Below are 72,089 nucleotides of genomic sequence, written 5' to 3'. Positions count from 1 at the left end.
CTGCGGAACTTAATGTTGGAGCAATCTGGGTACCCTAGGTTTTGATGTTTGGGCAAAGGTTTAAGTTAGGTTTATTGTTGTATTTGATATGCATTGTGAGTGTGCAGGATACAGGTACAACAAGGAAAGTCCAAGGGTGAGTCTTGGTGGTGTAAGTCCAAGCATGTAGTCTTGGCAACGTAAGTCCAAGTGTGATCTTGGCAAAGGAGGAAAGTCCAAGGATGAATCTTGGCGGTGTAAGTCCAAGCATGTAGTCTTGGCAACGTAAGTTCAAGTGTGACTTGGCAATGGATCAAGTCCCGGAGGCGCGACCTCTTGGCAAAGGAAGACCCGACAACAATGACAAGGACGATGGAAGCTCCAGAAGGCAAGACGTGAAGGATGGGGAGGCATCCGAGGAACGCAAGGCTGATGGAAGAGGCTAGAAGGCTAGGTCTAGGTTGGTCGGGCGAGAACGAGTGCTGAGTGAATGTACTCGGGGTAAAATCCCAAAATTAGGGTTTATTGTAGCAGTACTGTAGCGTCACTGTAGCAGTACTGTAGCAGTCGACTGTTGGTTTCATCAGTCGACTGGTGCAGTCAACTGGTAGCGAACAGAGGGTTGGTATCGAGCCGTTGGGCTGCAATGGTCAAATTTCCACGAAGGGCAGTTGACTGTATGTTTTGGCAGTCGACTGGTAGGCGGGGTTTTCTAACCCGTGGCCTATATAACCAAGCATTGGAAGCTTGGTTGAAGTTGACGAAATTAGTGGTGGTTAACCCTAATTAGAGTCTCCAAGTGCCCAAGTGATCTAGCGTGCTTGTACGAGGTTGTGGCGAGGTTTCTCCACCCACAAGGAGCTACGCGAGCTAACCGGAAGTTCTCCGGGGAATCATCCACCGACAGATTGGTATCGTCCACCTTACGGACAACCGTGGAGTAGGAGCTTTATCTCCGAACCACGTTAAATCAACGTGTTAGGTTTGCTTTCTATTGTTAGTGTTTATCTTGTATTTCCGCTGTGCACACTAACCATTGTAGGAAGCGACGATTTGGGTGAGACGCTATTCACCCCCTCTAGCGGACGTCAAGGTCCTAACAAGTGGTATCAGAGCTAGGTGAGCTCTTGTTGGACTAATCGTCAAGAGAGCGGCTAGAGGAAGAAGATGGAGTCGGAGGGACCTCTCGGATGGGACATCCGAATCCCACCTCCATACGAGCGCGAGGACTTCGACTATTGGAGGAAGCGCATGGAGATGTGGTTCCAAATGAATTGGAACCAATGGATTGCGTTGGAGGAACCGTTTAAAGCTCCAACGGACAAGAAGGGAAGGCGTCTCCGACGTCGATATTGGACCGATGAGCAAAGGGAGCAATCGGAGACGGACAAGGAGGTAACTAGAATTTTAATTAATTTATTACCTCCTAATGCGATATTGAATATAGGTGAATACGAGAATGCAAGTGACCTTTGGAAAAAGGTAATTGCGCTTCATGAGAGTCCTACACAAATCCAAGAAGAGGAGGAACCCAAGGAGAAGGACTCATTGGTCCAAGAAAAGAAGGATCAATCGAATGTTGACACGAGCTCAACATCCGAGGAGGAGAAGGAAGATGAGGAGGTATCATCCACATCTTCAAGGGAGGAAGAAGTGGAACCGTCCACATCTTCAAGTGAAGAGGAAGAAGAAAAATCCAAGGAAGAGGAGATCTTGGAAGCTCAACCCTCCACCTCAACTACCAAGAAGAGCACAAAGGATCACATCAAATGCTTTGAGTGTGATAAGATGGGGCACTACAAGAGTAGGTGTCCTTCGCTCAAGAAGGTAAAGGAGGTAAACCCTAAACTCACTAAAGTTAATTTAGAAACTAATGTGAGTTGTAGGAAGAAGAAAGAGAAGAAGCACATTAGGTGCTTTACATGTGGTGAGTGGGGTCACTACCACACAAAGTGCCCAAGGAGAGGAGAGCTCAAGAAATTGGCGCACTTGAAGAAATGGGAAAAGAAGAGGAGCACAAGTCAAGGGGAAGCTTCAAAGGTAAAAGGGAAGGTAATCCCTATTTTGAAGTTTAATCCAATCTCCAATTCTTATATGCTTGTTAGAAATAATGTAGATTATTTACCTAAGCATAATCATGGATTTAGGTATAATGATAGAAATAGGGTTAACATGGTAGATAACCTTAAGAAATCATACACTAAAGGTATATCTAATAAGACCCAAACCACTTTACCTAAGGGAAGGAAAGTGGGTGAAAACCTAAGCATTAATCTCAAGAAGGGGAGACACATGCCTAGGAAGGGTATGTCTAGGAATGTCCAGATGGACATGTTGATTCTAGGGTTAGAACCCTAGAATTGGAAAATCAAGCCTTGAAGACAAAGCTTGAGAAAATGGAGAAAGTCCTAGATATGTTCATTATTGGACCTAAAGGATTTGACATATATTTGGGTGGTCAAAGACCCAAAAATATCAAATTAGGTCCCTCAAAGACCAAAAGGGGGTCAAGTGCTAAGGTAGCACATGACATTGGTAAGGGAGGAGTGACCAAGGATAAGAGAGAGTTGTCTAAGGCCAATAAGAAGGAATATTCTAGGGTGGCATACAATTATGGCAAGGATGGGATGTCCAAGGTTAAGGACAAGAAGAAATTAATCAAAGACAATGTGTCTAAGGTTAAGAAGGCGAGTTTTGTAGGCCAAGTGTCACCCGAGGTGCACCAAAGTGGCCTAGCCATAGTGGATGAGTCACCAAGGGAGGTGACTAAGGTTAATATTCCTAAGGTTAGGAAGAGCCTTTCGGACCCATGGTAGATGGGTTATCAAATGTGCCAAGTGGTTAGGAGACAGACTTAAGCCTCTAACCTAGTGAGTTGGCACAATTGGGATATGTTTCGAGCATGAAAATATGAATTGAGTTCATATTGCATGAAAATTAGTTTTTGATGTATATATGTCATATAAACTAATGCTATGGATGCATTATGGTTTAGTATGGGCAGATACATCAAGAGGAAGCCAAAACTAGGACTTTAGGTCAAGGTTCAATTGAACCATTTAGCTAGTTTTGAATTTTGTGTCAATCTTGGGATCTATGATAAATATATTTTTATATATATTTTTCCCAAGTAGACATGGATAAAATAGACCTCTCCACAAAATTTGGGATTTTTTGGAGGTCTGTGGAATTTTTGGCGCATTTCTGAAAGTGGGTAAAAAAGGTTAATTTTTGCCCAAAAAGAGTACCAGTCGACTGGTAACAGTAATTTTCAGCACAGAGGACCTCTGTAAGCTCATTTTGACGAGGCCAGTCGACTGATGGTTTTACCAGTCGACTGGTAACACTGTTCATGAGAACAGAATGTCTCTGTAAGCTCATTTTGACGATGGCAGTCGACTGGTACTTATAGCAGTCGACTGATATGGTCTGAAAATGTTTTTCAAGCATTAGAAAATGACCAAAAGAGTAGTGAACATGTATGTAATCTTATAGGGGATTAATACATGATGTTTATGGTCATTAGAGGTCAAAGAGTCCAATAATTGGGATATTGTTGGAGCTCTTTTTGATGTATGGCAAAGGGGGAGAAGTTTAGGTTTAAGTGGGAAACTTACATACCTTTGCAAGATCCTAGCTCAAGGGGGAGCTTAGGTGAAGGGGGAGCAATTGCTCATTTATTAGCAAAAGGGGAGAAGTTTACCTTTGCAAGAAATCCTAGATCAAGGGGGAGCTTAGGTGAAGGGGGAGCCTAGGATTAGGTTCCATGATTTATGCATGTGTAGATTACATATATTTATTTGCATATGTATTGTTATATTGTTTCCCTAACTTAGACGGGTTGCCAAACATCAAAAAGGGGGAGATTGTTGGAGCAATCTGGGTACCCTAGGTTTTGATGTTTGGGAAAAGGTTTAAGTTAGGTTTATTGTGTTATTTGATATGCATTATGAGTGTGCAGGATACAGGTACAACAAGGAAAGTCCAAGGGTGAGTCTTGGCGGTGTAAGTCCAAGCATGTAGTCTTGGCAACGTAAGTCCAAGTGTGATCTTGGCAAAGGAGGAAAGTCCAAGGATGAGTCTTGGCGGTGTAAGTCCAAGCATGTAGTCTTGGAAACGTAAGTCCAAGTGTGACTTGGCAATGGATGAAGTCCCGGAGGCGCGACCTCTTGGCAAAGGAAGACCCGACAACAATGACAAGGCCAATGGAAGCTCCAGAAGGCAAGAAGTGAAGGATGGGAAGGCATCCGAGGGACGCAAGGCTGATGGAGGAGGTTAGAAGGCTAGGTCTAGGTTGGTCGGGCGAGAACGAGTGCTGAGTGAATGTACTCGGGGCAAAATCCCAAAATTAGGGTTTATTGTAGCAGCACTGTAGCGTTATTGTAGCAGTACTGTATCGTTACTGTAGCAGTACTATAGCAGTTGACTGGTGGTTTCATCAGTCGACTGGTGCAGTCGACTGGTAGCGAATAGAGGGTTGGTATCGAGCCGTTGGGCTGCAACGGTCAAATTTCCACGAAGGGCAGTCGATTGCATGTTTTGGTAGTCGACTGGTAGGCGGGGTTTTCTAACCCGTGGCCTATATAACCAAGCATTGGAAGCTTGGTTGAAGTTGACGAAATTAGTGGTGGTTAACCCTAATTAGAGTCTCCAAGTGCCCAAGTGATCTAGCGTGCTTGTACGAGATTGTGGCGAGGTTTCTCCACCCACAAGGAGCTACGCGAGCTAGCCGGAAGTTCTCCAGGGAATCATCCATCGACGGATCGGGATCGCCCACCTTACGGACAGCCGTGGAGTAGGAGCTTTATCTCTGAACCACGTTAAATCAACGTGTTAGGTTTGCTTTCTATTGTTAGTGTTTATCTTGTATTTCCGCTGTGCACACTAACCATTGTAGGAAGCGACGATTTGGGTGAGACGCTATTCACCCCCTCTAGCGGATGTCAAGGTCTTAACACTTAACACGTTTGATCCAAATCACCTAGGTTATAAATTCAATTAAATATTAGTTTCTAAAATTGGCTTCCAGTACTGCATGGCGAGGCACTTGGCCTTCTTGGATATGGAAGCAACCACTACCGACTAGACAAAGCCTTTTAAGGAAAGTTAATATTTAATTTCCTTATATAACTCTAGGTTAACCAAAAGGAACAATCAAATCACAAGGAAAAAAGAAAAAAGAACACAACATCGAAATTAAATTCGAAAAACAAGAATCGAATGTCTCTTGTATTTGGTATTTATACAAAGAAAAATTAACTAGTATGATGCGGAAATTAAATACTAGTTATACCTCTTCCTTTTATGCTAAAAACCTCGAGATCTTCTGCCATATCCCTCGCCTCCTCTTAGACGTCGTGTGGGCGACAAACACCACCCGGAAAGCTTCTCCTCCTTCTCTAGAATTCGGCCACCACCACCACAAAGGAGCAAAAGAGAGCAAAGGGAAGAGAGGGAGAGGGGTCGACCACTTGATGATCTCCAACAACACAATATCAATTGTTATTTTTTTCAAGGCCTCCCCTTCCCCCCTTTTTATATTAGTTTCCCAACGGAAAATTATGGAAAGAGTTTTATAAAAAATTAGACTCATTCCTATTTCCTTTTAATTTTTTCTTTTTCTTTCCTTTTTAATTAATCAATCCTAGAATGATTTATTAATTAAACAACTATTTGTTGATGTTTAATTATTTGACCGGCCCCTTGCTTGGGCACCAAGCAAGGTGGTCGACCACTTATAAAAAGGGAAAGAAAGAAAAAAATTTTATAAAATTTTAAAAGAAGAAAACTTCTAATAAAATTTTACAAACTCTCTTTCTAATGTGGATATTAAAAGGAAAGTTTTAAAATTTAAAATATCTCTAATAATATTTCTTTTTAAAAGAAAGTTTTATAAATTTTACAACTCTCTTTTAAAACCTTGTGGCCTAATTTAAATTAGAAAAATTTTATAAATTTTTAAAATCTCTCTTTTTACAAATTGTAAATATCTGGGGAAATTTAAAATTCAAAAACAACCTTCCTAATTTAAATATTGTGGCCGGCCCCCTTGCCCAAGGCAAGGGTCGGCCACTTCTAGAGAATATGTGGTCGGCCATTGCTTGGTCACCAAGCAATGAACCGGCCCCTTCTTGGACACCAAGATAGACTTTTCTTTGGATGGACTTGAGGCTTTATTGAGGCTACAACAGGGACCTAGAGGAGAAATTAGTTTTGGCCTTCCAATGAGCTTGAGTATCCCGTGCTCGCCTCGAACACACAACTCAAGTTCATCGATAATAACTCATTCCACTAGAGAGTTATTACCGCACTACCGCACCAATCCCAAATTACATTATGAGCTCCTTCTTATCATGAGTGTGTTAGTCTCCCTGTGTTTAAGATTACGAATGTCCACTAATTAAGTGAGTTACTGACAAATCATTTAATTAATATCTAGCTCCAAGAGTAGTACCACCCAACTTTATTGTCATGTTGGACTAGGTCCACCTGCAGGGTTTAACATGACAATCCTTATGAGCTCCTCTTGGGGACATTCTCAACCTAGATAACTAGGACACAGATTCCTTCTATAATCAACAACACATACTATAAGTAATATCATTTCCCAACTTATCGGGCATATTGATTTATCGAGCTAAACCTCACCCTTTGATAAGTCAAAGAAATAAATATTAAATATACATGCTTGTTATTATATTAGGATTAAAAGCACACACTTCTATAATAGCTAAGGTCTAGTTCTTTTACTAAGTCAGTACAAAAAGAACTTACCTAAATGATCATACTCAATACACTTAAAGTGTATCAGTGTAATTTATTAGTCAAGATAAACTAATACTTAATTACACTACGTCTATTCTGATGGTTTGTTCCTTTCCATCTTAGTCGTGAGCAATTGTTTATAATTTATAGAGAACCGACAACATGATCTTCTAACTGTGACTCCACACTCCATGTTATCTACTATATAAATTAATTGAACAATTACATTTAACAAATAAATGTAAACATTTGACCAATGTGATTCTTTATTTCAAAATAAATGTGTACAAAAGCTAAACTTTTAAGTATACACTCCAACAGTCCTAGCAGGTCAAGGGTTGACCAAATGCTAGGCAATATGTACCAACAGGTCATGGTTGACTGGATGTTGGTTTAGGGGACTTTGGACTTGGTTTTAGGCAGAAACAAGGAGCTAGATCGATCAGCCGATCGATTGGCTCATGCCAAATTGATAGGCTGATCGATTGGGCGAGTCCCTGCGACAAGCCTTCTCCCAATCGATTGGTGGATTGATTGGGAGAATCGCCGATCGCACAGATAGCCTCCCAATCGATCGGTCGATCGATTGGAGGCACCCCAATCGATTGGTGGATCGATTGGGAGAATCGCCGATCGCACAGAAAGCCTCCCAATCGATCGGTCGATCGATTGGGAGCCTCCAATCGATCGGCCAATTGATTGGGAGCTGCGATTTCGCACGATAAGCCCTGGATCGATCGGTCGATCGATCCAGGCAATTCCCGAGAGCATAGAGGTGCTCTGGATCGATCGATCGATCGATTCAAAGTCTCCCCAATCGATTGGGAGCAATCCAATCGATTGGGATTTGACCGTTGGCGCAAGATATAGCTGTTGGTGAGTGTTTCCCACGATAGCACTTCCTCGATTCTTCTCCACGCGACACTGCGATCCTCTCCTACTCTCTTCGCCGGATCTTGAAGGTTCTTGGAGGCTAGTGCTGGTGCACGTCCAAGTCAAGAGGTGAGTTTCGACAAGAAGAAGAAGCTAGGGTTAGAGTTTTCTTGTGCATATCTTGTAAGCTTTTGCTTGTATTATATTTTCCTTCCCTTTCTTCTTGTACTGTGAGCTTGTAGGGCTTCTCCACCTTTGGTAGTTATCGAAAAGGAGGGTTTACATAGTGGAGGGTGTGTGAGTGTGTGGATCCTTGGATTAGTCACATCTTCTTGAGGTGGATACCATGTAAATCCCTAGTATTAGCGTTGAGTGTTGTTTCTTTGTATTTTCCGCTGCACATCATCTAAAGAAACAAGCAACGACGAGCACGAGATCGCGCCGAGCTATTTACCCCCCCCCCCCCTCTAGCTACATTTTGGTCCCAACAAGTGGTATCAGAGCAAGGTTGCTCTTCACCGGAATCATCGCCGGAAGGGGCAACAAAGCTAGAGGGTTAACAAGTTGAAGCAAATTCATCAAGCCAAAGAATTCAAAAAAGGCTCAACTTTAAGATGGAATTCCAAGACGGACTTGGATTCGATATAAGGGTGCCTCCACCATTCACAATGATGAGCTTCGATCTTTGGAGATCAAGGATCGAGAATTTCTTGATGGTGGAGATAACGCAATGGTTTGCTCTAATGGAAGGTTTCGAAGCTCCAAAGAATTCAAAAAGTAAGATCTTAAAGAAGAGCAAATGGAGCCAAGAGAAAATTTAAAGGAGCGAGGCAAATGACAAAGTGACCAAGTTATTGGTCAATTTATTGCCAAACAATATTTTGGCTCAAGTCGGAGAATTCAAAGATGTCAAGGAGCTTTGGAGCAAATTGGCAACGATTCATGAGATCCCCTCTACTGTACCAATTTAAGAAGAATCCAAAGAGGGCGACTCCATGAGTCAAGATCAAGAGGAAGAGGACTCCGAAGTTGAGAGATGCTCAACTTCTGAAGAAGAAGTCCAAGAAGCCTCATCTTCAAAGGAATGCAATGAAAAGAGCAAAGAGGGAGCATACTCTTTGTTCCATGTACAAGATGAAGATGATGAAGGCTCCACCTCTAGGATTGAGGGGGAGCGATTTTCGTTGACACCGGATCAAGAAGAAAAAGAAGTCTCCACATCCAGGTCAAGAAAAAAAGAGGATGAAGAAGCTTCCACCTCCACAAGTCGAGTCAAATCTATTGGAGGAGCATCACTGTCGGAACAAGAGGAAGTTTCTACCTCCAGAACCAAAGGAGAAGATGTCATCCCTACACATGAAGGTATAAATATTTCAATTAAAAATAAAAATCATATTATATGTTTTAAGTGTAGGGAACATGGGCATTATAAGAATAAATGCCCCAAATTGGCCAAGAAGAAGGACCAAGTGGCACAAAATGGCAAGGAGAAGCCCATGGAGACCACCCCCACAACAAAGAAGAACAAGGAGCACATTGTGTGCTTCTTGTGCAACCAAAAGGGACATTATAAAAGTCAATGTCCTAAGGGTAAAAAGGCGGTCAAACCTAAGGGAGGAAGCATGAGTCAAGGGGGCTCTAAAGTAAAATGAAAGATATCATTTATTGAGTCTACCCCTTTAAATAATGGTAAAAAGCATGTTAATTCCAATTTTTATCATTTTAATGCTATTTACCATAAAAATAGGGAGCATGATAACATTAAAGAAAAACATATGGCTCTCCATGTTAAGACTACCACACCTAGGTTTAGGAAGGTAGGTAAAATGTTAGGCAATAACACTAAGGACAATAGTTATAAGCCTAGAAATAAAAATGCTCAAAGATTTAAAGAAAAATCAAAATCTAGGGATTTATGAGAAGAAAATCAAGTCTTGAGGTCAAAGCTTGATAAAATGGAAAAGACCCTAAAAATGATGGAAAGTATCCTAAAAGGGCGAAAAGAGCAAAACCTAGGTTTAACACAACAAGAGTCATTCAAGGGTCATAGGGGTTTGGGATACAAATCTAAAACTAAAAAGGATGTGCCCTCTTACCATATGGTTCCATATAATTATGGAACCAACCCTAGGTCAAATGGTCAAGCCAAAAATACTAGGGAGGTTTGTTAGAGTATATACTGAAAGCCTAAGCTTTTGTAAACATTTATTTTGAATAAAGAATCACATTTGGTCAAATTGTCTACATTTAGTTGTAGTTGTTCAATTAATTTATATTGTAGATAACATAGTATGTGGCGCCACATACAGAAGATGATGTTATCAGTACCTTATAAATTATAAACAGTACCTCACGACCAAAATTGAAAGGAACAAACCATTGGAAGGTCGTAGTGTAATTAAGAATTAGTTTATCTTAACTATATAATTACACTAGTACACTTAGAGTGTATTGAGTAGGACCATTAGAGGTCATTTCTTTTATACTGACTTTATAAAGGAACAAAGATCTCAGTTATTATGGAAGTGCGTGCACTTAATCCTAATATAATAACAAGCACATATATTTGATATTTATTTCTTTAATTTATCAATGGGTGAGATTTAGTTCGATAAATCAATAAGCCTGATAAGTTGGAAAATGATATCACTTATAGTGTGTGTTGTTGATTATAGAAGGAAACTGTGTCCTAGAGATCTAGGTTGATAGTGTCCCCAAGATGAGCTCATAAGGATTGTCATGTTAAACCCTGCAGGTGGACTTAGTCCAACATGACAATAAGGTTGAGTGGTACTATTCTTGGATTAAGATATTAATTAAATGAGTTGTCAGTAACTCACTTAATTAGTGGGCATTCGACATCTTAAACACAGGGAGACTAACACACTCATAATAAGAAGGAGCCCAAAAATGTAATTTGGGATTGGCGCGGTAGTTCAATAATAGTTCTCTAGTGGAATGAATTATTATTGATTAAATTAGGTTGTGTGTTCGGGGTGAACACGGGATGCTTAATTTTATCGGGAGACCAAAACCAATTCCTCCTCTCGGTCCCTATCGTAGCATCTTATTTATAGAGTACTATACCCACCTATACCCACCTTCATACCCATGATGTAGGGGTCGGCCAAGCTAGTGATGGATCGAAAGCGCTAGAGGGGGGGTGAATAGCGCTCGTGGCTATTTCGTTTTTTGAAATCCGTAAATCGTACGTGAAACTAATAGAGTAATGAGCAGCGGAATAAAGACAGTCAAACACAGAGACACAGGGAATTACTTCGTTCGGAGCCTAAGGCGACTCCTACTCAAAGACCCGCGATCCTTGATCGCTTCCGGTGGGCAACAACTATAATATCGTGAATAAGTACAAGGAAATAAGTACAACTGGAATTGAAATAATACCGACAACAAAATAATAACTGAAGCTTTAGGTCATCGGCGACTGTAACAGCACTTTAGAGTCATTTCTTGAGCAGCACACAGCAGAAGGAAAGCTTGTTGAATCGTTGTCCTTGAAGCTGCACCTCAACCCTCTTTTTATATGACATTCAGGGCGCTTGGATCCTTTTCGGGCGCCTGGAGTGTGACGTGGCCAACCAACCAGGATGCTCCACGTGGCGAAGTCGCGGCAGGGATAAAGTTTGGTCCCGGGCGCCCGGACCACCTTTTTCCAGCAGGTTCCTCACCTGCAAAACAAGGTTAGTCCAAGAAAAATCTCCTGCAAGACAGTGTTAGAATATGATAAAACATAGTAAGGAATAACTGACAATCTTCGGACTGTCCGAGTCTGACTTCGGATTTCCAACCGGAAACCCTAGGTCGACTCGACGCCTACTGTTCCCTCTACCGGGAACGCGTCCTCACCTACTCCCCTCAGGAGAGATTACCTGATGCCAGTCCGATCCTCCAGACCGACTGGACTTTCCGCCTAGGGTTACCACCCCTTAGGACCTAGGGTTACCTCCCCCTAGGGTTTTTCTTCACATAGGGTTACCACCCCCTAGGACCTAAGGTTGTCGCCCCTTAGGGTTTTCCTCCACCTAGGGTTACCGCCCCCTAGGACCTAAGGTTGCCGCCCCTTAGGGTTTTCCCTCACCTAGGGTTACCGCCCCCTAGGACCTAAGGTTACCACCCCTTAGGATTTTCCCTTTGTCTAACCGCAGCTAGGACTTTCCTGAAACACTTATTCAAACATGTTAGATCACACACTAACTTAACTTTGAATCCTTTGCCATTATCAAAACTAAGGTTCGATCGTCGGATGCTTCCCGCACCAACAATCTCCCCCTTTTTGATAATGGCAACCGAAATTCAAAGTTAAGTACAAGAAATATGCTGTTAAGTATAAGCACAAGACACAGGATAAGCGTGACAGCAAGATAAACATAGCTCCCCCTTAATACAAGCTCCCTTTAAACTGTTTTTCTTTGAATTTCTCTACTCTTTCTTTGAATTTGAATACCTATTTGAATTTCTATATTTTTATTTCTTTCTTTGAATTTCTCTACTCTCTCCCTTTGCCATATATCAAAAAATGAGCTAGTTTAAAAAGCTTAATTTTTCAAGACAAAATTTAGCAGAAACCATTTTAACTTAGGCAAGGAGCAAGTGAAAGGCAACACCTTAAAATAGCAATATTTTTCAAAATTTTATCAATTGAAACCATTTTAACTTAGTGTTTTTTGAGGAGCTTCCAAATAATTTCACAGAAAAATTTTCAAAACACAATTTTCAACTTCAGAAATTTTTCGAAAAAGAAAATTTTTCAAGGAAAATTCAGGTTTTTTAAAGAAAATTTCCAAGGAAAATTTTCAACATAAAGAAGTGAATTGCAGTTACAAAAATTTTCAAACTTTAAAGAATTTTCTAACTTACGAAAAAAAATTTTAACTTAACAAATTTTCGAAAAAGTTTCAGCTTAAATAATTTTCTAACAAAATTCCAAAAAAAATTTCAAAATAGAGGACACTTGAAAGTTTTAAATTTGAAGAAATTTTTGAAAAGTTTTTTAAGGCATGTTTTTGAAATGAATTTTCAAGAATACTTAAGGCAAAGGAGAGGTGATAACCTTATTTGTTAATAGCTTGTCATTTTGTTTTAGTAAGGTATCAGAGCCCTAAAGTCCAAGCATGAGTAAGAATTTGTTTTGATCAGGTAGCATATCCTTTAAGTATAGACATGCTTAAACTTATTATTTCCTTCACCAACTGTCTAACCATTTAGTTACTTGCTGATTGCCTAGAGGGCAATAGTGTTCACTTGTTTAGTCAAGTCAAGTCAATTGATCCAGTTAGATTTGACTAAGGCTGGAAGACTTGAGTTGATTACTATTAATCATGTATTTAACGCCCAGACTCATATTGATGCACAGAAATAAACATTCTCGAGTCCAGGCTGTACCCTATGCATCTCACACCGTTCTATGTTTTACAAACACAATCAAGGTAAACCTAGGTGTTTGTGAGATGCTCTGGCTGAGTTCTGGGTGAGCATGATTTCTAGGGGGAAATCCTAGGCTAAATCCAACTTTTGAAAGTCTAGTAAAGTGGGGATTTTGAAAAATTAGTTTTGCCTAGAAGTTATAAAAAAAATGACTAATCTATTAGATTAAGGTATAGTCAATCAAGCCTGAAGTAAAACAGTCTATTGGTTTTAAAAGTCGACATAGATAAAAGAGTCATAATAGAATTGCTACAAGCTGTACTAGAGTCATAATAGAGCTACAGTCGGAGCTACTGAGATGATGAGGGAGGTGGTCCGGAACCCAGCGACCGGAGTAGTGTCAGGAGCTCAGAGTGACGAGCCCGATCGTCCTCTCGTAGATCTCGGCGTAGGTCGGAGAGCTCCTGCCGTACGTCTCTTCGTAAGTCGGAGACCTCCTGTCGGACCTCTCGTCGAAGATCGAAGACCTGTCGCCGTATGGCCTGATGAAACTCAGAGCTCTCGTTCTGGAGACTCGACATCGCCCTCTCTAGTCCAGAAACTCGATCAGCTAGAGTGCGGGGAGATGGGTGTGGTGCTCGAGGTGGTGGTGGGGCAGGAGCAGCCTCCTCAGGAAATAGTGCCAACATGAACTCATCTTGCTCTGCCTCCCCCGCCTGCTGGTGCTGTGCCCCCCTACGCCAGGACATGGTACCCTCATCGTCTCCTATGATGTCAAACTCGGTCATGTGGCGGATGTCACCTCCGGTGACATCAATGTGCAATGAGGACATGTAAGCTGTCAAAATGTGACAGTAAGGCATATGTACTCGTCTGCTGGTCACGTATCCAGCTGCGTAAATAATAGTGGAGAAGATGTGTAGGCTGATGTCTATGTCTAACCTATGACACAGGGCATAGAGAAGAAAGGAGTGAAATGGACGCATCACCGCAATGTCGTGAGTGGTCAGCGGTAGAATACACAGTACTAGAACCCTATAAAGGGCGTAGTCCTGAATTCTAAAGTTAAGTGACCTAAACTGGGTCTCAGTGGGATCACGCTGGTCCTCAAAGAAATACGAATAGATCGTATCGAGGGTAATATGTGAGTAGGGATCTCCAAAAGGTAGCTCTCTAGGAGGATAGCATAAAAAGGTGCAGGATGACTCTCGTAACCCTAGAAACTCACGAATGGTGGTGGGAGATAATGTGATATCCGTGCCAGCTGCCCTAGTGGTATAGGAGTAGTCGTCTACTTTTACTAGGTTGTTGTAAAATTCAGCACATAAACTTATGTTTACTGGGCTGGTGCACTCAACAAGGTTTCGCAACTTATAGTGGCTTATAGCCTCGGAGACTGGAATACAAGAGCGTAGAAAGAACGATCTATCTATACATTTGGTTCTAATGGCCATGTAATTTGTTGACATAAACTTAATCCTAAGTTCTTCGATGGGAAACTTAGGGTCAATGCTAGGTGTAGAGGGCCCAGCACCAGATTTAGAACGCTTCCTAAATTTCAAATTAATATTACACTAGGAAATAACAAGCATTATAAGAAATAAAGTTTAGGAGGGGATGGAAATTTTACCGAGGAGCCATTGTAATAAATTTTAGAACTAACGACCTCGGTTGAGTCACGACTCCGTATCAACCGTGGAAAATTTAAATTTTGAAGATCTTCGCACAAAAGCTAAGAAGCTTTAAGGAGGAAGACTTAGGTGCAAGGGTAGGGGGCGCCTCCTTATATATAAGTGAGTCCGGGCGCCCGGACCTGTTCCGGGCGCCCGGGGTCGTGTGAGGCGGGGGCCCGGGTTCTCTGCGGGCGCCCTGAGTCCAAATACCGGGGGCGCCCGCCCGCGGTTTTTGACCCTTGTTTGTTAGCGGTTTTTATTTTTTATTTTTATTATTTTATATATATATATATATATTTTGAAGATTTGATTATCAATTTAATTTGAATTGATAATTTTTAACTATTAATTTAATTTAATTTTTAATCTTTAGTCGTCTCACCCGATCTATGTTTTCAATCAGGGGATCCTATCATTTTGTGAGATGAATTAGTTCAATCTATAGGGTTTTGTTTAACTTTATGTTAGATTCGGGTTTAGCTTTGGGTTCAACAAGTAAGCGTTCTTTGGATAAACTTCTGGGCTATGGTGAGTCACAAGGAGCTCATTAAAGTAACCATGCCTTCGAGGTTTCTCAAATAGTCCTACCCATTGAGCTTAATACTAAACCTTGGTCTAACGAGTTAGGATCCATTTAAGGGTAGCTTCGGTTAGTTCCACTCTGCCAAATGCACCAGGTCGAAGCCATATCTTCCTAGACATGCGATGCCCAAGTTTTCCCAACGTACTATCATCCAAAAACTTCATCAGTACTGTTCTTCAAGTTAACATTTTAACCCTTTTTAATCTATCCTTATTTACCCATCCGGGTAATCTACTCTTGTTTACCCATTTCGGGTAGATTAAGTTTGGTTACCCGGTCGGGTAAATAGATTTCGGAGTTGCCAGCTATTCTGGACCCTCCTTCTATTTGAGTTTTAAATTTATTTTGAATTTTTAAGTTTTAGGTTTATTTTGAATTTTGAATTTTGAGTTTTAGATTAATTTCAAATTTTTAGATTTGAGTTTTAGATTAATTGCGATTTTTAAATTTGAGTTTTAGATTAATTTTGAATTTTTAAATTTGAGTTTTAGATTAATTTCGATTTTTTTAAAAAAATTTTGAATTTTAGATTAATTTCGAGTTTGAATTAATTTCGAATTTTGAATTAATTTTGAATTTTTTAAATTTGAGTTTTAGATTAATTTTGAACTTTTAAATTTGAGTTTTAGATTAATTTTGAATTTTTAAATTTGAGTTTTAGATTAATTTCAAATTTTTAAATTTGAGTTTTAGAATTTGAGTTTTTAGATTAATTTTGAATTTTTAAATTTGAGTTTTAGATTAATTTCGAATTTTTTAAATTTGAGTTTTAGATTAATTTCAAATTTTTTAATTTTGAGCTTTTAGATTAATTTCAAATTTTTTAATTTTGAGTTTTTAGATTAATTTCGAATTTTTTTAAAGATTAATTTTGAATTTTTTATTTTGAGTTTTAGATTAATTTCGAATTTTTTAAATTTGAGTTTTTAGATTAATTTCGAATTTTTATTGTTTTAGCTCCCCCTGGATCATAGCCTCGATAAGGTTTATTGAGGTAATGTATTTGATCCTTAGGAACCCAATAATGTCCAAGTCCAACTTGATTGATCAGGTTGGACTTGGCAACCCATGCTTGGACCATTTTTCTATTTGGTTTATTTATTAAGGATAGGTAAGATTTATATTTCTTTTTATATCCTAGTCCAGTTCGATTGTAGATTGCCCTTTGAGTTCCAAGAATTAAGTCAAGATTCTTGGATCCCAAGGAAAATCGCTCTAGAGTTGTTTTCAAATCCTTGACTTGACTTTTCAGATTGGAATTCTCTTCCTCAAGTTTTTGAACTTGAGTTGAGGTTCCAGTCTGAACTTGATCAGTTAAGGATTCGTTGTTAGGCGTTTCTGTAAGGAGTGTTACCTCCTTTAGAAGCGCTTTAATTCGAATCTTAGACTTAGCTACTTTATGCATTAAATAATTAATTAAACTATATAACCGACTTTTACTTACGGATCGGCCCTTCGAAAACGGATGCGGATCCGTGGCTTCTCTCGGACTCGGCTTCCGATTCGTCCTCACTTCCGGATCCGTTGGTGTAGTCCCTGGCTGTCAAGGCGAGAAAGTTCGTCTGTTCCAGTTCTTCGTCGTCGGATTCCTCGGAAGAAGACTCGTCCCATGTTGCCTTCAAAGCCTTCTTTCTTTTGGGTTTCTTTGAATCCTTCTGGTTCGGGCAATTTGCCTTGATGTGACCCTTCTGATTGCACCCATAGCAGGTCACTTCGAATTTAACCTTCGAGCTTGGTTGGGCTTCTTTAGACTGAATGACCTTTTTGAGATCCTTTTTCTTGAAGCCCTTCTTTTTGCAGAGCTTCTTTACTAAGTTGACTATTTCGGTTGTAAGTTCATCGTCATCTTCTGAATCTGATTCTTCTTCTGACTCAGGTTCGGTTCTCCGCTTGTTTTTTGACTCACGCGATCTCCCTGTTCCTGCAACCAAAGCCAACCCTTTCTCGGTCGGGCGTGCATTAGTCTGTTCATGAAGTTCGAGTTCTGCAAAGAGTTCATCTAATTTAATGGTAGATAAGTCCTTGGAGACCTTGTAGGCATCTACCATGGATGCCCACAAGGTGTTCCTTGGAAATGCGTTTAGAGAATACCTTATGATGTCCCGGTTGTCGACCTTCTGTCCAATTGCATGAAGCCCATTTAGCATATCTTGAATCCGGGCATGGAGTTGGGCAGCTGTTTCACCTTCCTGCAATTTGATGTTAAATAATTTATTAAAAATTAGGTCTCTTTTACTTACTTTGGTGTCGGATGTCCCTTCGTGAAGTTCAATTAGTTTCTCCCACAACTCTTTGGCACTGTTGAAGGGGCCGATGCGGTTGAGTTCTTCTTTTGAAAGGCCACACTGGAGGGTGCAGGTTGCCTTGGCATTAGCTTCCACTTTCTTGATCGAAGATGCATCCCAGTCCTCGTACGGTAGTGGTTTGCCGGCGCTGTCAGATGGTCGTTCGAATCCGGTTTTGACAATCATCCAGACTTCAAAGTGAGTATGGAGATATGCCTCCATCCGACTTTTCCAGTACCCGAAGTCGTCTCCGGTGAATAGCGGAGGGCGGGCAGTACTATAGCCTTCTTGAAGGGCCATTTCAGTTTTACCTAAAGCGAAAAAACAACCACAAAAAAATGTCCCAGGACTTGGTCCTGGCTTAGTAGTGTGGTAAGAACACTACACGAAAAAAGCCTAACAACAACGATTTTTCACCGTTGTCGTAGCCCCTTTCGAACTGTTGTTAAAGGCCGTGTTGTTAAAAGGGGTGCCCAAAGACAACAGTTTTTAACCGTTGTCTTTGAAGGCAAAGACAACAGTTTTACAACGGTGAAAAACCGTTGTCTTTTCCTTCAAAGACAACAATTTTTCACCGTTGTCTTTGAGCGTCTACCTTTAATAACAGGGTCTTCAACAACAGTTTTAAACTATCTACGACAATGGTGAAAAACCGTTGTCTTTTTTAGATAAAAAATAAAAAAAATTAATACACAATTTTCCAATATTATAAATCATTCAAAATACTAAATTTCAAAATAAAATTTAATATACAATTTTCTAACTTTCAAAAATAATATCTATAACATTCTGAAGAAATTTCATAAGCAACCAACAAAATTTCATAAGCTACCAACAAAATAATAACATTATTTAAACAAAGGTAGAACAATATAACACGAGATTTTCTAATATATTTTGACTGTTGAACTTTTGCTCCTAATCTGTTTCAAGGACCGCAGTGCTGCTACGGTGCTCTTCATGTATAAGCTCTGCATATATTTAATCTCCTCCAACTCCGGAACCCTCCCACCTGATTGTGCCAGCTTTGGCACTCCATTTTGTCCGTCGCATTCTGCTGAAATTAACAAGTTGTTGCTGGGGAAGACGTGGTCGAGCATAGCCACACACTCCTTCACGAGTTTGTATAGGAGATCAGTTGTAAAGAATGGCTGCTGCAGCACCTTTTCGATGAAGGGCTGCCTGATAAGTGCTCCTGTTCTCTTGTCATACTTCTTCAGTATTTTCACTTGACCTGAATTCATCCCAACAAGAATAATAAACCATCTAAATGAGTGCACAAATTAAAAAAAAAAAGAACCAGAAGAAAGGACAGAACAGTGAATCAATAACACTCAGATAATTGTAAACTATAATTAGGCTCTGATCATGACTATGCTAACATGAGTTTCCTTGTTAACAAATTGAGAAATAATGGTTTGGAGAAATTAACAAACAAGACATGTAATATCTAAAACAAATGGGAGAGTTTGATACCTAAATAAAATCAACCTTGTTCAGTCAATGTAAAATCAGTTAAACTGCATTGGTAGTAGGCAAATAACATAAAATTTTCTGTTGTGGAAGTTATAATGAGAGTGGATTGATTGTTTCACCAATGACAAGAGAAATATTACTGTGTGATTTGAAGAAGAAATCCAAACATCTATTCTACTGAATGCTAATTTATCATAACCTAGCAAAACAAATTTACCAAGCTTCTCCAACGCCCTTCTTAATCAATCTGATCAATTAGTAAACTTGATTGTAGAATAAAACCCATAAATTGCCTCTGAAGCGAAAGTGCTAAGTTTATACTGGACTGAATGTAATTCATACACCATATGGATTGTTTGCAATGAAAATTACAAGCTCCAAAAAAAAAACAAAGGTTTGGAATATAAAGGGATATCAATCCATCACAACTTAGATTGTTTGGAGGATCCACAGAAGTGTATTAATTTACATGTTAGAATACTGAAAATAAGCTACAGTGAAATCTTTAATGTGTACCATGGACTACATAAGAATAGATCAAGAAAAAGTTGAATTCTTACGGAAACCTACCCGTGTAGTTAATTACGTGATCTTCTCCTTAGCCTTTACTTTCCTTTGAACATTCTTCCTTGATAGTGATCTTCAAAATTATATTAATTGTCAAGATGCATGCTATAAAACTGTTCAAACAATCACTTAGATAAAGCACAAACAATCACTTTGTTTGTGCTTCAAGATCCTACAAAGATTGAATTGCACATGGCAAAGATGTCGTCAGCCTGCAAACTTCTCTCTTAAATCAATTTCCAAACATGAAATACTAGTAGCGATATTGAACTATTTTTCTAGTTGTCAGTCTTTCTTGCAAAGGATGTAGTTTAATTTTCATTGACAGATAACATGTTGCATAAATACTTGACTAGCTGTAATATGAGTATGAAGTACTCGGGGATTAACTGTTGGAGTTATCTTTCAAATGTCGAATTAATGGAGAAGGACCTAACCTATCATAGTTTTCAAATAAAACATCTCAATAACCTGGGAAATGATGGGATAAAATGATTATCACGACAATTTATATTAAACAAAAAGAGATTCATACTTACATTGCAGGATAAGCCTATGAGTTTTTGATTGCCTTTTGTTTCCTTGACATTCTCTTTCATATCAGGACAATCTTCATTTTTTGGGTTCAAGGTACTTGAATCCATCTTCTGGACCTCCTCTTTTGTGTATATAAAAATCTGACGGACCATAGCACAAAATTCCCTGCAGAAAATTATACAACACCAGTTGTCAACATATCCACTTTATACATAGAAAATGGAAGATATATATACATAAGAGAAGAACATTAGGAATGTAGAAGCATGCTTACTGCCAAGGGTCATCTCCAACAAGCATCATATCATCCTCATTATCAGTAAATACAATCATCCAATTTTTATCAGTAAAACCGGTGGACAGTAGCTCACTCTGCTGGTTGCTGCACTCTTCGACACAAATGGGGACGATGAACGAATCCTCCAGCGAGAACCCCTCTACTGGAACCTGATCGGAAATGGAGATGAATCCGTTTGCTGCCTTCTTCTTGCTGCCGCCTGAACCCCAGAAGGCAGGAGTGAAGAAAGAACGTCCGGAGGTGAAGGTTCTTGCCGGAGAACCCCTCCGGCCGGATTTGTTGCTGCCGCTCGCCGCTGGAATCTGAGAAGAAGAAAAGAGTGGACTGTATTGGCTGGCCGGCCGGCGGCAGTGAAAGCAAAGGAGAAGCCGCCGGCTGGAGAGAAGAAAGAAGAAGGAGGCGCGGTGTGGGGAGTTGTCGCCGCTGCCTTAGCTTGGCGCGAGGAAGAGAATCGCGCGAGAAGAGGGATTCCAGGGTTCTGTTCCGTGTGTGAGGAAGAAAAGGGAAGGTGGGTTTTCTTAATGGGTTCGGGTTTTGGGTTAAGGGGAGGAATCCGAATCCAATAACCTAGGATTAAAAGTGGGCTTTTGGATTTTGGATATTGGGTTGAGAAGTTGAGATTTCGGGTTAATGGGATCCGGATCCATTAAGAGGATGAAATTGGACTTTTGAAATTGGGTTTGAAGAATGGACTTTTGGATTGAATTTGAATTGGAACTCCACTTCTTGAATGAACCCTTGGATGCCTTAAGCTCTAGATCAACGGTCCAGATCGCTTTAAATCATGATGAAAGGCTGGATCACTTAGATCTGAATGAAGGGGCAGGATTTCACTGAATCTTGATCAACGGTCCACATTAATTTAACTTGATCTTTCTCATTTGACCTCCAAATCAAGCCAAATTTGATCCGGTTCAACCCTAATCCATGGCTCTTCGAATTACCTACAAAACCACATCAAAATATGCAATTAAATTCCACAATTTATAGAAAATTTATAATTAAGTCCAAAATGAATTCCTACTCACAAAATATAATATAAACACCAAATTAAGCTTATGAGAAGGTAAAAATACTAAGTCTAAGAGCCAAAATAACTAATAAAAATGCTCATTATCAGTGACCTAGCCTCACGCGAACAAAAAAACTCTTTGTTCGTGAGTTTTTTTTCGTGAAGTTAAAAAAAAAACTTTTATTTTTTTGGGATTCAACGACATTCAATAGACAACAGTTTAATAAAACTGTTGTATATTATCATGTAAGCAACGCTAAAAGACAACAGTTTTTTAAAACCGTTGTCTTTGATATACATTAGACAATAATTTTTTTTAAAATCGTTGTCTTTGACATACATTAGACAACAGTTTTTTAAAAACCGTTGTCATTAAAAAAATTATGGTGAACAACAACGGTTTTCAATAAAATCGTTGTTAAATGGCAAAAAGACAACAGTTTCTCGAAAAACTGTTGTCTATTAGGTGTGGTTAAATCTAAAATTTCTTGTAGTGGAAAAAAATGGACCACGAACTCGGGTGGTGTTGCACCAATTCCGAGAAAAACCGATTTGAGCGAAAAAGAATTAGAATATAGCTATGAGGCTAAATTTTAATCGACTCCGAAAAAAAATTAAATACCACGAAAAAATATTCTGAATGGTAGTTGCACCGATTCAAAATGACCCCGCTCTGATACCAATTGATGGATCGAAAGCGTTAGAGGGGGGGTGAATAGCGCTCGTGGCTATTTCGTTTTTCGAAATTCGTAAATCGTACGTGAAACTAATAGATTAATGAGCAGTGGAATAAAAACAGTCAAACACAGAGACACAGGGAATTACTTCGTTCGGAGCCTAAGGTGACTCCTACTCGAAGGCCCGGGATCCTTGATCACTTCCGGTGGGCAACAACTATAATATCGTGAATAAGTACAAGGAAATAAGTACAACTAGAATTGAAATAATACCGACAACAAAATAATAACTGAAGCTTTAGGTCGTCAGCGACTGTAACAGCACTTTAGAGTCGTTTCTTGAGCAGCACACAGCAGAAGGAAAGCTTGTTGAATCGTTGTCCTTGAAGCTGCACCTCAACCCTCTTTTTATATGACATTCAGGGCGCCTGGATCCTTTTCGGGCGCCTGGAGTGTGACGTGGCCAACCAACCAGGATGCTCCACGTGGCGAAGTCGCGGCAGGGATAAAGTTTGGTCCCGGGCGCCCGGACCACCTTTTTCCAGCAGGTTCCTCACCTGCAAAACAAGGTTAGTCCGAGCAAAATCCCCTGCAAGACAGTGTTAGAATCTGATAAAACATAGTAAGGAATAACTGACAGTCTTCGGACTGTCCGAGTCTGACTTCGGATTTCCAACCGGAAACCCTAGGTCGACCCGACGCCTACTGTTCCCTCTACGGGGAACGCGTCCTCACCTACTCCCCTCAGGAGAGATTACCTGATGCCAGTCCGATCCTCCAGACCGACTGGACTTTCCGCCTAGGGTTACCACCCCCTAGGACCTAGGGTTACCTCCCCCTAGGGTTTTTCTTCACCTAGGGTTACCACCCCCTAGGACCTAAGGTTGCCGCCCCTTAGGGTTTTCCTCCACCTAGGGTTACCGCCCCCTAGGACCTAAGGTTGCCGCCCCTTAGGGTTTTCCCTCACCTAGGGTTACCGCCCCCTAGGACCTAAGGTTACCACCCCTTAGGATTTTCCCTTTGCCTAACCGCAGCTAGGACTTTCCTGAAACACTTATTCAAACATGTTAGATCACACACTAACTTAACTTTGAATCCTTTGGCATTATCAAAACTAAGGTTCGATCGTCGGATGCTTCCCGCACCAACAGCTAGCTTGTGGATCAAGCTAAGGCCAGCCAAGCCTTGGTTCATGGGTGGTCGGCCCTAGCTTGAACCCAAGCTTAGGTGGTCGGTCCCCATTAAATTAAAAAGAATTTTAATTTTAAAATTTTCTTATGTGAAAGATATAATTTATTGGAGAGATTAAAAATTAAAATATCTCTTTTAAAAGGATCTACAAAAGATTAAAGAAAGAGATTAGATCTCTTTCCTTATTTGTAGATTGGAAAGATATTTTTTTCTCTTTATAAATTATTCACATGTTGAAAAATTAAAATTATCAAAATTTCTTTTTATCCACCATGAAGGGATAAATTTTATTTTAAAATTTTTCCAGAAGCAAATAAGGAAAGTTTAATTTTTTAGAAAATTTTTTCTTATTTGTTTGATCCTTGTTGTGGCCGGCCATAAGATGGTTAAGAGGGAAGTTTAATTAAATTTTCCTAAATAACCATTGACAAAAAGAATTAGGGAAAATTTTATTGTAAATAAGTTTCCTTAATTACCAAGGCCAAGGATTATAAAAGAGGGGGTTAAGGTGCCTTCAAGGTACACAACCTCTATTCCTTTTCTCCCTCTATTCTTTGGTTTTGGTGGCTGGCTCTCTTTCTCTTCTCTCCTCTTGTTGGCCGAAATCTATCATCTTGGTGGAGCTCTTGTTTGTGGCTGGATCAAGGAAGGAGAGAAAGCAAGCTTCATCTCTAGCATACCTTGGAGCATTGGTGGTGGCCGAAATTCTTCATCCTTGGAGGAGTTTATTGTGGCCGAAATCTAGAAGAAAGAAGGAAGGTGGAAAGGTGGTTCTCATCTCGGAAGATCGTTGCCCACACAACGTCCGAGGTTAGAAGAGGAATATGGTAGAAGATCAAGAGGTCTTTGTCTTCAAAAGAAAGGTATAACTAGTAATGTTTTTCCGCATCATGCTAGTTTTATTTCTTTGTAAAAATATCAAATACAAGAGGCTTGTGATTCTAGTATTTCGAAATAGTTTTCGAATTTGTGTTTTTTTGTTTTTCTTTTCCTTGTGATTTGATTGTTCTTTTCGGTTGACCTAAAGTTATTTAAGGAAATTAAATATTAACTTTCCTTAAAAGGCTTTGTCTAGGCGGTGGTGGTTGTTCCCATATCCAAGAAGGTCATGTGCCTCGCCATGCAGTCCTGGAAGCTAATTTTGGAAACCAATATTTAATAAAATTAATAACCTAGGTGATTTGGATCGAACGTGTTAAGTTCCGCAGGAGATCCAAGTCTAAACCTAAAAGAATAAATAGATTAAACTTTGGATCAAACGTGTTAAATTCCGCAGGCGATCCAAGTTTAATTTAAAAGAACACATGGTAGCTAGGAAAAGGTTCAGACCTTTGTACAAAATTTTTGTACAGTGGAACCATTAGGTTTTCCGAGTAGCATCCAACAATTGGTATCAGAGCTAGGGTTTTGCCTCTGTGTATTTGGTATTAATTTAATTATGCACATGTCATACATAATTTAGGCAGGTTAATAGTAGGATGAGCTAACTTTGTGGATGCAGGATCCAACTATTATGACTTTTAGTTATTATGTGTGTGATTGGACCCTTGGACATGTCAAGGGCATTTATATGTGTGTGCATGATTGTACTATAAAATACAGCAGGAGCTGTATTTAGTTTTATTAGGATTTTATTTTTGATCTAGTTACATGTACATTCCTTCGAGGAATATAGGATCGAAAAAATGTAAAATTCTATTTATGTCGCGGATCGAATCTTGCAAGGCGTGGAACTTTTTGAGGACCAGAGGCGCAGCGGAACAAGGAGTAAGATGGATACGACAGCTAGACCCAGTGGCGGTGGCCAAATATAACAGCAGCTTGGGATGACAACACACGGAGGACAACCATAGATAAAAGCCATAATAGTTAAAAATTAGATTTTCTATTTATTGCTTTTATATTGTGCTGTGTGTGCATGTTAGTAGGCTAGCATAGTTAAAAATTCCTCGTTTATAAATAACTAAGTGAGAGAGGGATTTTAAATAAATTCCACGGTCTCCATCACTGGTTTGTAAGTGATGCAAACAAGCTTGCGCGTTGGCTCTGAGTGCCTTCCTCCATATCGGATGAGCTTGTTTGTGGATCACTAGAACAAACTTCCATTTTAGATGACTATAGGAAGTTAATTAAGAGCGTGTGATCTTCCCCATCGGAAGGGGCACAATCTTATTAATGGACTTAGTGTCAAGTAATGGGATATACTTAGGCACATCTAATAGTATCCTCCCCATCGGAGTCACTGCTATTATTCGTGTGACCAAAGGATACCAACTATTAATTTTATTTGTCAAAAAGTAAGGTTGACAAGATAATAAAATTAATGGGTGAAACCCTCCTTTTTACAAATGTTGAATTTGTATACGTCCACACTATCGTGACATACAAAATTCACGGTGTTTTGAGGTGTTGGTTAATTTAAAATAGTATTGTTTGAGGAATCAATATTATTCTAAATTTAGAGTTCTGACCAAAAGTTATTTGTGATTCTTAGGATGACTTTCAACTCACTAGCCATCATACTACAACAGAATAGACTTACTGGTCCTAATTACATAGATTGGAAAAAGAACCTGGACATTGTTCTTACTGCTGAAAGCTATAAGTTTGTACTGACTGAGCCTTGCCCTGATGCACCCACTGGTGAATCTACCCAAGAGGAGATTGAATATCATAAGAAATGGGTAAAGGCAGATGAGATGGCGCGGTGTTACATTTTGGCTTCAATGTCAAATGTATTGCAACATCAACATCAAGATTTACCAACAACTTATGATATTATGAACAATCTCAAGGAACTCTTTGGTCATCAGGATCGGGCTTTTAGACAAGAAGCCATGAGAAAGATAATGACAGCCACCATGCAAGAGGGTACTCCTGTGAGGGATCATATCCTAAAAATGATGGCTTATCTGAACGAAATACAGATCCTTGGAGGAGAAATTGATGGAGAAACCCAGATCCATATGATCCTCCAAACACTACCTAGAAGTTTTGAGCAATTCCGCCTGAATTACAATATGAACAGAAGGGTATATTCATTGGCGGAACTACTGACAGAACTTCAGGCAGCAGAAGGTTTGTTTCGTCACAATTCTCATATTCACTATGCTGAAAATGGTTCTACTTCTAAATCGAAAGGAAAGAAGAAGAAGAAACAAGTTGGTTCAGCAAAGAAAGTGAATAAATCTCAGAGTACAGGACCTAAAGCTGGAATGAAGAAGCCGAAGGGCAAGTGCTACATCTGCAAGCAATCAGGGCATTGGAAGGCGGACTGTCCTCGTAGGAATCAGAACAACAAAGGTATATCTCATGCTCTAGTTGTTGAAACATGTTTAGCGATGTTATCTACCAGCACCTGGTGTGTAGATACGGGAGCCACTGATCATGTCTGTAATTCTTTGCAGGGGTTCCAGGAAACCCGACGACTATGTGAAGGAGAAATAACAGTCTACATGGGCAATGCTACTAAGGTGGCGGCTGTTGCAGTGGGAGACGTCTACTTATCTTTTAATAGGAATAGAAATTTGGTTTTAAGAAATTGTCTTTATGTACCCAGTTTTAGAAAGAATTTAATTTCAGTTTCTAAACTATTTTTGGATGGATATTCAGTTTCTTTTAGTAATGATGTAGTTATTAAGAGAAATAAAGTGATTATATGTTCTGGTGCATTAGTTGGCAATTTGTATACTTTAAATCCAATTTCTTCCACAAAGCAAAACATGAAAATTTATAACTCATCTTCTAACTCAAATAAGAGAAAAGAACCTTCGAAAATGAACCAAGCATATCTTTGGCATCTAAGGCTTGGTCATATTAACTTAAGTAGGATTCAAAGGCTTATAGCCGATGGACTTTTGGGTTCATTAGAGTTGGAAAATTTTCCAACTTGTGAATCTTGCTTGGAAGGTAAAATGACCAAAAGGCCTTTTAAGGCCAAGGGGTATAGAGCCAAAGAAGTGTTAGAATTGGTTCATTCTGATTTGTGTGGTCCTATGTCTGTCCAGGCAAGAGGTGATTTTGAATATTTTGTCTCTTTTATATATGATTATTCAAGATACGGATACATTTACCTAATGCACCGCAAGTCCGAGTGTTTTGATAAGTTCAAATAGTACAAGACTGATGTGGAGAAACGACTAGGTAAAAGTATCAAGACACTACGGTCTGATCGTGGTGGCGAATACCTCTTAGGAGAGTTTAGGAATTACTTATCAGAAGCCAGGATTTAATCCCAACTGTCCGCACCTGGTACACCCCAACAGAATGGTGTGGCAGAACGAAGGAATAGGACTCTTATGGAAATGGTTAGATCGATGATGAGTTATTCAGAATTACCAAATTCGTTCTGAGGATACGCTCTGGAAACGGTAGTGTACATTCTGAACTTAGTACCTTCTAAATCAGTTTCTTCTACTCCCACAGAATTATGAAATGGGCGAAAGCCCAGTCTATGACATATTCGGATTTGGGGTAGTCCAGCACATATGCTGAAACCAGATGCTGATAAGTTAGAATCTCGTACAGAAGTTCGCGTGTTTGTGGGGTATCCCAGAGGAATGAAAGGTGGTTTATTTTATAGTCCTAAAGACCAGAAGGTCATTGTTAGCACCAATGTCCAGTTTTTAGAAGAAGACTATATAATGGATCACAAGCCCAATAGCAAAGTTGTTTTAGAAGAACTTAGAGAGGGCACGTCTACCTTAGTACCAACAGTACAAGATGAAGTACCACAAGAGACTGCAACACATGTCACACATGATACACAACCACAGACAGTGCCTCGTCGTAGTGGGAGGGTTGTAAGGCAGCCTGATAGATTCATGTTTTTGGGAGAGTCTTCGGACTTGATCTCGGGTAAACATGAACCTGATCCCCGAACATATGACGAAGCACTCCAAGATATAGATGCAGCATCTTGGCAAAAGGCAATGAATTCTGAAATAGAGTCTATGTACTCTAATAAGGTCTGGGAGCTCGTAGAACCACCTGATGGTGTAAAAGCCGTTGGATACAAGTGGATCTACAAAAGGAAAAGAGGGACAGACGGGAAGGTAGAAACCTTCAAAGCTAGGCTTGTTGTGAAAGGGTACACTCAGAAAGAGGGAATCGATTATGAGGAGACCTTTTCACCGGTAGCCATGCTTAAGTCTATCTGAATACTCTTATCCATTGCTGCTCATATGGATTATGAAATTTGGCAAATGGATGTCAAGATAGCTTTCCTTAATGGAAGTCTTGAAGAGAACATCCATATGAAGCAACCAGAAGAGTTCATTGAAAAAGGCAAACAACATCTAGTGTGCAAGCTCAATCGGTCCATTTATGTACTGAAGCAAGCTTCAAGGTCTTGGAACATCCGGTTTAATGAAGTAATCCAATCATATGGATTTATTTAGTGTCCGGATGAGTCTTGTGTATACAAGAAGTGTAACAGAAACGTGGTGGTATTTCTTGTACTATACGTAGATGATATTTTGTTAATTGGCAACAATGTCAAGGTATTATCGGATGTAAGGGTATGGTTGTCCAAACAATTTGATATGAAGGACTTAGGAGATTGTGCACACATTCTTGGGATCAAAGTTATAAGGGATCGCAAGAAAAGAATGTTGTGTCTGTCCCAAGCTTCATATATAGATACAATCCTTGCTCGTTTTAGCATGCAGGATTCCAAGAAAGGTTTCTTACCTTTTAGGCATGGAGTAGCTCTATCTAAAGAGATGTCTCCGAAGACATCAAAGGAGATAGAGGACATGAAAGAAGTTCCTTATGCTTCGGTTGTAGGAAGCCTAATGTATGCAATGCTATGTACGAGACCTGATATCTGTTTTGTCGTGGGCATGGTTAGCAGATATCAAAGTAACCCTGGACAAGGACATTGGACTGCGGTAAAGCATATATTAAAGTACCTGAGAAGGACTAGAGATTATATGCTAGTTTACCAAGCAGATGATTTGCTCCCTGTGGGTTACACGGATTCAGATTTCCAATCAGATAGGGACAACAGTAAGTCTACATCAGGCTATATGTTTACTTTAGGAGGTGGAGCCATTGCATGGAGGAGTGTTAAGCAGAAATACGTTTCGGACTCAACCATGGAAGCTGAGTATGTAGCAGCCTCTGAGGCAGCTAAAGAAGCAGTATGGCTCAGGAACTTTCTAATGGACTTAGATGTGATTCCTGGTTTGCCCAAAATCATCACAATTTATTGTGATAATAGCGGTGCAGTTGCACACTCGAAGGAACCACGAGCCCATAAGGCAAGTAAACATATAGAGCGCAAGTACCACCTGATACGGCCTGAGTCCGATCAGATCCTGACTCCCGCGTGGCTTCGGTAAGAAACTTCTTGGGCCTTTTATTTGAGTCTAATGATATCCGATGTATGTATGTAGTCAAATCATAAGTGGGAGATTGTTAGAGTGTATACTGAAAGCCTAAGGTTTTGTAAACATTTATTTTGAATAAAGAATCACATTTGGTCAAATTGTCTACATTTAGTTGTAGTTGTTCAATTAATTTATATTGTAGATAACATAGTATGTGGTGCCACATACAGAAGATGATGTTATCAGTACCTTATAAATTATAAACAGTAGCTCACGACCAAAATGGAAAGGAACAAACCATTGGAAGGTCGTAGTGTAATTAAGAATTAGTTTATCTTAACTATATAATTACACTAGTACACTTAGAGTGTATTGAGTAGGACCATTAGAGGTCGTTTCTTTTATACTGACTTTATAAAGGAACAAAGACCTCAGTTATTATGGAAGTGTGTGCTCTTAATCCTAATATAATAACAAGCACATATATTTGATATTTATTTCTTTAATTTATCAATGGGTGAGATTTAGTTCGATAAATCAATAAGCCTGATAAGTTGGGAAATGATATCACTTATAGTGTGTGTTGTTGATTATAGAAGGAAACTGTGTCCTAGAGATCTAGGTTGATAGTGTCCCCAAGATGAGCTCATAAGGATTGTCATGTTAAACCCTGCAGGTGGACTTAGTCCAACATGACGATAAGGTTGAGTGGTACTATTCTTGGATTAAGATATTAATTAAATGAGTTGTCAGTAACTCACTTAATTAGTGGGCATTCGACATCTTAAACACAGGGAGACTAACACACTCATAATAAGAAGGAACCCAAAAATGTAATTTGGGATTGGTGCGGTAGTTCAATAATAGTTCTCTAGTGGAATGAATTATTATTGATTAAATTAAGTTGTGTGTTCGGGGTGAACACGGGATGCTTAATTTTATCGGGAGACCAAAACCAATTCCTCCTCTCGGTCCCTATCGTAGCCTCTTATTTATAGAGTACTATACCCACCTATACCCACCTTCATACCCATGATGTAGGGGTCGGCCAAGCTAGCTTGTGGATCAAGCTAGGGCCGGCCAAGCCTTGGTTCATGGGTGGTCGACCCTATCTTGAACCCAAGCTTAGGTGGCCGGACCCCATTAAATTAAAAATAATTTTAATTTTAAAATTTTCTTATGTGAAAGATATAATTTATTGGAGAGATTAAAAATTAAAATATCTCTTTTAAAAGGATCTACAAAAGATTAAAGAAAGAGATTAGATCTCTTTCCTTATTTGTAGATTGGAAAGATATTTTATTTTTTCTCTTTATAAATTATTCACATGTTGAAAAATTAAAATTATTGAATTTTCTTTTTATCCACCATGAAGGGATAAATTTTATTTTAAAATTTTTCCGGAATCAAATAAGGAAAGTTTAATTTTTTAGAAAAATTTTTCTTATTTGTTTGATCCTTGTTGTGGCCGGCCATAAGATGGTTAAGAGGGAAGTTTAATTAAATTTTCCTAAATAACCATTGACAAAAAGAATTAGGGAAAATTTTATTGTAAATAAGTTTCCTTAATTACCAAGGCCAAGAATTATAAAAGAGGGGGTTAAGGTGCCTTCAAGGTACACAACCTCTATTCTTTTTCTCCCTCTATTCTTTGGTTTTGGTGGCCGACCCTATTTCTCTTCTCTCCTCTTGTTGGCCGAAATCTATCATCTTGGTGGAGCTCTTGTTTGTGGCCGGATCAAGGAAGGAGAAGAAGGAGAGAAAGCAAGCTTCATCTCTAGCATCCCTTGGAGCATTGGTGGTGGCCGAAATTCTTCATCCTTGGAGGAGTTTATTGTGGCCGAAATCTAGAAGAAAGAATGAAGGTTGAAAGGTGGTTCTCATCTCGGAAGATTGTTGCCCACACAACGTCCGAGGTTAGAAGAGGAATACGGTAGAAGATCAAGAGGTCTTTGTCTTTAAAAGAAAGGTATAACTAGTAATGTTTTTCCGCATCATGCTAGTTTTATTTCTTTGTAAAAATATCAAATACAAGAGGCTTGCGATTCTAGTATTTCGAAATAGTTTTCGAATTTGTGTTCTTTTGTTTTTCTTTTCCTTGTGATTTGATTGTTCTTTTCGGTTGACCTAAAGTTATTTAAGGAAATTAAATATTAACTTTCCTTAAAAGGCTTTGTCTAGGCGGTGGTTGTTGTTCCCATATCCAAGAAGGCCATGTGCCTCGCCATGCAGTCCTGGAAGCTAATTTTGGAAACTAATATTTAATGAAATTAATAACCTAGGTGATTTGGATCGAACGTGTTAAGTTCCGCAGGAGATCCAAGTCTAAACCTAAAAGAACAAATAGATTAAACTTTGGATCAAACGTGTTAAGTTCCGCAGGCGATCCAAGTTTAATTTAAAAGAACACATGGTAGCTAGGAAAAGGTTCAGACCTTTGTACAAAATTTTTGTACAGTGGAACCATTAGGTTTTCCGAGTAGCATCCAACAAGGTTATCCCTAGAAGTATTTTTGCAACACCAAACGTGACCAAGACTTCTAAGAAGTCTAAGAAAGTCACTAAGAAGGTCACAAGGGAAGCAATCCCTAGGGTTGACCTAGAAAATGTGACCAAGGCCCCTAAGAAGCCTAACAAGGTCATTAGGAAGGTATCTAGGGAGGCTATTCCTAGTGAGTACCTAGAGCATCCAAGGAGCACCAATAGGTGTTGGGTTCCTAAGAGCATTTTCTCTATCCCTTAGATGGGTTAGAGAGTGTCAACTCTAATTGAAAGGCTAGTTAACCCAATCATGATAAAGTTGGCACTCTAAGAGCATTTTCAAGGTTATTGTTAACCTTTGAAAATGATAAGGATTAATGGCTTACTCTTGGAAAGAGTAAGATGTGCCATAATTTGAGTATTTGGATATAATTTTAATTAGCACAAGAAATCAAGTCTAAAGAAATGTCAAGTTGGGATGTTGTCATTTTCTTGGGAAGTTAAAGGCAAATCTAAGCCTTATTTTAATTTGTTACTCTTTAAAAGAGTAATATGTGTCAAAAATTGAGGAATATGCTAAATTTAAATTGCCACAAATTAGGAAAAGTAAAAGAAATATTAAAATTGGGTTTTGGCATTTTCTTGAAACATTTTGGACAATGTAAGGTTTAAACTTTAAGTTATCAAAGGTTTAAGGATACTTAGATAGTTATTCTATGTATTTTATTTATGCTAATTTGCCATGCTTTGTTTGCCCATCATATGTCATGACATCATATTTATTCTTGCACTCATGATTTATCATGAAAAACACAAAAATACCATGTCATGTCATACATACATCATGTAATCATAGGAAATTTTCTTTTGAAAATTATTTATCCTTGATGTATGTCATAACACATCATGTATTTTTTTTTATTTCTTGCAAACTAAGGACAAATGACATTCATTAACAAGTAACATCCTTGGTGGAAGTTCCTAACCTCAAAATACCTAGATAGATATGCATGATCCCTAAATTAGAGCAAAAACAAAGTTTACATCTCACTAAGAACTATAAGGTGACTTGTATGTGATTTCATACACATTGAATACAAGTGAGATGTTAGGATGATGAACAAAACTCAAGATGTTGATTTAGTGCATTCTTTTGAGTTTTAAGTTCATCAAAACACATACTTATGTGTTTTCCAATCATTGGGAAAGCTAATGTACAAGTCATGTGGATTGATCACAAAGAATATGGTTGGATATTGGTTTTGAAAATGATTTTAAATATACTTTGGAAAACCTTGATGAAGACTATCTTTTGATAGTAATCATCATTGAATAGTTGAGCACGAACTTGGAAGAAAACACTAAACTTTTTACAAGTTTCCAAGTTTATGTCAATCTTTGAAAATAGAAAGTATTTTCATATAAAACTATTTTTCATTGATAGTATATGCCCTAAGGAATGTCTACATGAATTTTCATGATTTTTCAATTTTTGTAGAATTTTAGGAAAGTTTCTGAAATTCACTGAAATAAATTTTCAGTTTTTCAGAGCTCTAATCGATCACCCGATTGATTGGAGTACCTCAATCGATTGGGCGATCGATTGAGAGGAGTTTTCCCGTGAGCAGAAGCTCGCTAGATCGATCAACCGATCGATCCACGTAGTCTGAATTGATCAGTGGATCGATTCAGATGGGTTCAATCGATTGGAACCCAACTCCAATCGATTAGAATGCTGATTTTGGCTGGAAAAGCCTAATTTCAGCATTTTGAACCACCTTTAGTATATAAAATCATTCTTAACCCCTCAAAACACATTTGTATACATTCAGGGGGAGTTTTCATGATAAAAACAAGAATGGATTGGTCAAGGAAGACTAAGTAGAGGTTTAGGTCGAGGTTTGATTTCAATATTGAATTTTTGAACCTCAAAACTTCTAAATTTGGATTTCCTAAAGGTTTAGGAATTCCAAGTCATTGTTGGTGCAATGACAGAAATCACGTGCATGTCTTTAGGGGGAGTTACTCTTTAAGGACATGAAAATCTATTTTTCATACACCTTGGAAAGTGGTTAACCTTCATTAGCGAAAATGCTCAAGGTTGGGCAAATTGAATATAATGGAGAGTGGATATCTTCATTATTCAAGTGGTGTATGCTCACAGATGAGTATTTGATGACAATGAAGGGTATGGGACCTTCATTTGAATCGTGTGTGGATATACTAAGTGGTATATGCTCAAGGATGAGCGTTAAGAATAATGAAGGGTATGAGACCTTCGTTATTGTATTGTGAACAACGAGTGAAGTTGTAAACAACGTTAGGTAACTCTTCAGGGGGAGAGTTTTTTATGTGTGTCAATAGGGGGAGAATGTGTGGTTAAGTTAGACCTTCATTACCTGAAGAGGGAGTTTGCCCTTTGGGAAAGGGGAAGAATGAAGGAAACCATCATTCATATATTGGCATGAAGGAAGTTGAGGCTATGAGATTAGCCTAACTTAAAGGAGATATTGTCAAAATCAAAAAGGGGGAGGTTGTTGGTGCAATATTTCCTACGTCAAGGTTGACTTGGTTGATTGAGCTTGAATTGGTTCAAGCTCGAGTCTTGATATTTGAGTTTCAATGTTTGATAATACAGATGATACATGGAGATTGCAGGTGCAATTGCTCATGTGGGGAGATTGTGAAGGCGAGTCGAGTAGGTCAGGGTTGACTGGATACTTGATTGGAAAATCCTGGTGAGTGAAGCCAGGTGAAAGTCCTAGTGAGTGAAGCTAGGCAAAAGGAAAGTCCTAGTGAGTGAAGCTAGGCAGGTGAAAGTTCTAGTGAGTGAAGCTAGACAGTTATGGAAAATACTGGTGAGTGAAGCCAGGTGAAAGTCCTGGTGAGTGAAGCCAGGCAGACGGAAAGACCTAGTGAGTGAAGCTAGGTAGTATGGGAAATCCTGGTGAGTGAAGCCAGGTGAAAGACCCAGTGAGTGAAGCTAGGCAGTATGGGAAATCCTGATGAGTGAAGCCAGGTGAAAGACCTAGTGAGTGAAGCTAGGCAGAAGAGAAGTCCTGGTGAGTGAAGCCAGACAAGGAAAATCTAGATGGATCAAGGTTGGTCGGACATCTGGTGTTGGGAAGTCCAAGTAGATCAAAGGGATTGACCGGATACTTGGCACGAGAAAATCCAGATGGGTCAAGGTTGACCAGATATCTGGTGAAAGTCTAAGTGGGTCAAAGGGATTGATCGGACACTTGGTAAGGGAGTCCTAGAAGGTCAAGGGTTGATCAGATGCTAGGCATGATGTACCAACAGGTCATGGTTGACCGGATGTTGGTTTTGGGGACTTTGGACTTGGTTTTGGGCAGAAACAAGGAGCTGGATCGATCAACCGATAGATTGACTCATGCCCAATCGATCGGCTGATCGATTGAGCCGAGTCCATGCGACAAGCCTTCTCCCAATCGATTGGTGGATCGATTGGGAGAATCGCCAATCGCACAGAAAGCCTCCCAATCGATTGGTCGATCGATTGGGAGCCTCCAATTGATTAGGTCGATCGATTGGGAGCTGCGATTTCTCACAATAAGCCCTGGATCAATCGGTCGATCGATCCAGGCAATTCCCGAGAGCATAGAGGCACTCTGGATCGATCGACCGATCGATCCAAAGCCTCCCCAATCGATTGGGAGCAATCCAATCGATTGGGATTTGACCGTTGGTGTAGGATATAACTGTTGACGAGCGTTTCCCACTATAGCACTTCCTCGATTCTTCTCCACGCAACATTGCGATCATCTCCTGCTCTCTTCGCCAGATCTTGAAGGTTCTTGGAGGCTAGTGCTAGTGCACGTCCAAGTCAAGAGGCGAGTTTCCACAAGAAGAAGAAGCTAGAGTTAGGGTTTTCTTGTGCATATCTTGTAAGCTTTTGCTTGTATTATATTTCCTTTCTCTTTCTTCTTGTACTGTGAGCTTGTAAGGCTTCTCCGCCTTTGGTAGTTACCGAAAATGAGTGTTTACATAGTGGAGGGTGCGTGAGTGTGTGGATCCTTGGATTAGTCACCTTTTCTTGAGGTGGATACCATGTAAATCCCTAGTGTTAGCGTTAAGTGTTGTTTCTTTGTATTTTCCGCTGCACATCATCTAAAGAAACAAGCAACGATGAGCACGAGATCGCGCCGAGCTATTCACCCCCCCTAGCTACATTTTGGTCCCAACAGTCAGCACCTCGGTCAAAAGTGCTCCACTTGACCTGCCTGCTCCCGAGAAGCTCGCGCCTGAATCAGCTCCGCCTTGGTGGACTGAATAATGCGATGTTGCTGAGCAATGGTTTCGTCTTTGAGCCGGTTTCTTCTTGAAGAAGGACTATGGAAGAGGTGTGTTTCTCTTTCAAATAAATCAGGATTTGGGCTTCACTCTCTAGGTCTGCATAAGCTTTCTGTTTCAACGCTATCTCAGCCTCGGTCCGAGATTTAGTGGCTAACCAAAGTTCCTCAATGTCTCGGAGAAGAAGAGATTGATGATCTCTATCTTGCTTCATCTCGGCTAAGGTTGTACCTCTTTTGGTAAGCAGTTGAATTGTCTGTTCCAATTGTTGACGGAGACGCTGCAATTCATTCGGCTCGGAATTCACATCCATGGGTAAAGGGCATCAGGAGAAAGAAAGTATGATTCTATGGATGATGATCAACCTCCTTTTAAACAAGAGAGGAATGGGAAAGCAACTTATGAAGTTAAAATAACCCTTCTCCCTAGGTTGATTAAGTAGTTAAATAGGTTACACGATCGAGGATTGGGGAAAAGGAGCATTATTTAAGGGCATAAGGGTGAAATAAATGAAACCAGGGTCTGAGTCTAGTCAGTCGGGCCTGAGCCTTCTTCGACTAGACTTGAGGGGGAGACTTGTGATATGGTGCATAATGGTAGGGTCCGGTCGTCGGGAGTCAAGGAGATGTGATAGTCAGAAGTCAAGGAGACATGATAGTTAGAAGTCAAGGAGGCGTGGCAGTCAGAAGTCAAGGGGATATGGCAGTCAATAGTCAGGAGGGCATGACAGCCAATAGCTAGAGAAAGAAGAGGAAGGACTGCCTGGTGTCGTCAGACGCATAATGACCAGTCATGTGCTTACCAATTAGGATACCAGATCTGAATCAGGATGTGTAATTGGGGTGAGGCCTGACCTACTCTAATTGGTTAGGTTGTCACAGCTCGGTTATATACAGATCATCCCGAGCTGCCCTAGTCATACCCGGTCGAGACAGAAGGTGCTACATGACAACAATGTCAGGGAATGGTAACCGCCTGCCAGAGAATAACTGTTGTATGTCAGGGAATATTCTAACAGTCTGCGGTCATCTGTAAATGGAACCTTCTTCCAGTCCACAAAAGGGTGATACACGTCCTCCATCACCATACATGTCCTGACACCTGACATTCTCTGACATCAGTCAGGCTCTAGAGGTACACACTATCCTTTGAGTAGATACACTCTCTTGCACATTCGTACTTGTCTTATACTTTTCCTTCTCCTTCGTACACTGTTCTTCTGGGGAAAAAGTACCTGACTTGAGTGTCGGAGGGCCTGCTCTGGGGACTTTTTCCCTGGTTTCTGGCCTCTAACGTTCCGTGTACTTATCTGAGTGTGCGTAGAGCTCACGTACCGCTGGCTCAGTCATCGTTGTCCGTTAGCGCCACGTGGGATCCATTCTTGTGGGCGCATACGAGAAAGGTGTCCCAGTCGCCTCTCCATCAACACCAGTAATAACTCATTCGGCTTTCATCTGACTTAGATTCTGGACAGGATCATACTAAATTGGATGCTCGAAAATAAATTTCTATTGTTTGTGAATGAGAACTTGAAAAAACTTGCAGTTTGTACTTCATCCGCTGCAATCCTAAAGAGAATCAAATGCTAGCTTTACTATGAATTGTTATCTGAACAATACAGTAGAGTAATCCTTTGTCCTTTAGTTTTCTCTTCATCACCTAGTTCGCCCAATTCCTTCTCAGCTTTGGTGAAACAACTTTGGCAACAACAAATACCAATAATATCTAGAGATGTTCTTCATCTGTCGTAGTAGGAAAACCTGTTTTGTATCTTGTTATTGTCATTTGATCTATATGCTTTGTTATGGAAGTAAATCAGTACTACTACAAAGAATTATGTCTGAACAAGTGTTTTTTTTTTTTTTTTTGGAGTATCATGCAGATTGAAATAAATCCAAATACTTTTGTCAATTGTATTTCTTGATATTTCAGACCTTCCTTTGTAAAGAGCATTATATTCGTTATAACAAAGAGCTATTTTGTTGATTTAACAAACTAGAAAGTCTAAATATAAATAGATAGATTCTTCATTCGCTGTACCAAGTGGTTAATATTATATTTGGATTGCCACAAGTCCGAAAGAAGCTTAAGAAAAGGTCTTATAGCTCTTCTTCCAAGTAAACAACACAACGAAAACAAAGACGGTAGACTTTTTAATTTGGTACTAAACTCACTCGCAAATTATTTTTATATATGTATAAATTAGTTGATTCTAGTTAAATTTACCGTGTTGCATTGTCATATGAGAGGTATATACATATATATACCCAAGGAAACTTATCTCCATACATTTTTCAGTTTACATTTCCTTTATTTATAAGTGTGATGGCAAAATAGAGAACAAAACTTGGATGAGGTTTCTTTGCCTAGCTACCATTCTCAATTTCTTGAAGGGTTTCTTCTAACTTTTTTTGTGTGTGAACAATTCTCCTAGGCAATTCAAGTTAGTCAATTAAAAAGAGTAAGAGTTTAACTCTACCAACTCGTGGTAAGGAAACCTCAAGGATTTGGTCATCCAACTCCAATTAATTAAGTTCTTTTCGTCTTGCAAGTTTCTTCATCTATTGGACTTCTTCTGCTTTATCCAAATGGCGATGAATAGCGAATCTAGAAGAAACGACAAGGGATTCCTCCTCCTACAACAAACTTCTTGATTGTGTGTTGCATGATAGATTGCATCAAAGCTTAAGAGGAATTCCAAGATAGAAAACATCATTATGAATATGATATTCATAAATACAATACAAAATTATAATAAGTTATAACACGATGAATTATAATTATAGCAGTAATTAATCGTAAAACCAATTAATGAATTACGCGTTGCAAATGCTCTTAATCGTAACGCGCGGTGCACTCTGGCGATGTCTTTAACTTTTAACAACTTACAATTGTGTAGTATGCAATGTGCACTACGGATAATATAATTGCGCGCTGCAAAAAATCATATTTGTTATAGTACTATATGAATCCTCTTATATTATTAGACTCTATCCCTTATCCTTATATGTATTTAAATGAATTTTATTAAGATTCTTTGATGTCTGAAAAATTGAGAAGCCATCTACATACACCATTGTCTTTATTTTGTCTTCTTCTTCATTAATAAAATATTTATTAGTCATTTAAATACATATTTATATTATATTAAACACAACTCTTTGGTTGGGTGTAATATAATCATTTAAATACATACTTATATCATATTTATTAGAGTATTTTTTTTCATTGGATGTCATCTGATTTGCTCTATAATATTTTTATTTTTTATCCTTTTCATTTTTTATATATCCACATATTAACATTCACATCCCTATTATCTTTGCTACGCAATTCTCATATTCTACTTGTAAGCTTAATTTATAACTAAACATTCAACCCAATTATAACTATAGCATTAAATACTATTTGTATGGTAACTTTTATTAACTAAAATCAATTATGATGAATAATATGGCCGGCCAGCAACACTGCAGTAAGAATCTGTCAATGTCAACTCTCACAAATTATTCTCAAGTGGCATTAAAGTGCATCACGGCACTTCTTTATTTTATCATTCTCTCCTCCAATCGTATATCAATTAAAAAATATGTTTACTAAACCTAATCGTACGTTAATTGTGTCAATCAAATTGCTTCAGATACTTTCATTATTGAGTTGGATAATTGACATGAGAATGGGTCAGGTCAATATAATTTATTTAATCAATTGTAATACTTCCCATCATATTCACATAAATATTGTGTTATTATTATAAAATTTAATAATTATTTTACCCATTTTAAGATAGGTAAATTATATAGACTAAGTTTTACTTGGCACAATTTCCGTTGAGCTCAACCCATTAATTAAGTTTATTTATTTATTCTTATTGACGCTCCACTAATAATATCATAGTCTTTATAATTTTAGATAAAATGTTGATATAATTCTTGCAACCTATATTATTTTTTTATATTTAATATCATTATAAAATAATTTAAAATTATAAAATTCAATATATATATATATATATATATATATATATATATATATATATATATTGAATTTTATAATTTTGAATAAATAATAGAATAATACATTTATACTTAAGATGTAAACAAAATTAATAAATAAGTTAATTCATTGATTGTTCACCTTAGTAAACCGAGTTTATAAATTTTCAAGTTTACTTATTTTATTTTTTTTTTACTTTTAAACAAATATAAATATAAATAAACTCTTATGGAACTAAACACTGAACTTATTCCCGAACTTATTGTTCGTTTAGGTTTTTATTCAAAAACATGCATAACATTGAAGAAGCCATGTGGACGAGATTTCAACTCTCTGGAGGTACATATCTACTTTTCTCCTCTATTGACCTTGGCCTTGATATTCCATTGACACATTTTGAATAGAATAAATTACTTGTCTATGAACACTGGACATCCTCCTTTCTATAAAAATTGCCGTGGTTCTTTCTTGAACACATACCATACTAGAGCACTAGCAAGCAATCTTGCAGCTATTTATCCATCCATCAATTCAATGCCTACAATCTTTGCTCTCTTCTTCTTGGGAATTCTTAATGTTCCCTTGGCAACTGCTCTCTCCTTCGACTTCCCTTCCTTCAACCAAAGCAGTCTTTCCAACATCACATTTGTAGACGACGCATCATGGTCTAGTGGTCACATTCAGCTTACCAAAAATCAGATAACTGACGATATGCAATCTAGCCTGGGAAGAGCAGTCTACGTGGACCCTCTTCTGCTCTGGAATAATGAAGATAACCTGACCGATTTCTCTACCCATTTCGCCTTTATAATCAACCCGAATGGCCAAGAGCATCCAGGAGATGGCATGGCTTTCTTCCTCTCTCCATTTCCTTCCAATATCCCTAACAATACCGGTGGCTGCGGCCTAGGCGTGTTCAATGTCAGTGTATGTATGTTTGGAACAGACAGCAACTTCTCCGAACCGATTGTAGCAGTGGAATTTGACACATTCCCAAATATTTACGATCCCAGGAATCCTCATGTGGGGATCGATGTCGGCTCCACCAGGTCCGTTGTGTATCAAATTTGGGAGGACGATGGCAACGGTAATGGGAGCAAATGGCAGGGAGAAGCATGGGTGAGCTACGATTCAGGCACTCATAATTTAAGTGTTTTCCTAACTCTAGAACATGGAAACCGTACTACAAATTACAGCCTTAGCTACATCGTGGACCTTCGGAAGGTGCTCATCTCATCCGAGGTTAGTAATAAGTTTTTTCTCGTCGTTTTGCTTGTTTTTCCAAACTATTGTCAGCTGACTTTGATAAATTTTGGTTTTGGGTTCGTAGAAATTAAAACTATATATATTAGCTTTCAAACTGATCTTCTAACTAAATTTTTAGTAATCATATTCTACGATCTTTTCAGATCTTTTAATTTTAATAAAATTCGTCTACCTAGGCAAGTTTTTATATGATCATGTTGAACATAGATGCTCGTGGGACCGACCATGTAAGATCATTATGATGACGGATTCTACCTTTTGCTACCCTGTTGAATCTCGGATTATGAACTACATTATATACTGCTTTGTAATCGCACAATATAATTGAATTGGTTTCTCTAGAAAACAGCCTAAATGTGATTTTCCAAGCTTCGTACATCCTTGATTAAGTTACAACCTATAAAGGCAAGTGATCCCATCCGGAAGTTGAGATATACAGAAGGTCGATGATGTGACTGAAATGTTGATCGAGTTACCATAAGCCAGAGGGAGAGCAGAGTAATGAGCTATCTTCTATGTTGACTGAGTCGTTGGGCCCATAAAAAAGAGGACCGAAGGTGTCCGAAAGTCTTCAGTCCATGGTGCCTACAAGGTTGCTAGAAAATAGACTGGGTGGGATTGTCCCGGTCTAACTCTCCGACGCTCAAGTCAACCTCTAGTGATAAAAAAAAAGTACTGTAATGAAGAACATAAAGACTAAATGTAAACCATGCCAAGCCCGCAAGAGTGGACCAAAAGCGGTACAGAGCTGGAGGTAATTGCGCGGAGCCGGAGGACGGCGCGAAGCCAAAGGGCAGCACGGAGCTAGGGGAATTGAGTAGACAAACGAGTCGTTAGTGGGCAGGGATGTTGGCAGTGATAGGACTTCTAGCTAGAAATCAGGAGGAGGCAGGTGAGCAGTCTCCATCACCGGAAGAGCCTACAGAGAGCGAAAGAGCAAAGGAGGGATTAGAATGGAGAACAGGCTGCCCTAGTCGTCTACTCCGATACTCTAGTCAGTTTCGGATGATGCCAAGCATAAAGAAGATGAACCATGCAGAGCACAATGAAGATAAGTGTATGTAGTCAGGAGTCTCCCCTTGTCCTACGGGGTAGGGCTTTTTATAGAAGAGTCATGTCAAGACAAAAAATGTCAGAGGGTCATAATATCGTTGTCTATGTGTCAGAGGGTGTTGTCCCAACAAAGATGTAAGATGATCTTGTGACCCTTGTGTAGGTGTCAGTAAATAAGACCAAAGGATTGATGGGCCTAGTGATCTGCTCTGCCATACTCTACTAGGCAGACTGGTCGACTTGGCCAAGCAGATTGGTCGGCTTGACTCGACCAAGAAAACTGGTTGGCTTGACCAGGTCACAAAGACTAGCATGTTGGATGCTCTACTTTGCCAGGAAGACTGGTTGGCTCGACCTGGCCTGGAAGACTAGCAGGTTAGGTGCTCTGCTTTGCCAGGAAGATTGGTTAGCTCGACCCGGCCTGGAAGACTGGCGGGCCGGGTGATCGACTCTGCTAGGAAGACTGGCTGGCTAGACCTAGTTGGAATATTGGCAGGTCGGATGCTCCGCTCTATCAGGAAGACTGGCTGACTAGACCTGGCCTGGAACACTGATAGGTCGGTTGCTCTACTTTGTCAAGAAGACTGGCTGTCTAAACCCGGCCTAGAAAATTGGTGGGTTGGGTGCTATGCTTTCCTCTGCTAGGAAGACTGGCTGGCTACACCCTGCCAGGAAGACTGGCAGGTCGGGTGCTCTACTCTGCTAGGAAGACTGGCTGGCTAGACCCGACCTGGAAGACTTGCGGGTCGGGTGCTCTGCTCTGCCAAGGAAACTAGCTGGCTAGACCGGCCTGGAAGACTAGCGGGTCGGATGCTCTATTCTGCCAAGACGACTAGCTAGCTAGACACGACCTAGAAGACTGGTGGATCGGATGCTCGACTATGCCCAGAAGACTGGCTAGTTAGACCCGACTTGGAAGACTAGTCAGTCGGCTCAATCAAGAAGAGATGGTCATTGACCTCTCTTGACTTTGACCCAACTTAGTCTGCCAATTTGAATTTTTTTTCTTACCCTTGTGGCAGCTCTATTACTCGCCATATCATAAGTCTTTCCTTCGAGTCTAGTCAAAGGAGGCATAAGTCCAACTGACTAAACCAAGTCTATCGCGAGGTTGAATTGCACCTGATTTCAACTGACTGAACATGAGGCCGATCAAATTTTTGCTATGTTTAACTTCTACCAAACTGATTTTTTGATGGGGATTAAAATGTGCTTGCTGCTTGGAATTTTTCTAAGAGATGCTATTACTGCTTAAATTTGTTGTTCAGTATTTGCCTGAGTGGATGGAACATGAGTTTGAAAATAGCGATCGCCGAGTGAAACCGAGCAAGTGGTCGAGCGATGTAGGTTGAGTTGTGCCGACTAATCCGTTGAATGGTGATGAACAAGCGATGAGCTCAAGCAATCGAGAATTTGAGATAAGTGTCGAGGAAGCGGCGATTTGCTGGCAGCGCCAAGCGGGCGGCGATATGTGAGTAGTGCTGAGCAAGTGATGATTTAGGCATGTGCTAAGCAGAGTGGTGAATGAGACGATTGCCAAGTCGGGCGACATGTGAGATGACTACCAAGTAGAGCGGCGAGTGAGACAAATCTTGAGTAGAGCGACGAGTTAGACGAGTGTCGAGCAGAGGGGCGATTGTGATGAGTGTCGAGCAGAGCTGTGATTGTGAGGAGTGCCAAGCAGAGCAGCGAGTGAGACTAGTGTCGGGCTAGGTGACTCTTAAGGTAAGAGTCGGGCAAAGTAAGATAGGAGTCCGACAGAGCGATTGTTGAGATAAGAGCCATGTAGGCAACTGTTTAGATAAGATAAGAGTCAGACAGAGCGACTATTGAGATAAGAGCCAGGCAGAGCGGCTATGAGATAAGATAAGAGCCGGACAGGGCGGATGTTGAGATAAGATAAGAGCCGGGTAGGGTGGCTGTTTAGATAAGAAAAGAACCGGGTAGGGTGGCTATTGAGATAAAAGCCGAGCAGAGAGGCTATGAGATAAGATTAGAGCCAGGCAGGGTGGCTATTGAGATAAGATAAAAGCCGAGTAGGGCGGTTGTTGAGATAAGAGCCAACAGAGCGATTATAGAAATAGGTGTCGGGCAGAGCGGCTGCTGAGATAGGTACCTGTCTAGGGATTTAACCTAACCAGGTAGTCATTGGGATGTGTAAGCTGTGCACGCTTATAACTCTCACTGGCGGAAAGAGTCTGGGAGGCGCGTGAACCAGACACGCTTATAACTCATTGCTAGGATGAGAGTCTGGGACCTGACCGGATGGTCGTTGGACATGAGAGCCCTGCTTACTTATAACTCGCATTGGAGCAAGAGTCTAGGAAGCGCATGAGCTATACATGCTTATATCTCATCGTTGGGATCAAAGTTTGGGAGCTGACCATATGGTCATTAGACGCAAGATCCCTGCTCGCTTATAACTGGCACTAGGCCGAGAGTCTAGGACCCAATTGGATGGTCGTTGGACGCAAGGGCCCTACCCACTTATAACTCACACTGGGACGAGAGTCTGGGACCCGACCAGATGGTCGTTGGACACAAGAGCCCTGCTAACTCATAACTCGCACTAGGGTGAGACTTTGGGAGGTGTGTGAGCTATACACACTTATAACTCATCGATGGGATGAGAGTCTGGGACCCGAAAAGATGGTCGTTGGACGTGAGAACCCTGCTTGCTTATAACTCACACAGGGGCAAGAGTCTGGGAGGCGCGTGTGCAATGCACGCTCATACCTCATCGCTAGAATGAGAGTTTGGGACCCGACCGGATGGTCGTTGGACGAGAGAGCCCTGCTCGCTTATAACTCGCACTGGACGAAAGTCTGGGACCAGACCGAATAGTCGTTGGACGCGAGAACCTTGCTTGCTTATAACTCAACCCGGGGCGAGAGTATGGGAGGCGCGTTAGTTATGTACACTTATAACTCATCGCCGTTGAAAATGCCAGCTGGGTGATCATTTAGAAATATTGGTCGAACACCCATTAGGAAATGTTGGCTGAGTGGCCATTCAGAAATATTAGCTGAGCAGCCATTTAGAAATATCAGCCGAGTGGCCATTTGGAAATACTAGCTGAGTAGTCATAAAGAAATATCGGCTCAGTGGCTATTTGGAAATGCTGGATGAGCAGTTATATAAAAATATCTGTCGAGTGGCCATTTAGAAATACTAGCTGAGTAGTTATGTAGAAATATTGGTCGAGTGGCCATTTGGAAATACTGGTTAAGTAGTCATATAGAAATATCGGTCGAGTGGCCATTTAGAATTATTGGCTGATGATGTGTTTGTTGAAATCCTCTGGGATCATAGTAATGGATGAGAGTATTTCGGCGTCACTCATCTTCACATTCCAGATCAAGTGGAGAGGTTCCCACAGACAACGCCAAATTTGATCCCGTCTAAAAGTTGAGATAGATGGAAGGCTAGTGATATGCCTGAATGTTGACCGAGTTACCATGAACCAGAGGGAGAGATGTTTTCTATGTTGATTGAGTCACTGGACCCCTAAATATGAGGATCGAAGGTGTCTGAAAGTCTTCAGTCCATGGTGCATGCAAGGTTGTTAGAAAACAAACCAGGAGTTGCCCCGGCTAGTCCTTTGACACCCAAGTCAGCCTCTGATGGTAGAAAATAAACATTACTATAATGAAGAACATAAAGATTGAATGTAAAGCATACTAGGCCCGCAAGAGCTGATCGGAAATGGTACGGAGCTGGAGGTGATGGCGCGGAGCTAGAGGTGAGGGTGTGGAGCTGGAGGACGGCACAGAGCCATAGGGTAGCGCGGAGCTAGGGGAACCGAGTAAACAAACGAGTCAATGAGAGGGCAGGGATGTTGACAGCGGTAGGACTTCTAGCTAAAAATCAAGAGGAAGAAGGTGAGCAGTCCCTGTTGCCGGAAGAGCCTGTGGAGAGTGAAAGAGCGAAGGAGGGGTTAGAATGGAGACTGGGCTACCCCAGTCGTCCACTCCGATCTCCAGTCAATTTCTGATGATGCTAAGAATAAAGAAGATGAATCATGCAGAGCATAATGAAGATAAGTGTATATGTAGTCAGGAGTCCTCCCTTGGCCTGCGGGGCAGGGCTTTTTATAGGAGGGTTATGTCAAGATAAAATATGTCAAATGGTCATGATATCCTTGTCTAGGTGTCAAGGGTGTTGTCCCGACAAAGATGTCAGAGGGTAATGTAACTCCTGTCTAGGTGTCAGTAAATGAGACAAAAGAGTTAATGGGCCCAGTGGTCTGCTCTGCCAGGTAGACTGGTCGACTTGGCCAGGAAGACTGGTTGGCTCGACCATGCCACTAAGACTAGCATGTTAGATGCTTTGATCTGCTAGGAAGACTGGTTGGTTCGACCTGGCCTAGAAGACTAGCAGGTTGGGTGCTCTGCTCTGCCAGGAAGACTGGCTGACTTGACCCGACCTAGAAGACTGGTGGGTCGGGTGCTCTACTCTGTCAGGAAGATTGGCTAGCTAGACCCAGCCTGGAAGACTGGCGGATCGGATGCTCGACTCTGTCGAAAGACTGTCCCAGCTTGGAAAACTAGCGGGTTGGATGCTCTACTCTACCAGAAAGATTGGCTAGCTAGACCCGGCCTAGAAGACTAGCGAGTTGGATGCTCTGCTCTACCAAGAAGACTGGTCAGCTATACCCGACTTAGAAGACTGGTGGGTTGGATGCTCTACTTTTCTAAGAAGGCTGGCTAGGTAGACCCGGTCTGGAAAACTGGAAGATTGGATGCTCTGCTCTGTTAGGAAGACTGGCTAGCTAGACCCCAGAAGAATGGCTGGCTAGACCCGGCCTAAAAGATATGAGGGTTGGGTGATATACTCTGGTAGAAAAATTAGCTGGCTAGACTCGCCCTGAAAGACTAGCCAATCGGGTACTTTGCTCTACCAAAAAAACTAATCAGTCATCTCAATCAGGAAGAGATGATTAATGTCTCTTGATCCTACTTAGCCTGCCGTTTTGATTTTTTGTCTTGCCCTCGTCTACTACTTGCCGTATCAACAAGTATCTTGAAATTTCAACTGCTAAGGGCCAAGCCCAACATGTTTGAATATAGCGTTTTTAGTGAACAAAATTTTCTTTCCTATTATTAATTTTAAATATATCAAAATATATATAAATCATTTCATTCATATATTCCTCACTGAGTTTGTGCATAAACTAACTAATTATAAGTCGTGTGTCAACTGACCACATTAATCTGAGAGTAATCCTCTAGTATCTTCCTTTATTCAGTGGTATCTGATTTGTCTCAATACATATAATTTTAAATCTTCCTCTAATCGAGTGTTAGTTTCATACAATGGATCAGTTGCATACTTTCTAAACTTTTAGATAAAAAAAAATTCTTTATTTGATTGGGAAACTTTAATTCTTTCTAAACGTTTTATTTCAATTTTTCTACTTCTGTTCTCCTAAAATTTTCATTAATTTCTTCTATATCATTGCCAAGCTATATAATAATGATGTCATCAACATGTAATATAAATCAATATTTTTTTCTCATGTTTTATGTAATCTAAATTACTTTTTTTTTTGTAACCAAACATTGTCGACATCTAAAGCCCCTGTTTTACCTTAAAATTTTTAAGGTGCCATTTTTTTATACCTCATTGTCCGACAAGGCAGGTTGCGGTAGGGTTCTCGGCGTCGACGGGAACATATGATGAGACACACACACTTTTATCATGGAATTTTTCTTCGACCCTAGTGCAGCGACCCATGCAACAACCCCCTGTGCAAGCCCCCATGCAATCTCCTCCCGTGCGTTCCACCGTGCAACGCAAAAGCAAAATCGGTGTCATTGTTGGCATGGTCACGGGGGTAGGGATCCTCCTCCCCCTCTTGCTGTTGGTTTTTGTGTTCTTGTGGTGCAGGAAGAAGAAGAGGGCGAAAATTGGAGAAAACAAGGACCAGTTGCTTGATGATGACTTGGAGATAGAAGCAAGGCCGAATAGGTTCTCGTATGAAGAGCTAGCCACTGCGACGAGGAACTTCTCTGACGACGTCAAGCTCGGGGAAGGTGGATTCGGGTCCGTCTACAAAGGCCATCTCGAGGGCCTGAACCTTGACGTCGCCATTAAGAGGTTTGCCAAGGAGTCGTCCAAACAAGGAAAGAAAGAGTACTTCTCCGAAGTCAACGTCATAAGCCGCCTTGGACATCGTAATCTGGTTAAGCTGGTCGGCTGGTGCCAAGAACAACAAGAACTGCTCCTCGTCTACGAGTTCTTGCCCAACGGTAGCCTCGACTCGTGTCTGTACTCCGCGCAAAATCATTTGAGATGGCCGGCGAGGTACAAGATCGCACTCGACTTGGCCTCTGCGATGCTCTATCTCCAGCACGACTGGGAGCAGTGCGTGCTGCATCGCGACGTCAAGCCGAGCAATATCATGTTGGACTCTGCATTTAACGCCAAGCTAGGAGACTTCGGCCTCGCTAGGCTCATCGACCACGACCTCAGCTGGAAGACCACGGTGTCGGCCGGTACGCTGGGGTACATGGCCCCCGAATATCTTGACACTGGCAAAGCCAGCAAAGAGTCAGATGTCTATAGCTTTGGAGTCGTGGCCATGGAGATTGCTTGTGGGAGAAGACCGAGGACGGGCCAACTAGTGGAACGGGCGTGGAAACTTTATGCGAAGAGCGCGGTGGTTGAAGCAGCCGATGAGAAGCTAAACGGTGAATTTGATGGAGAACAAATGGAGCGAGTGTTGGTTGTAGGATTGTGGTGTGCTCATCCAGATTTCAATCTGCGACCCTCGATGAAGGAGGCAATACAGGTGCTCAATGGGCAGATGGCTTTGCCAAATCTTCCTCCGCGCTAAAAGATAGACATGATTTGAACGAAGAATTAATGTTGTTATTGTTTATCGAGAGACACTAAACTGAATCTTGTGTCTTTGTTAAGTTTATCAAATTTGTGTCATTAATACATGAATAGTTTTTTGGATAAAAAGAGATGAAGATCTTTGTAGAATATATATAGGAGAAGTCAATGACAAGACTACACTTCAACTTTTTATAATTTTAGAGGCTACGAACATATTCTAAATACCATGAATAGATTTTAAATATTTGAAATATTCTCCATTCATTCATATTTGATGTAGAGCTATAGGGAGACTTCTAGCAAGAAACACGATCAGCCCATGTTACCTGGCACGACTGTACCCCATTTTGTTCTGTGACAAAAGCAGCCAAGCCTTCTGGCAAAAAAACACGGCCAACCCTTATTATCTGACGCGGCCATGTCTCATTCTGTGCCATGACGAGAAGCAGCCGAGCCTTTAGCAAGAAACACGGCCAACTTGTATTTCCTAGCACGACCGTGTCCATGTCGCCCCTTGATACGGAGAAGTCCAACAAGGAACAAGGTCATCCCGTGTTACTCTTGACACGTACGGCATTGTTCCATTCTGTACGTGGATGCGGAACAAGCAAGCCTAGAGCTTCGAAATGCAACTCATCAAATAAAAACTCGTTCAGATATCTATAATAGATTACTAGGTATAACCCTTAACGACCCAATCTTGGGCCCAAAAACATCGTTTAATATTTTCGAAGTCATTAGGGTTTTCGGATTATTTAAACCTTTGTGATCCTGTCCAAAAACTAGGGAGATGGCAAGCTAGCAACGTGACTCACTAGTTTACTCGGTGAAGGTTCTTCGCTGGTCTTGTTAACTCGGTGAAGGTTCTTCGCTGGTCTTGTTGACTCGGTGAAGACTCCTCACTAGTCTTGCGAACACAGAGAACATCAGTGTTGGGCCGGGAAAGGGTTCCCTGCATTGACCCTCCGACGTTCAAGTCAATATCTCTGATGAAGTGACAAAGAACAGTAGAAAACTGTAGCCAGAATGTGTCTGAGACGAAGTTGCGCATGCGTACCTCCGTCTGTAGATGGGAACCCCCTTTTTATAGTGTCACTGTAATATCTGTACACGTATCTCAAAGTATGGGCACACTTTCCCAAGTGTCCTATGAAAAGACAACTCCAAAAGCATCCCTAACATTATTCCTTAACAAGCCATACCATTCTATGATGTGACATCCTGGAAGTTTCCACAGTACCATTAGCCGGCTAGACCTGCTTTGTTGTTAGCGACACAAATTCTCAACAAGATAGGATAAGATACTTGGCAGGACCAAAATCCACTCGGCCCTGCTTGGTTTCGCTCGGCTATAGAGGCTCTGCTCAGTTCCTCAATGGCCCGCTCGGTCATGTCCTGACTAGCTCGGGCACATATTCCTTGCTCGACCACAATTAGTCCGCCCAGCCTAGCCTACGGGTCCACTCGGCCATACTTTGACTTTGCCTTCCACATTAGCACGTCCTCCCGACTTTGACTTATCCTTAGTATAATGCCACCTCATCACCGAATCATAGGCATCTCCCTCAAGTCTAGTGGAAGGAAGCTGCAAGTCCGACTGACTGGATAATTAGCATGCTTTGCTCTCATTCCCTTTTCCTGCGTGGTGGGTTGCCAATCAGATGTTTGACTATCAACGCCGATTGGCTCCTTTTACCCCGCTCAGGCGGTGCAACTCTGACACTTGGTAAATTTGCTTTTGGTTTTGAGTTTTTCTTCCTGATTGGACGCAAGCCCTTAGTGCGTTTTAATTAATGTTGAGGTTGTCATATTTCTTGAAAATCACTCAAATCCTTGTCATTAATGCACAACACGCTTGGCTACGCCCAATGATCATGTTCTCTGTCTTTCCATTAATGCCTGCTGTACCTAATTGCCACGCGTCGTCCTTCGAGGTCGTCGCATGCCCGTCATGACAGGCGTCAGTTAACATTCGATGGGACATGCACCTTTAAGAATTCTACGATCCAGATCCAAGCTCGTTTTCCAAAACCCTTGATCATGAGGCTTTGAGCGCCCCTACAGGTTATTAAACCTCTGAATTCATTGCCATCACCTCCCTAGCGCTTTTCTTCCTTACTTGCCTCGCTGCTGATCATCTTCTCCGGTGATCCTCTATATAGTAAGCTCTCCTTTTTTTTCTTTCGACCCATCTGAAACCCTTTTATCCCTTCCATGGCCGATTCTCTTCAACCTCCTCTGGCAGCGTCCCTGGCCTTTGGTATACCTCCACCCCTTCTGACTTCAATGGCGGCAATGTTGATCAGATGTGGCTAACCTACCATATTCCCGCAGATTACCAAATCATCATCCCAAACTCCTACGATCGCCTCGATAATCCTTCGGATGGTTGTCTCCCGTTTTTCAAGGATCAACCGTACGCCGACCTCCAATTCCCCGTACACCCCTTCTTCGCCAAAGTCTGTAGATACTTTAATATCCTGCTACAGCAACTAGTTCCCAATTCTTTTAGGGTGTTGTGCGGTGTGGTTATTCTCTTTCGTCTGTACAGGATCCCTCTCTTGCCTCGAATCTTTCATTACTTCTTTTATGCCAAGCTTTCTGAGCCAGGCACTTTCCTTTTTCAAGCTCAGATTGGTTTTGTCCTCTTCGACAAGATGCCATCTTCCATTAAGCACTCGAAAGAGTATTATTTCTTTATGCGACTCCCAGATCGACTTTCCCTTTCGCTCGGCTGGAAAACCAAATTACCTTCAGCTCCTCCACTTGACAAATACCGTTTTGCCCCAGACTTCCTTCAGTTAGCTACATCCCATGTCGAGCAGAAGTATCATATCCACCGATTGCTGCAAGAGGGTGTTCTGTATGTGTTCGGGTTAATTCCTATTCGAACACGCTGTGGTTCCCCTAGGTAAACCATTTCTCCTTTGTTCAATTTTGCTTCTAACTGATTGCATTTCCTTCCTTGCAGCTATAATCATGCGGTGGGCATGACTGCGCAGCATGTGCCATCTAGCTGATGAGGAAATCAATGCTAGGGATGTAGCTGAGTTAACCAGCCGAGGCATTATGTCGGTCGGCCCATCGGAAGTGACCGACGATGATGAGGGGGACCGAGCGGCTGTTGGTGATGTTGCGGAACCGGTTGTAGAGTGGCAACCTGGCCGACCGTTGGTCGCGCCTATTGGAGTTCCGTCCGAGTTGGCTACACAACTCTCTACGTCGACCTCCCCGTCTGATCAGCCACTCATTTAACGGTGTAAATGACCCCGACCGGAGCCTACTACCCGCTTGACTGCCACAGCCGAGCCGACGCCTCCCACTGTCCTTTCCCCCCCAACCCCATTCTGAACGAGGGGAGAGTTCTTCGTCCGATGTGCCCCCTTGCACCGCTCGAGTCTCATCCCCAAACTCTTCTGATCGGACGCCCTCACTGCTCAAGCTTCCCCTCGTTGCTATCCTAGTGCAGCCGATAACTTCCTTTCCGCCGACCGGTTCGAAGGGGGCCTTGTCCCTTATCCGTCCGGCCCATAAATCTAAAGTGCAGGCTAGCGCTTCCCCAGAGCCCACGGGTCAGAGCGGGCGCCACCAAGATCAGGCTGCCCACCAACATTTGGCGCGACCTCAAGTGTGTCGAGCCGCGCTCACCTGCTCACAAAATTAGAATCCAAGGGCCATTAGGTCAAACTTGGGCTGAAGCCCGAGCTTGAGCGGCCACACTACCCCTAGCCAAACCACCAATAGTTATATCCAGAGGTGGCTGAGGTAAATATTCTCCCTCTTATCTTTTTTTACCTCTCGCCCTCTCCTTCTAATGCCAACTGGCATCCCTAACATTGCAGTTCTGAGTCGAGGGCATGACTATGGCCAACAGACTGGTCCTATTGGAACATGAAAACAAATAGCTCTGTGCTTCTCTCGCTCGCACTGGTCCCTTCGAGGTAATCGTCGAGTAGCAGTCAGTTGAGGTGGCTCGGTGTTGGACCCCGTGATAGTTTTGATGTGATTAACCAAGTTAAGTTAGGTCCTATTATGTTTTGATCCTTGTATCTAAGTATGCAGGAGCTTAGGAACATAAGAAGTCGAGCGGAAGACGCAGCTAGTGAGAAGGATGGCACAGGAAGAGTGTTGATAGGTTTGGTGCATCCGAGGGACGAGGTGTTGCGAAAGAGTACACCAGTGGACGAGAAGGATGTGCGTGACGTTTCGAGGGACGAGAAGCTGGAGCGGAAGCCTGTTCGAGGAGAAGGCTGGAAATTAGGTTCGGGTGAGCCCTATTTCGATTAGCCGACATCACCCAGGTGATCGGAGCAGCAAGAGAGCAAAAGAAGGCTGCAAATGCTGCTGAAGGCGCCTTCAAAGGAAATTGAAGGCGCCTCTGCATGCCTTTGCACCTTCACTGTGGAAGGTGCCTTCCATGGCTAGAAGGCGCCTTACAATCCTATGGAAGGCGCCTTCAACCAGGATTTCTAGTCATTGCCAAAGGATAAAATTTTATTCTTTGGCGCTGCGCTGGAGGTGCCTTCCAACCTATTGGAGGCGCCTTCCAGCTCCGGATAAACTTTCCCAGGGGCTATAAAAAGGCCCCTAGACCTAGGAAATAAAGATCAACACAAGAATCAACTCTAGTTTTAATTTCCCAGCAACTTTCTAAGCTTTTAACGAGTGTAAAAGGTTTCTCTGCCTTCAACGAAGGAGATTTTCTTTTAGTGCTTTCATTGGTCTTGGATTAACAACCACCTAGGTTGTAACCAAGTAAATCTGGTGCCTTATCTTTTAAATTGTTATTTTCATTTATTATTATAGTGAAGTTTAATTAGAGTTGAAAGAATGGGAAATGTGTTTATTTTATTTTGACAGATAATTCACCCCCTCTTGTTGGCCCCGCTACGCCAACAAGTGGTATCAGAGCCCAATTACCTCAGAAAGACTAACCGCTGACTGAAGCACCGAATCGATGGTCGGACCGACAATTCAGTTCGAGGGAGAATTTGCGTCTTGGAAGAAATGCATAGAGATATTTTTTTAAAACTGATTTTGAATTATTGTTAATATTAAAATATGGATTTGTAGTACCGAAAGACAAAGAGGAGTATCAATGGATTAAAAAAGAGCAAGCAGATTTCGTGGCAAATGGATGAGCTAAATTTCATCTACTCAGCATGCTACCTCCACAAGACAGAATCGACACCTACGAATCAGCAAAGGAACTTTGGGAGAAGTTCCTGCAACTACACAAAGGTACGTCCGAAGTCAAACTCGTAAAACGGGACCTACTACGGAACCAAATAAGCAATCTCCGAATGGAAGAAAGCGAATCGGTTGCTCAATTACACGGAAGAATCAAGGAGCTAATCACTGGCTTAACGAACCCTAGAGAAACAGTAACCAATTGGGACACTTTAAGGTGCACTTTAAATGTGTTCCCGAGAACACCGGAATGGACATCTATAGTAGACTCCTACTATATCTCCAAAGATCTTAAGGTGAGTACTTTAGAAAATATTTTCTCCACTTTCAAATTACACGAATCTTGGTGTGTAGGACAACGAAAGGGACCGAGTCAAAACATTACCCTAAAGGCAAGAACGGACAATCTAGACTCTGAAGAGTCAATTGATGAAGACGAAATGACTTTAGTGGTAAGAAAATTTAATAAGTTTAAATCACAGACGAAAAAGAATTATCGAAACAAAAAGAAGGTCTGATGCTACAACTGCAACAAAGGACACATTAGGGATGAATGCCCTAAACTAAAGAAGAAGGAGAAAGATAAGGGCAACAGACCAAAGCACAAGAACTTGAAGGCCACATGGGATGAATCATTATCCTCTGAGTCTGAAATTGAGGCCTTCTCCGGACTAGCCCTACTGGCCGACCACCAAGAAGAAGATGAGAATAGCTCATAAATGAGAATTGATGAAGGGGAAGAATCATCAGAAGAAAGCTGCGATAAAGGGGGAGCACAGAATATGAAGTAAGTGAGGTACGTGCACTATCTCCCAAACAGTCATTTAATTTTATTAAGATTCTTTCCAAAGATCTAGTAAAATCAGGTAAAGAAAATGCTAAGTTAAAATTAGACTTAGCAAAGACATGTCCCTTAGATTTGTTTGACAATTTAAAACTTGAAAATGATAAACCGTAGCATAAAACTAGAAAATGATAAATCGTAAAACTAGAAAATCTTGCATCCTGCATAACGGTCATATCCCAATTGATCAACCAATCGATTGGGGAGGCTTTGATCGATCGACAGATTGATTGAGAGCGCCTCTGTGCTCTCGCAGATTTCCTCGAAATCGATTGACCGATAGATTCCAACTGCCTCACTCTTTTGAGAGAAAGTATTCCCCAATCGATCGGCTGATCGATTGGAAAACCCTCTGTGAATTTTTGCTATAGCCTCCCAATCGATCGATCGATCAATTGGGATTCGGGTCAATCGATCAAATGATCGATTACTCATCCCTATCTCGCCAAGCACAAGTCTAGGATTCCTTTACCCAACATCCGGTCAAGCTTGATCTGCTGGGACTTCACGTATCCAGTCAACCTTTTGACGCACTTGGACTTTTCTCCCATTGCCAAGTGTCCGGTCTTCCATGATCCACTTAGACTTTCCCGTACCATGCCAAGTGTCCGGTCAACCTTGACCTACTTGGACTTCCAAACGTCAGGTGTCCGGTCAACCTTGACCCACCTAGATTTTCACACGTCTGGCGTCACTCACCGAGACTTCCTCACTGCCTAGCTTTACTCACTAGGACTTTTCACCTAGCTTCACTCACTAGAGTTTTTCTCTTCACCTAGCTTCACTCACTAGGATTTTTACCTTGCTACACTTACCAGGATTTCCAAAGTACCTGGCTTTACTTACCAAGACATTCCAACTACTTGACTTCACTTACCAGGACTTTCACACCACGTGTCTAGTCAACACTGACCCACTTGGATTTTTATCTTCTGCTAACCTTTCTGTTGGACTTGCCCTTGCCCAACCTTAGGACTTCCCAATCAAGTATCTAGTCAACCTTGACGTACTTGACTTTTCTGCACATCAAACTAGTCAAGCCTTCACATAAGGGGAATTATACCAACAATCTCTCAAAAGAACAATTGCACCTGCAATCTCCATATATTGTCAAACATCACAACTCAAGGTTGAGCCAACTCAAGCTTAGTCAACCTGGTCAACCTTGACATAGGAAAATTGCACCAACAATCTTCCCCTTTTTGATGTTTGACAATACGTTTAAGTTAGACTAATCTCATAGTCTCAAACTTCTTATTCCTTAAACTTCTTCTTCATACCAAAGTATAAATGAGGGTTTCCTTCATTCTGTCCCTTAATCCAAGGGTTTCACAGTCTCCCTTGTGAATATGGAGAAATTCCTAACTTAAACCCTACATTCTCCCCCTTTGGCACACATCAAAAACTCTCCTTTGAAGAGTTATCTCCATGTTGTTCACAACATCACTCGTTATTCATAACACCACAATGTAGGTCTCATACCCTTCATGTGCCCCAAATGCTCACCCTAGAGCATACCCTCAACACAATGAAGATTTATAATCTTCCATTGTTTCATTAGGAAAAAAAATGAATTCATGCCTTTAAGGAGTAGCTCCCCATGAAAACATACTCTAAACTTTTGTCATCACACCAACAATGACCTTGGAATTCCTAAAACTTTAGGAAACCTAAAATTTGAAGTTTTGAGGTTCAAACATCAACTTTGAAACTAAATCTCATCCTAAACTCTAACTTAGTCTTCTTTGACCATTCCTTTCTTGTTTTCATCAAGAAAACTACCCTTAAATGTTCACAAAAGAATCTTTTAGGGTTGGGGATGGTTAACACGACTAAACATGGCCTAAATGTCTAAAATCAGACATTTATAGCCAAAATTAATTTTTTTCAATCGATTGAAGTTGTGACTCAATCGATTAAATCTATTCAATTGATCAACTGATTGATTCCATGAACTTCTGTTCGTCGAAAAATGCACTTGAATCAATCAACCGATTGATCAAGGTACGGTTCAATAGATCGACTGATCGATTCCACAAGCTTCTGCTCGCGGAAAAATCCATTTGAATCGATCGCCTAATCAATTGAATCCCCCCAATCGATTCACCGATCGATTGAGTTTCTGATTTCCTGAAATTAAATTTCAACCGAAATTCAAAAATTCCTAAATAATTCTACAAAATTCCAAAAATCATGAAAATTCATGTAGACATTATTTATTCCATATTCTATCAGTAAAAAATAGTTTTCTATGAAAATACATCACATTTTCAAAGATTAACACAAACTTAAAAACTCTTGAAAACTTCAATATTTTGCTCTAGTTTGTGTTTAACTATACAATGATGATTTCTATCAAAAGATAACCTATACCAAGGTTTTCTAAAAATATTTTAAACTAATTTTCAAAACCAATTTCCAACTATGTTCTTTGGGCTACATACACATGACTTATACACTAGCTTTTTCAATGATTGGATAACACATAATCTATGTGTTTTGATGAAACTAAAATTTAATTAGATGTATTAAATCAACATATTGAGTTTTATTCACCATCCTAACATCTCACTTGTATCTAATGTGCATCAAGACACATACAAGTCACCTTATGGTCTTTGTGAGATGCAGATATTGGTTGTGCCATAATCAAAGGGTTTATGCATATTTATCTAAGCATTTTAAAATTGATCATCCACTTAGGATGTCACTTGTTGATTAATATCATTGTCCTTAATTACAAAGAATTAAAAAAAAATGCATGATGACTTATGGCATACATCAAAATAAATCATTTTCAAAAGAAAAACCTACTATAGCTACATGATATATGTATGACATGACATGGTGTTTTTTATTTTTCATAATAGGTATGAATGTAAAATATGATGTCATGGCATATAAAGAGCAAACAAGCATAGCAATTTTGGCATAAATTTATATACCTAGATTATCTATCAAAGTATTCCTAATTGATTGCTAGAGTAAAAATAATCTTAGATTGCCCCTTTTTCTCCCAAGAATATGCCAAAATCCCAACTTGACATTTCTTTTGATTTTTCTCAATTGTGCCAATTTAGATAAGTCCAAATCTTTAAATTTTGGCACATTTTACTCTTCCAAAGAGTAAACATATAATTATTCTCATTTTCAAGGATTACAACTATATTGAAAATGCCCTCAAGTATCAACTTCTTCAAGGTTAGATTAACTACCCTTCCAATTAAAGTTGACACTCTCTAAATCCATCTAGGGTGTAGAGAACACACTCTTAGGAACTCAAAATCTATTGATGCTCCTTGGGTGTGTTTGGTACTCACTAGGGATAACTTCTCTAGTTACCTTCCTAATGACTTTTCTAAGCTTCTTAGAAGCCTTGGTCATACTTACCTCCTCTAGGTCAACTCTAGGGATAGCTTCCCTTGTGACTTTCCTAATGACTTTATTAGGCTTCTTTGAAGCCTTAGTCACAACGGTCTTTGCAAGGTTAGTTCTAGGGATGGCATCTCTGTTGGTCTGGGTAGGTCGACTGGAGGGGATTGAGTTGCCTGAAACACTAAAACAAAATACCTTTCTCCTCTTCCAACTTAGATTAGCAGCAATAGCATAAAAATAAAATTAAACAATAAGAAACTAAAGAAAGAGGCACCAAAATTTACTTGATTATAGTCTAGGTGGTTGTTAATCCAAGACAAATGAAAGCTCTTAAAAAGTCTCATTCGGTAAAGGAGGAGAAGCCTCTTACACTCGTTAACAGCTCAGACTATTGCTAGGAAATGAATACACAAGTTGTTACCTTTTTCCTAGGTCCAGGGGTCTTTTTATAGACCCTGTAAAAACTTATCTACAGGCTGAAGGCACCTTCCATACGGCTGGGAGGCGCCTCCAGTGAAGCCAAGGATAAAACTTTATCCTTTTCCACAACGTCCAGAATTGCCTGGTCGAAGGCGCCTCCATTGAAAGTGCCTTCTGCCTGAAGGTCGCGGAGGCATGTTGCACTACGGTTGATACACTTCTCGTTATAGGTCATCCGTAAGGTACACCTAGAGTAAATTTACTTTCCGTAAAAATTTAATTATACGATTATGTTTGGCATGTTATATCCTTGTATGCGTGTCGTGCGTGTGATGTAATACTTTAGGAATTATTATTGTTTTATTTTCCGCTGCGCATGTTTACAAAACGTGTTTTAGCACGCACGGCTTCGGGCATATCCCAACATCCTGAACTAGATATTGATGATGTAAGTGTAGGGAATTTCATATTGAAAGCAATACCCCAAGAATCTTTCAAACCAAAGTCTGAACCATTACTTGATGATGAGGAAGTCACGGTCACCATTCTAGAACCTCTAGGTACCTTTCAATATGATAAGGTTAGTATTTCTTGTGATTCATCAGAAAATTTCATTGAGGTACCATTAATTGACTTTATTGGATGTGATACATTTCTTGAACCATGTAGTGTAGAACCTAATATTTTTCCATGCTTGCAAGAAGTGTTGTCTTTCATTGATTTCGTAGGAGGTTATAAGCTTCCAAAGTGGATGCTTAAATTGAATCGTCTTCATACTCTGGGGCAAATTTTCGAGAAGCATATGGTGGGAGGAGAGGTTTTGACTTCAAGAAATTGCATTCCACTCCCTAAGTTGATGTTACTTCTTAACCGACTCCAACTACCGGGAAGGACCATTTCACTCTCGACATGGATGCTACTTTTAAATCGTTTGCAACCACTGGGAATAAAGGGGAGTTCGAGTTCGTTCTTTGCTTTTCTTTTTTGTTTTATACTTTTCTTTAGTTTCATACTTTACATTTGCATTTTGCTTCCATAATTTGCACTATGTTTAGTCTACATAGCATTTCATTTTGAATAAAATTCTCCATGAAATTGTTCTAGTAATACTTTTAAGATGGTAGAAATTTCTTAAATTTAACCATCAAGTTCTAGGTCATTTGACATGATTGAATGCTCTACTTACAATGTTGGTTAGTGTGGTGGTGGATCCCATGTTGATTAATTGAGTTGATTGTCAAATTACCTAGAGAGGACCACTTTCATGTTATCCTCTATGTTTATTTTTGTGTGATATGCACTCATGACAATTGAACTCTAGAATTTGCTTTACTTCTTTTTGAAATCACAATAACATTTGTATGCATGAATATGATGAAGGATATTTCGTTCCTATTCTTTGATTTCTATTCCCATTCTTTGAATTCTTTTCCTTTTAAACTCTAGTTGAATAAATCTTTTGTCACCTTGCTTTGCTTTCATTCCATTGAGAGTTTTGGTTGATTTTCTTGATGAGTTGGATTGTTCGAGATGGATAAAATTTTAAGTGTGGGAGGAAAGTTGCAATTGCCCAAGGATTTTGAAGACTTAGGAGGTTTTTCATGGGTGCAGATTTATGGTTGTGGGCAATTGCAAGGAAGTGAGCTGAAAAAAAAAACTGAATACGAAACCAGTAAACAGAGAAGGGTAGAAATTGCTTTTGTGCCAATTGTCGTTGATGTTTCTGATCAGCATGGTTAGGAGTTCAATATCCTGTTTATTTAGTGTTAAATGAGATTCCTGAATAAGCTTAAACCTACATGACTCAAACCGGAAGTCTCTCAAGTTTCTAATTCTGAAACTTAAGTGCTGAAATGTACAAGAAATTAGTAATATTGGCATGTTAGCTGCTGCTAAGAAAAGCTTTCCAAATGTTAGGGTGAGTTCCTAACATTTGGAATGAGATAGTATCCTTTCTCCCACTGAAGAATACTTGATTGGAAAAGGGGGGCCGTTAGCCTTATTTCTAGAATTAAATTGCTTGGATTTGAATTACAAAGAGACAGAATTCAGAGAGAAAAAAAAACATCTGTAGAACCTGTTTTGTGACAAACTCTTCATGCTGATTCTGAACAGCAGCAACTGGAATTCAACCTCCTATTAATTCAGTGCTAAATGACATTTCCTCCTAAGCTTGACTCTGCAAGACTTAAACCTAAGGTTCCTTGAATTACAAATTCTGAAATTGAAGTCGTTGGTAAACCAAAATTCAGTATTGTCTGAGCTAGAGATTTACATCCAGAATGCAGAGAAGCTTTTAGACAATCCCTATCTGGAATTATGTGGCATTCTTAAGGAGTTTTAGCTAGATATTGAAGCTGGGAATTCTGTCAAAACAGTTGGAAGGGTGCTTAGACCTTGCTGCTGGAGGTGGTGACAGAAATTCATATTTCAAAAGGTTGCTGTTGATGTTTAATAAATTTTATTTTGGCAGAAATGGTTGGAATCTGAGATCCAGTAGCTGTTGAACAGCAACTAGGATTAGATCTCCTGAGGTTGCAGCACTTAATGAGAGTCTTGGCCAAGCTAAATTATTCTTGAGATAGGCTGAGATGACCTTAGATTCTGAAGTCTGGAACTCAAGTCTAGAAAAAATTGAAAATCCAGAAATGAGTTGATTTCTGAAACTGAAATGCGGCAGTTGGTTTAAATTTAGTAACTCCTGTATCTGAACAAAAAGAAGGCATTTTGAATAGCCAATAAAACTGTAATTGATGTATCAACTTCAGCATGCTGTGTGCCAAACTATTTTGCAATTTTCTTACCAGCAATGACTTCAAATTAAGCCCCTGTTAGCCGAGTATCAATTGATATCTTCTTTCAGAGCTTCAATCTCCATGACCTGAGCTAGAGTTTCCTTGAAGTCAAAAGGTTGAAACTGAATTCAGCAAACAGAATCAGTTTCATTTCTGTTCTTGATTCTGGTTTTGGTTCTGTTGAAATGGAACTCTACTTTTTGATCCTAACTAATTACAGATACTCTAGTTTTTGATCTTATTGAAGTAAGAAACTTGGATAACTTATTCAGGAAATGGACAGATGATGAACATGATCAAAAGCTGTAATTGCATGAAGTTCACAGCCTGAAGTTGTTGGAGCTGTGCTGATTGTTGCTAAATTCTGTGATCAAGCTGCTGTAAGTGTTTAATGAAGCTTGATTTGGTTTTCCACCAATGCAATAGAGATGCACATCTCTAGCTGAGTGGTATTGAGTGTTAGTTGCAAAAGCAAGAGAAGAAAAGGAGTTGATTTCTGGAACTGAATACAACAACCAATGAATTTAGAAAACTGTTTTGTATCAACTGCTGAAGCTGTCCTCATCAGCATTGCTTTGAATTGAAGCTTTAATCATTCCAGAGCTAAATGAACCCCTTTACGGATCTTATTTCTTCATGCTTCAAGCTAAATTCCTTCAATTTCTAATTTTTGAAATTTGGATTACAGAAACTGGTTTCAATTCAAAAGCTTCTGATTTGTGTGAACCAGTTTCTGTATCAAGCTCCACATCATTAGTCTCTTTTGTTTCCAAGGTTGTTGCTATAACTTTACCTTTGACTTTTACATTGCTTCCATGTTTATGTAGAGCTTGAGGTCATTCATAAGCAGGGAGGGCAATGACAACAGCCATAGACAGATCTGATTTCTGAAATTGCTGTTGCTATGACACCAAGTTCTGGGTGTGTTTTCAACTATGCAAAGATAAGTGTATTGATACGGTGCATGATAGTGGGGTCGGATAGCTGACGTGGTCGGAGGTCAAGCCCATGGGGTGGTCAGAAGTCAAGCCCACGTGGTGGTCAGAAGTCAAGCTCACATGGCGGTCAAAAGTCAAGCATACGTAATGGTCAGAGGTCCAGCCTACGTGGGGGGTCAAAAGTCTGGCCTACGTGGTGGTCAAGGGTTCGAACTGTAGGAGGGTCCCAGTCGGGCCTAAGTGGTACTCCAGGGTTAGGCCTACACGTCAAGTATAAATTCGGAAGGTAAGGCTTACAGGTCGGGATTTATAGGATAAGACTCGCAAAACAAGATAAGCGGACCAAAGACATACAGGTTAGGATATACGGATCAAGGCGTACAGGTCAAGACAGGAGGATCAAAGCGCACACGTCGAATAGGAATTTGGAAGGTAAGGCTTACAGTTCTGGATATACGGGATAAGACTCGCAGAGCAGGATAAGCGAACCAAAGACGAACAGGTCAGGATATACGGGTTAAGACGTGCAGGTCAGGAGACATGGGTCAAGACGAACAGGACAGGAAACACAGATCAGGACGTACAGGTCGGGAGACACGGATCAAGACGGACAAGACAAGGCATACAGGTCAGGACTTACAGGTCGGGATTTATAGGATGAGATACGCAGAACAGAAGATGTGGGTTAGGACATGCAGGTCAGGAGGCACGGGTCAAGACGGACAGGACAGGAAACACGGATCAGGACGTATAGGTCGGGAGACACGGGTCAGGATGGACTGGTTAGGATAGGCGACTTAAGGTTTGTAGGTCAGGAACTCACAGGATAAGATAGGCAAAACAGGAGACATGGATCAAGACGAACAGGGCAGGGCAGTAAGTGCAGGTCTGGATTTACCGGGATCTATCGAGAGGTAAATGCAAGATTGGAGGCACATATCTGGATTTACAAGGAGACACACAAGCCAAGGAATGCGCCCGAGAATGCAGGTCTGTATCCATAGGGCAAGAATTGCAGGTGCGAGGAACCCAGGTCAGGATTAGTAAACCGGGGCAAGTATATGCTATACGACAATCAAGCCAGGGAATCCTAACAACCTGTCAAAGAATAATCACCGCCTGTCAGAGAATATGCTAACGGTCTGGAGCTCACTGTTCGCTGATTCCTTCCCAGGCCTATGGGAAGATGCCACGTGCCATTCATCGCTAGACAAATCCTGACATCCGACATTCCTTGACACCTGTCAAATTCCAGAAGCACCCACTGCCGTATAAAAAGGGAGGCTTTGTCTCTTACGCAGGTACACTCACTCATCTTTCTGCACTCGTCTTTTACATTTCGTCCTTTCACTGTACTTCTGGGGAAAAAGTACCTGACTTGAGCGTCGGAGGGCCTGACCCGGGGACTTTTTCCCTGGTTCTTGGTCTCTAACGTGAGGGCGGCTTGTCTGAGTGTATGCAGAATCCTCACCTCATTATCCTGGTCATCACCCCTCGTCATCCGCTCGTGGGAACCCTTCTAGTAGGTACCGGATCGACGAGGCATCTCTGCGACTTTCCGTCAACACCAGGGACAACCTAGCCAACCTCCGTCCGACTCAGCTTCCAGACGGGATCATGTATCTTTCCAGCTAATCAAGGGAAAGGTTCTATCTATAACCCAGGAAATACAATTGAAGGAAGTTCTTAGGAATGTGGAATTCAGAGAGACTGAAATTCCTGAAACTATAAAAGTTGAATTAAGTAGTCACTAACTTCTACACCAATCCAGCTATGAAAGCAATTGAGATACAAATCAGAATCTGATTTTGAAATTATGGGTTCCTTGAAAGCTGCAAATCTTTGAGTTCATAACCTATACTGCAGAATTCCTATTTCTAATTTGCTGAAAAGCAAGAATCCAGTAAACTTGAACTGGAATCTGGATTCTGGGGTTCTTAAACTTTTGATGATTCAATTCATTGAATTCATGCTGAATTTTGATTTTGAATTGTGAAAGGTGAAGAATGTTGCTTGACAAGGACTGAATTAGATGGTTTCAACTTCATTGAAGTAAATTCTGCTCAATTTTCTCAAGCCCATACTAACATTGATTTCTTGGAAGCAAGACTCCTGAGATTAGAAAGAAAACAAGAAAATGAATGATCAAGTGCCAACTTGGAGGCTGTTTGCAAACTATTGTGAAGCAAATATTCATGAGTTGTTGAGCAAAGGAAGCCACCCGCAGAGAAATGTTTTCAGATCATATAGTAAACTTTCCAGAATACAAAGCTTCAAAAACTTTGAAATATGGCTACTGGAGGTTTCTGGAATTTTCAGAAACTCAACCCGTATCCAGAATTTATTTGTTTTCTCAATTGATCAGTTGGCACAAGAGAAAGTTGGCTAGCATGAGGTAATTTCTAGGAGAATCCATGCACTCGGACATTAAAGTGCACACACATTAGATGTTATTGAAGAACATTACCTCTCACTGAATGAGATTGTTTATATTGAATCTAATGTAAAGAATGTGCAATGTTGGAACATCCAGTCATGGTAAAGTATGTGGAGACATTCTTCTTTACATCAATGGGTCAACTCATAAGGTTTATCATTCCAACTCTCACTCTCTCATCTATTCTTTTCCCTTATCCATTTTGTTTGCTTCCCTTAGTTTCTTTTTGACTTCATTTTAATTCTTGATAAATCCTTTTGATTCATGTGCACTATGTTTTTATGATGATGGAGAAGTAGAAAACAAGCAAGCTTATGGTAGTGAAGTGTTGTGAGTTGCATTAAGTGAGCTCCACTTATACGTGTTTGAGTGTGAGAGTTAGAATAGATGAATACCTTGTGAGATTGCATCTTGCTTAGTTTTCAATTGGATTGAAACCACCATACCTATTGATTATTGTTTGAATTGAATTCATGATTGTTTGTGATTTTTAGATGGGCTTAGTTAATTACCTTTTACCATCTTCTAGGTATTACTAGGAAAATGTTAGGGAGATGATTTCTAGTTTGTTTTCTTCTATTTAGTTTGCTCGTTCGGGACGAACAAGAATAAGTGTGGGGGATTTAATAACAATGATTTTGCTACAATATTTTGATACATAAATGCATGCTTTTATAATCTTCTCATAGGTTAAACTCATATTACGTCACATTTCATGAATTACATTTATTTTTGGACTTAATTATAAACTATCTCATTATTGCGATGTTTGATGCTAATATTCGAATATGATCTTTGTAGGCATCAAAGGGGCAAGGACTTGAGTTTGACCAACTCAGATTGAGCTCAAATCCAAGCTTAAATGAGAAGATCAAGCTCTGGAGTAATATGGACTGTTCGTACAAGACTTAAAAAGATCTGAGTCATCCATCATGGTCTAATAGCTCCAAGTTAACAAGAAGGTAGATCATCACGGTTGATCAATATCTAGAGTTTCGGATACGGATCAGATCACATCTCACTATTGATCAAATATAGAGAGGTCTCAACCGTCCATTACATATCTGAGATTTGTTTAATTTGGTACTACAGTGGAATGAGAAGGGGACTCTTTTTGGACTAATAAGATTGCTACAGTAGCAGAGGGAGGCAGGCGCGATCCTGCTCCGGCGATCTCCTTCCTTCTTTCCACCACCGACGAGCAAGTGAGGTCAAGGGTTTTCCCTTCGTCCGGTTATCTTCCCCGTCAGTAGCCAGTGACACCAATTCATCCCTCTGATCTAGATCTGATGGCCAACTCTTCCGCAACTTTAGGCAAAGAAGAAGAAGCAAGAATTGGAGGAGATCGTGGATTCACCGGGTTCCTTTGACTTCCAGCCAACTATCTTCCTTCCATTGAAGCTCTGAGTACATCCAATTGGATAGGAGTGTTTGCTTCTACTTCCATTGGTTTTCTATTGCTGCTACTAATTTCGGTATTTCTGAATTTAACACAAATGTTGACACTAGATAAGAATTGATCGTATGAATTGATCGATTCCTCACTGATCTGTGAGTGCTCAAGGTTCTCAGCTTACCTCGGTTTATAATTCCTCCCTTATATTTTTGCTTTCATTCCTGTTGCTATAATTTCTAGTTTAGTTTAGTTATGTTTTGCTACTTAATTCTTAGAACTGAGTTAGCTAAGATTGGATGAAGCTTTGATTTATTTTTGTAAGTTCATCTGAATGCTTGTTAGCTCTAATGATGGAGATCTAAATCTGCTTTGATGCTATCTGATTGCAAAGATCTGAATTGTATGTTAGATGAAGTTGTAGATATGTTTCTTATTTGCTCATCTTCACGGATCTGAATAGATCTCCTACCATCTGACAAATGGTTAGTTTGATCCATTGAGTATCCGATCCTTTGAGTTTGGTTTATTTTTGTTTTGCTCTTGTTTAGTTTCCAATATATTCGGATCTATTAATGGTGTAATCCATACTATAGAGTGACAGTATATTGTGAGTTCATGATTAATAGGTAGATAGGATCTCTTTTATTGTATTAGATTTAGTTTTATAATTGTCTTGTTATTTCATTCCTTAGTTTAAGAACTCAACAAAATCCAAAACCCCAATTTTTTTTATAAAAAATCCAAAAAGCAATAACAAATCAATCCTAAGATACCATCATTGATACACTCATTGGGAGACGACCCGAGTCTTCTCTATGCTATATTAGTGTAGAATGAATTCAGTCACTTAGGGGGTGTTTGGTTGGTGGGTTTGAGAATGAAGGAATTGAATGATAGTAAAAGATAGTGTTTGGATTGTGGATTTGGGAATGATAATTTGAGAATGATTTATAAATTTATGAGAATCAACTAAATCCATATAACTAGGTGGGTTTCATTCCCATTCCACCTTCATATCAAACTCATACCCATAATCATTCCCATCATTTAACCAAATTCCACCTTAATTCCTTCACTACAAAAAAACCTGCAAATACCGACGACATTCCCGACTGAATTTAATTCAGTCGGGAAATACCGACTGAAATTTAATTCAGTCAAGATTTACCGACTGAATTTATTTCAGTCGGGATTTACCGATTGAATTAAATTCAGTCGGTAATATTCCGACTGAATATATATTTTAGTCGGTATTTATCGACTGAATATAATATTTAGTCGGAAAATCCTTTTAACGGATTTGGGTATTGATGTTTACCAACGGAATATTAATGTCATCGGTAAAACCAGTATTCGGGCGCTCCGATTAGTGTTAGGGGTTACCGACGGATTGTAACATTCCGTCGGTAATTACCGACCAAACCATAATTCCGTCGGTAAAACAGACTAAAAATTAGGGCACAGTGCGACTTTCCTCTCCGCGCGAACTCAATCTCCTCTCCTCTCCGCATCCTCGGCGATTGGCAACCGACGATCTTGGCGTCCAGCCTCGTGTCCTCTCCCGTTCTCGGTGATCACCAACAGGCGACTCTGGTATGCTCCTCTCCTCCCTCTTCTCTTCTGTTTGACGCGCACGCCGCCTGCTACACCGGCGCCTTCTCCCCACGCGTGTGCTCCACTAGTGGCTGCTTCCCAGGCGTCTGCTCGCGGCAGCCGTCCATCGCTAGCGCCTGCTTGCTGCAGGCCGGCGCTACAGGGCCCTGTTCATTGCAGGCCGGCGGCGCATGCCCCTGCTCGCGGTAGCCGGCCGCCGCATGCCCCTGCTCGCGGCAGCCGGCCGCTACATGGCCGACCGCCCAGGGCTTGATACATCAGGCCCCTACTCGCAGTAGGCCTGCTGCCGCAGGCCCCTGCTCGCGGTAGGCAGGCGCCGCAGGCCTGTGCTCGCGGCTGGCCGCAGGCCCCTGCTCGCGGCTGACCGCAGGCCCGTGCTCGCGGCTGGCCATGTCAATTTATACATCAACACTGTGTGCAATCTATTTAGGAGTTTAATGTAATTGAACTTCATAAGCAAACAATTGTTGTTTTTGTAAGCATAGGATTAGATGAATAGTTGAAAGACTTGATTAAAATTTACCAAAGAAGCTAAAAAAACATTTGGAAACAAAACATCTGATCTCTAAATAACTTATTCACCTAATAAGATTTAAGTTAAAACAATTTGTTATGACTACCAAGACAAAATAAAATTTACAAAAAAAAACTCTGGTTTGAATTTGCATCAGGTCTACTGTCACAACTTTGTCAGGAACTGTATGACCTACCCATACACATCTTGGTCACGTACACAATTAGGAGCCTTGAGAACTATAGACCTTTTACTCTACCTATTGTCATTTTTTCATACTTAACTAGTTTGATCAGTCTTTCAATGAAATTGTCAAGTAGCTTGTAAGTATAAGACACTAAATACTGATAGTGATTTTTAAATACTTTATTATGATATGTTGTAATGCTATTTTGTAGATATTATATCTCATGGCAGATCATCCAACACCACCACTTCGTGGATCTGCAGTTCTTAGGGTTGTTGGAGAGTCGTAAGTATTTTTTAATTATTAGTAATTCATGTTCTTTTTTTAAACATATATCTTATGTTTTAAAATTGTTTATATGTAGATTTACTCCTGACGGCCATCGAGTATCCACATACATTACAAAAAAATTTAAAGAAAGAGTCCGCATTACTAGTACTACATGGAGACATGTAGATAGTGAGACTAAAAATTTTTATTATAACAAATTTGTGGTAAGTAACTTGAATATGTACAATATATTTAATTTTTAATATACTAAATTTTTAATTTCTAATTTCAGAAAAAATATACATGGGAGGAAGGACACGAGGTAGAATTTGCAGCGACTTGGAATATTTACTGTGCCAAGTTATACAAGGACCTTTTATATTATATGAGAAAGGATGGCACTAGACCAGCTTATGTATCCGATGAGATTTGGAGTGCATGGACGACCACTTGGTCTGCAGAAAGATGGCATACAAAGGCTCTAAAAGCTCGAGAAAATAGGAATACAGAGCCATGTGGCCCGAGTACCGGATCTGCTCGGCATACATCAGGATCTCGATCTATTGTTGAAAAAAAGAGCACGCCATGGATCTGGTGAATTGAATTTAATATTTTGTAAATTAAATTTTTATTTATTAACAAGCTTGTATATTTGTGAACCACCTTATTTGTGCATGCAGGAGCGTTCTTTAGAAAGACAACCCACTTGCTTGGAGATCTTTCTTAAGACTCACAAGAGAAAGGATGGCGCATATGTAGATCTTCGATCGAAGAACATTGGGGTTTGAATTTTTAACTTTATTATAATTAATCATTATTCATTATTTATTAACTCTAGTAATTGTGTACAAGATATAAATTGTATATTTTTTTCTACACAGGAGGAAATGACAAGTAGGGTTGCTCAGGCATCTCAGCCACCAGTAGAGGGAGGGGAGTCACAGGATCTATCCACCCAGCAAATAAATGAAATTTATTATGATGTTGTTGGTGGAAGGACAAAGAACTCCCTCCCTCTACGATCTTGGCTCCCAGGCCAAGGTGGTATTTGATCGCTTGAGGACTCCTAGGGGCCGTGCCAGTTTCTCTTCTTCTTCTTCTGAGGTGGAGTCATTAAGAAAAGAAAATCAAGAATTGAAGACTCAGATGACTACCTTGGATCAGAGGTGGGAGGAGAGATGGGTTGCTCAAGAGCAGACATTGTCCCAGATGCGAACAGCCATTGCTAGATGGGACCGATCACAGCCGCCCCAGTCACATGATCCCCAGCCAGAGCATGGTATTGAGTCACAGGAGATTCGAGACCCATTAGACCCTGCTGATGATTAGATTTTTCTGAGGTATGTTCAATTACTACTAAATTTTTTTCCTAGTGCAATCATTCTAGTTGTTATTAATTCAATATTAATGTTGTTTGATTGTGAACCGAACATTTGGTTTACTTTCTCCATCATAAAATTTCTCATAACCATTGCATAACCATTTGGATTAATTGTTTATATTTTTAAATTATAGTATTAACTATTAAGAATGAGTGTTTCTGTAAAAGCACTTCTCACAACTTTTGCTTAGTCTCTTTCTCTTGTTCTTCTCTAATATGTTTGATTTTTTTTCTTTTTAATTCACCAGACTTTTTCATCCTTTATTTTAATTATTTTTGTGTTGCTTTTGTTATAATTTTCTTTTTTATTTTTTTTTATCGTCTACCTTTTTTTTAATATTTTATCTAGTCCTCTATTTTTTACTTGTTCAAGTTTATTTTTAATTTCATTCTTATTTACTTTATTATTTTTTCTGAAATTTGTCTTATTCTAATGTTTCTTTATTGTATTTTTAATTTTTCTTCTCATGTTCCACTCATGTCCCGTGTACAACTTAAGTTTCGTTTTTAGTTAAAACATGAGTTGTGCATTCCATCTACTTCTCATCTTTTTCCACAGTGCACTTTCAACTTTCAGTTTGTTGCTATATTGCTCTCTTCTCATCATTTGTTCCTGCACTATTGTATGTCTGCTGCGCACTTCTAAGTTTTTGCTTCGTCTAGTGTATTTTCAAATTCCAAATACCAAATGCATGCTGAAAATAAAGCTCACACTACCATGAGCATGTTGCATCCATCTTGCTTTCCACTATGCTTGAATGTGATTAATTGATTCCTTATCTCTTATAAGATAGAGTAGCCATTACAATTTGAGATTCTTATTAGGTTTCAGATTCTTGACAAATTTAGATATTTATCTTAAATTGTATTGCATTTTGTAGGAGTCCATATTGATACATTCACCACTGTACTATCATTGGATATCTACAATATAATCCAGATATTTTATTACATGTAAAATTAGTTATATATTACAATTCTTGAGTTATATATTACATTTATATCGATTCAGTCTGATTATAATATCTTATATTTGACTTTTGCAGGATTATATTTGGATATATGTGTAGGTGATGTATCATGGTAAGTTTGGATATTTTGTATTTGACGTTGACTTGTCAGTACTTTTGGATGCTTATGATTGT

General features: G+C 40.2%; 2 protein-coding genes and 1 long non-coding RNA gene across 3 annotated transcripts; 1 reads left to right on the top strand and 2 right to left on the bottom strand.

Annotated features, from left to right (window-relative positions):
* Window positions 1-18,427: 18,427 nt before the first annotated feature.
* LOC121972644 (SPX domain-containing protein 1-like) lies at window positions 18,428-18,784 on the bottom strand. The gene has a single exon (XM_042524294.1). It carries the CDS (start codon window positions 18,782-18,784, stop codon window positions 18,428-18,430), a length of 357 nt encoding a protein of 118 aa, XP_042380228.1.
* Window positions 18,785-20,171: 1,387 nt separating this feature from the next.
* LOC121973570 lies at window positions 20,172-20,469 on the bottom strand. Its single transcript, XR_006109666.1, has 2 exons — window positions 20,395-20,469; window positions 20,172-20,285 (listed from the first exon to the last, which is right to left on the bottom strand). It is a non-coding gene; the product is annotated as an uncharacterized LOC121973570 (long non-coding RNA).
* A 20,372-nt stretch (window positions 20,470-40,841) lies between these two features.
* Window positions 40,842-49,596, top strand: LOC121972642 (L-type lectin-domain containing receptor kinase IX.1-like). The gene is made up of 3 exons (XM_042524292.1): window positions 40,842-41,645; window positions 44,009-44,019; window positions 48,378-49,596. Exons 1-3 carry the CDS (start codon window positions 40,842-40,844, stop codon window positions 49,576-49,578), a joined length of 2,016 nt encoding a protein of 671 aa, XP_042380226.1. The 3' UTR covers window positions 49,579-49,596.
* The last annotated feature ends 22,493 nt before the right edge of the window (window positions 49,597-72,089 follow it).

This window comes from Zingiber officinale, chromosome 4A (genome assembly GCF_018446385.1).
Source record: "Zingiber officinale cultivar Zhangliang chromosome 4A, Zo_v1.1, whole genome shotgun sequence".
NCBI classification, from domain to species: domain Eukaryota; kingdom Viridiplantae; phylum Streptophyta; class Magnoliopsida; order Zingiberales; family Zingiberaceae; genus Zingiber; species Zingiber officinale.
Note: the sequence above shows the minus strand (reverse complement) of the source record. Positions and strands in the feature narration are given on the sequence as shown.

Excerpts from the sequence above, each read along its gene's own strand:
- LOC121972642 (XM_042524292.1), top strand. The coding sequence starts at position 40,842 with ATGAACACTGGACATCCTCCTTTCTATAAAAATTGCCGTGGTTCTTTC.
- LOC121972644 (XM_042524294.1), bottom strand. The coding sequence starts at position 18,784 with ATGAATTCAGGTCAAGTGAAAATACTGAAGAAGTATGACAAGAGAACA.